At 31.5% G+C, this 72,089-nt stretch overlaps 2 protein-coding genes and 2 long non-coding RNA genes across 5 annotated transcripts; all 4 read left to right on the top strand.

Annotated features, from left to right (window-relative positions):
• Positions 1-1,251: 1,251 nt before the first annotated feature.
• LOC139523594 (uncharacterized) lies at positions 1,252-8,974 on the top strand. Of its 2 annotated transcripts, none has more exons than XM_071317729.1 (3): positions 1,252-1,317; positions 6,557-6,616; positions 7,795-8,974. In XM_071317729.1, exon 3 carries the CDS (start codon positions 7,800-7,802, stop codon positions 8,652-8,654), a length of 855 nt encoding a protein of 284 aa, XP_071173830.1. In that variant the 5' UTR covers positions 1,252-1,317; positions 6,557-6,616; positions 7,795-7,799; the 3' UTR covers positions 8,655-8,974. The 2 variants fall into 2 exon arrangements, with proteins under 2 accessions (XP_071173830.1, XP_071173829.1); XM_071317728.1 differs by lacking the exon at positions 1,252-1,317 and adding an exon at positions 5,774-5,900.
• Positions 2,166-3,056, top strand: LOC139525071 (uncharacterized). The gene has a single exon (XM_071320250.1). The coding sequence runs from the start codon at positions 2,166-2,168 to the stop codon at positions 3,054-3,056; it is 891 nt and encodes a 296-aa protein (XP_071176351.1).
• A 17,270-nt stretch (positions 8,975-26,244) lies between the features above and the next one.
• Positions 26,245-32,836, top strand: LOC139522390 (uncharacterized). Its single transcript, XR_011664414.1, has 3 exons — positions 26,245-26,865; positions 27,155-27,343; positions 32,527-32,836. It is a non-coding gene; the product is annotated as an uncharacterized lncRNA (long non-coding RNA).
• A 33,417-nt stretch (positions 32,837-66,253) lies between these two features.
• Positions 66,254-71,827, top strand: LOC139522389 (uncharacterized). Its single transcript, XR_011664413.1, has 3 exons — positions 66,254-66,952; positions 67,366-67,554; positions 70,184-71,827. It is a non-coding gene; the product is annotated as an uncharacterized lncRNA (long non-coding RNA).
• The last annotated feature ends 262 nt before the right edge of the window (positions 71,828-72,089 follow it).

Raw genomic sequence — 72,089 nt, 5'->3', positions numbered from 1 at the left:
AGGCTGACGTACTGTTCGTAATTGTTTCAGGATTGGTGATTCATTTCTAGTTAAGCTTAGGTTTACATAAAAGTAATATTTTCAGATTATTCAAGATACCTTAAATTACTATTCATCATGCAGGATATGCATATTTTGAGGGGTCTAATTTTATGAATTCTCTCTTTTTCTTGATGCTAAAATTTATCATAAGAAACAAATAGCATTCAACTATATATACCGACTTTGTTAATATAAAATTGAGAATAGAAATATGTAATGTGTCAAAGAGATAACAACTCGACCAAAGATCAGACAACAACAATCGACTTTGTTTATATGTATATATGTGCATAAAAATTCCTTTGAAAAAGCAATTTGATCATGACTTTAGAAAGTAATAACATAATTATAGTAGATATAAATTAAATAACATCATTGAAGGATAAAGATTTATCATGAATGACTGGACATGTACGAAGGAACAGATATAAAGTGTAACATGTGTATTGAGAATAATGATTTGATAGTTATCGAAATGAATGTAAAGATTAGATATTTGGTCCGTCCGATGCGGTTTTCCGATTTCACCTTCATCTGGAAAGCTTTAATATCAAATTTTGAAAGACAGACATGTAAAAATATGCAGACACTATGCCATATGAACAAAAAAGGAGTATTTTTATTGACTATTGTTTATAATTCACTTATGTAGCAAAGTTAAATTAGCAATAAACACACTGTATGAATTTCCTGCTTAAAAAACTTTTTTTTCTTATTTGTCCTCATTCGAAGTTTCTGTTCTAATTCAGGTTTATAACAGTTTTTTTTATTCGTTTTGTTTGCTTACATACTCTCAATTATGATATCTTCAAGTTTTTATGGAAATTCCCCCGTTTTTTAATTAACCTAGGAATTCGGTATTTTTATAAAAACGTTTTTGGATCTTTCAAATCTAACAATTAGTATGGTAAACATGTACACATAAGTTGCATTGATTCGTAAAAGGTGATAAAAAGTCCAATCACATCATCAAAAACCAAAATAGAATTACGTAAGCATTGTACTTTGAGTCATGCTACTACACGTGTTCATGTCGTAATGACAATTTTTATTTGGTCATATCATACCTTCTAAGATCTATTTATATTTATACTGTTATCCAATCATTACACACTTCAATAATAACAAATATCTATATATAATGCAAAAAAAAACACCATTTAGGATATTGATACACTTTCTTCACTTTGTTTTTGCAAGTTAAGTGTATATTTTGAGCAAAGCAAACGGTGATTCAAATTTGAAAATATTGAAAAGGACGAATAGAAGCAAACAGTAAGTAATTTAGTTAGATTTTGTTAATAAAAATTCCATAGTTTCCTAATTAATCTAAGCCTTCTGTTTTAATTCTTCAATGTAAAATTTCTACTATTTGTAAATTGAATTTATGGAAAAATTGTTTATTGTTTTATTTTATACTATTTTCGTTAAATAAAGAATTAAATATAATTTGCCGTTTGCTTCTAGGTGTAAAGTATCATCGGTATCTGATATCACAAACAAAGCGGTACCAACTTCAAGGAATTAAAATCCAATGATATTATTTTCGTGCAAGCAATACGTTTTACTGTTTCTGTTATTAACCAGTAAGGCAAATACTTAAAATGTGGATAATCAAAACATACCAACCAACTTAGGACAGAAAATTGAAAAACAAAGAAGCCAAAAAACTCAATAGTCGACATTGCAAATCCAAATAAAAAAGAAAACTTCAAACTTATTCCCCGTTGAACATGATTTGATTTGCTTCTACATTAGTGGTTTTGTGTGTACAGTTATATTATCATCTTGTGTATAAATATATATAAGCAGTTGGTTGACAATTCAATAAGAACAACCATTAGTCAGCGAAGATGACCATCGTTCTATGCTTTAAAGATAACAGGAAACGATTTATGAATTATATATAAACTTCTTATTTGTTTTATGCGAAAAAATAAGAATTATTGTCAAAATCCGTATATATATCCATAAAACCCCCTCCGAAAGTTCTGTAAGTATCGGTTGTGCTCATGACTGACTTCCCTTGAATTAAATCTTTTGTCTACGTAATACGTCTACCAAATGTTGAAAGAATTGCTTACTAAAATAACGATTGTATTATATACTTACATAAATATAACATGGGAAGAGAAGCCGACAGGTTAAGCATCATTAGCATGAACGCTTCTGGAAGAAAGGGAAGGCAGTTTCAGGATTACCGAATGTCTTATCTAAACGATGTCGTCGGACAAAATCAACCCGATTTATTATTTTTGCCGGGAGACAAGCCTGATATGTCATCACCAGTGTTAACTGATTATCGTCAAGCCGAAGTCGCTCATAATGAAGATACAGTACTTTTATACGATACAAAGAGATTGCAATTGCAAACCCCAAACTCTCACGAGCTTGTATCATCTTTAGTGGTTCCTGGGATCACACAAGGCAAATTGTTGTATCCTTTAGTTAACATCCTGGCTCCGAAACCTACTCAACATATCGTCAAACAGTTTCATTGTATCAGTTGGCATTGGGAGCTGACGCAGACAACATCACAGGAACTGTATAAGTTTGCGTCCCGTTACTTATGGTTGGCACAATATCTAGGATGGATTTCTGGAGTTGAGCTGTTAATTGGAGGGGATTTTAATTTAAAACTTCAACAGGTACAACAACTCGTAGATGAACATAATCAAATAGTTCAAAAGTCTATTGATAATGTTAAACTTTTCTTCAGAGAAATGGGATTTCTGGATGACATGACAGATTATGTACATCGGCCAGGACGTCGGCTCCGACAACTTAAGCTTCACCAGTGTAAGTCTGTTAAAGGTATCAACCAAGAAACGGACTACTTTGTTGCATCAAAAGAAATGCAGCTTTGTAAAACTGAAATGATGACTTCAACCACACTCCCAGGAAGATGTACCACACTAACATTAACTAAGCCATCTACTCAGAGTTACTGCCCTTTGCCAACGAAGACTGAAATGTGCATCCCATCAAGGCCACCACGACACAATGGTGGTTAACTTAGTTTTGCGTAACATGTAAAGACAAGAAAAACACATTTGTTCTAGTATTACTTATAACATTATCATACTTGCAATTATTTGTTTCAATTTTTTTTTATGATTAAGGGTAAACAGTCATATAAAATGGGAAATAAGTTTTCGAAATAATTTAACTATCAAAATTGTAAAACTTCCCGTTGCATTATCGTAATTGTTATTAAAATCATTGTTCAGAAGTCAAATTGTTAAAACTGTTCGGATGGTTAAATTTTCGTTGACATTCTAAGCTTGTCCCCGACTGTAATCTAACTTCAAGAACAAATGTACGCAATTTAATATTGTTAATATGTTTTGAACAGAGAAATATACACCTCATGAAAGCCTTCAACTTTGAAGTTGATAAATGAAGATTTCAATTTTCCTAAATGTAAGGGTTTCTGATTTCATAAGCATAAGCATAGTTATTGATTTGATGAACTATTAAAGACCTTTTAAAATTTAAAAATCATTATTAAATGAACATTCCATATGTATTTCTTTTTATTCAAAGTAAATATGGCTGATACACTGTAAAATGCATCATATTCATATGACATTGTGTAAAATTATACAGAACCTATTTTTATGAATATGCATGTACAATTTAAGGGACTCAGAAATACAAATATTCATCTTTGTCTATAAAATGAAAGTTTTTAGTTACTCTACCGAAATTTGACAAATAGGTTCTTAATGTAGATGTCAATTATGTCGGGGAAAACTGGTCCTAGACACACAGATATTAATATATTGTGTATTTAATTTTGTTAAAAATGTTGTTTGTTTTCGTATGAAATTAAATTAACGGACAATTTCCCAACTTATATGATTAGTTAAGGGGATATTTAAACAAATAGTAAAGTCGCTGTTTTTATTAATCTGTTTCTTCCAAATTTGAAAACTTTCATAACCTTGAAGTTTTATGTAACATGTTTTTTTTAAGTTTTTGCTTGGACAATGTTTTTTGCTATATATTTATAATGAAATCATAATTTAAATCTTATCGAGAAAACGCACTGTCTGATAAAATGTATGTCTGAATGTACTCAAATTTAAGTCGTCAATTCTATTTTCATTTTCGATTTTCAAAAATGTAACAACTAATCCGTATTTAGCCCAATCAGGTCATATACTAAAGGTTTTATATGCATTACACACATCATATATTTATGTAATAGTATTCTTTAAAATATATCAATAGGAATATTTTGTTGACGTATCTTTGACATTATACAAAGATGCAACTAACTCGTGTAATGTACATACATATATTTAATAAACTATAAAAACAAATGATATTGAAGATCTAAAAATGATTGAAATTTTGAAAATATTTAATGAAAAATATTCCACCTGTTTCATTATATTTAAAAAAAAATATTCTATAACCTAAGTTCCACCGAGCATTTTCTTTAAATCTAGCAACTACCATGTGGTATGTGAAACCTTACATGGAAATGTTAGGAAATATCAAAAAAGGAATGTTTCCAACAAAAGCCCGAGTAAATATCCAATATATATATAATGGTAATCCATGGAAAGATGATTAATTGTGTTGGTTTTTAAACTACAAGAAAGGATGCAGTATTTCATGCCTCTACAAAGAGTGAAGAGCTTTTTTGAAGTTGCGAGTTGGTGTATGTCATTTGCTACGAGCTTACACCACGTCGTTGGTTTTCCCATTTGGATTTGTTTTACATCTGTTCACACTGGAGTGGTTTTTTTGTTTATTGTGTGGCATTTGTTCATTGTTGAATTATGTCTGTGGACCAAGTCCTTTTGTCTCTGGTTGATTGTAGTATCAAAACAAGATATAGCTGTTGCACATATATGTTTTGATAAAAAAAAATTATATCATTTTATGTCATCTAAATCTGTTCATTTATCAATAAAATGAACATGTTTTATGAAGGCTTGAATATTTATTTACAATTTAAAGGGTAAACAATGACTCTTATTAAATGATAATACCTCATCTTGTCTGAAATCAAACAAGACATGTGTTGGGTAACTTGTACATGTTCTATAAAACATGCATGGTTTGCACAATATATTGCTCGTTGGTGACGTACACATTTGCATTCGTGACTTATTTTTATATTAGCGAATATGCAAAAATCCACTCACCTCAACATATGTAACAATATGTAATGTCAGGAATGATAATCAAACTATTTTCAATACGTCGTAAATCTATAGATATAGGAAGATGTGGTGTGAGTGCCAATGAGACAACTCTCAATCCAAATAAAAATTTATAAAAGTAAACCATTATAGGTCAATGTACGGCCTGTACACAGCAAACAAGAAGCTATAAAGGGCCCCAAAATTACTAGTGTAAAACCATTCAAACGGAAAAACCAACGGTACAATCTATATAAAGAACGAGAAACGAGAAACACGTATAAATTACATAAACAAACGACAACTTCTGTACATCATATTCCTGAAATCAAAAACGTAAATGAACACACAATGAACGAATAAATTTGATCTGCGATACCTGAATGCAAATACATAGTTAATAAAATATTAGGGACAAACATTCAAGGCCAAAAAAACAAACAAACAAGTCCAAACAAAGCCATGGCAAGACACCACCGCGAAATATTTAACAACTCACTTTTGAAAAAGTTCGTATTTTAAACTTTCTATGTTCTAATCTATTTTAGGGAACCCCAAAAGCCAGTATTTATTTTAAAATTCATGATAAGGCGTTATTTATAGTTGGAAATTTCTAAGCTGTTAGTATTACAACTTTCTGCGTAGAATATTTCGTATAGACATCACTGCATTCGATAAGCTTACATTATATATATACAGGTAAGGGTTTCAATTTCATCTGAACTTATTTTTATATATAAGAAATTTCATTATATTTCAAACATTGTTTTAACAATACACACAATACATGCATAGCGTAACATGTGTAAGTAGTTGTAAAACAAACATGCCACGAGAAAGAAAGCAAGAACACCTTTACTGTAATACTGATTATACTTAAATGTTTATCAGACAACAATGGACAAGGAAATCAATTAAAACTAAAATGTACTGTATTGCATGTCAAAAAGAATATATTTTTTTATCTACTGCATAGATTTTTTTCTTTATTTACTAAATCGTATTATTTCTACGTCCATAAATATATATAATATAATTCAAGAGTTTAAAGTGTGTTGTACTATTTTTTACATTTTATTTGCATAAACAAATGCAACATTATATTTCAAAATAATATTATGCAATTGTTGTTTTTATATTCCATTTGAAACCGATATTAATATAGTCGATATGGCTGCTTGAAACATGCATCACTATACATATCTATACATACTGCTTGACACATGGATCAATATATGTATATACGAGGTACATGTAATGTTACACAATATCGTAATATTTTTCCATCTTAGTTATATACAAAAAAGACATTTTTTATGGAGTCAATTTCAATTTTCTAACATTATTTATTTCAGGACTATTCTTTAGCTGTTTTTCAACAAACCGAATTTAAGGGGAAAAAAGATATATAGAAGGTTAGTAATATATGTCCTTAGATTGTAGTGTCAAAGTGCAAAAATATATTAATGATATATTATTAAAGAACCACAACTAATATCTAAATGATAAACAAAACTTTCTTACCATTATAATAAAACAAACTCATTTATACCATACAAAAGAAATTTTATATTGAGTGAAGTTTGATAAAAAACTTACATATGTATTTTTAGAAATAGATTACATTTTCTAAAAATCAGTTTAATAAACCAATCACGAACGTGTGCATAAACATCACAGTGCTAAACAATACCATTGGCAATGATAGAACGGTAGAATTTCAAGCAGGCTATTGTTTTGTGTTTATTTTATTATGGTATTTTGTGTAAAAAAAAATACGGATCTACTCGTATTTTCCAGCTTTCGCTTGTCTCGTATTTAGGTCCCAAGACAAGAGTTACACTATCTTTACTATAAATGAACTCATTGTAAATACCAAGATTACTTTTGTCTACAAAAAATGTGGGGTTCGAATAAAAAAGTTAGCCTATGTAAAAAGTAAGTACGAAATTGAAGAGCATGGAGGACCCAAAATTCTTGAACATTTATTATCCTATAGATGTACGATAGGTTACGAATATTACTTTTAGAACATTGCACTCGTATAGACCAATTTTATCAAAACATCTCAGCTCTGCTCGAGAAATTTATTGGTTGAGTGCTGGTACGGTGTTTTGTATTACAACAAGCCATAACATACATTCTTTATTTATCTTAAGTAGATTATTTTCACTTGACATAACGTAATATACAGATAAAGTGTGTGTAATAAAGCCTTTGCAGGTTAGACTTGTATCCAAGACGTTATGTCATACATTGTGATAAAACCTTTCAATTCTGACTGATATCGACATAATTACAACTGGCTGATGTGGAACGATTGCCATTAATCGCATTACATAAAATTATACAAAATACCTGTATTTTGTTATGAGAATGTAAAAAGGTTGATTGTAGGCATCTGTTATCCCTCATTATAAGAAGTTGTAAATTGAAAGTACCAAACTTGAATATCGGAAAATGTTCTGTGCTTTTTTTTAAAGAGGTGCATAACTTAACTTAATTTCATCCACCGTTTAATTTCAAGAAATACAAATTTAGGACCAAAATTTATTTACAACTTATTTTATCATTGTACATCCTTTACAAACAGGCACAATGAGGAAAAGTACAGACAGACTTAACATCGTTGGCTTAAATGCATGTGGCAGAAATGGAAAGCAGATTCAATCTGACCACAGATCGTATTTGGATGATATTATCTGGCATAATCAACCAGATATTTTGTTTACCCCTGGAAACAATCTAGATATGACCTCATTAGCTCTTGAAGATTATCGAGCGGCAAGGGTGGCTTTCAACTTGGACACTGTGCTTCTGTATGATACTAAAAGATTGAAGTTACCAACGCCACATTGGTATGGCCAGATACCATACTTTAAGGTTCCTGGTATAGATAAGAACAAATTGATGTACCCATTGGTGGATATCATGTCACCACAACCAACTTCACATGTTGTCAAGCAATTTCATTGCATCAGTTGGCACTGGGAACTAACACACGAAAATAATTCTCCGAAGGATCTCTGTCAGTTTGCACGTCAAATCTTATGGCTTTCGCAATACCTGGCATTTCTGTCAGGGGTAGAAGTGCTAATTGGAGGAAATTTTAACTTATCACTATCAAAAATAAAAGAAGTGGTTGATGAGCATAACAATCAGATCCATGGAGCAATTGAATTTGTCAAGCCAATGTTCAGACAAATGGGATATGATGATGATATGACTGATACCATTCATCGACAGGGACGTAAACTTTGTCAGCTTAGAGTTCACGAGTGCAAATCCACTAATAGCAGCAAGCAAGGAGCTGATTATTTTGTTGCATCAAAACAAATGAACCTTTGTAATATCAAAATGATGGCAGAACCCAAAGGTCCAACAACGACATCTTGCATCAAGACAGCGGAAATCAGTATTCCAGCCACACCCAAAAAACACAGCGGAGGATAAATTGAATATGTTTCTGATAAAAAAAAATATCGCATTAATATCTTAATCAATTTTTTTAGCTGATTCATTTTCATTTTTTCATTTTTTTCTTTTTATGAAAGCAATAGATTATAAAAGAAAGTACAAATGTAGCACAAAAAGAGAAAACAAAATCCCCGGAACAAGTAGTAAGGGAAATTATCGTCCAGATTATTTAAATCTTTTTAAATTATTGAACAGCTATTGGACACTATATCTAGAAAAAGTAATCCATACATTTAAAGCTGTCAATCTTTATCAGTGTGATTTGTTTCTTAAAATAAACATGATAAATTGTTTGATGTTGACTTCTGTTTTTTTTATAATTGAATCAATTTTATATCATCTTTTCCACATCCAAACTTTGTCACAATGTAAGTCTTCGGAATACCTTGACATTAAATATTGTTGCCAATAGTTTATGCTTAATAGCAATTCTACGTTTTTTGGTAATGAGTTTCGCAAATATAATAAGAAATTACATGGCGTTGTATAGGATAATTTAAATAAAATTTATAGTAAACAATGGTATTTCCCACTTTCATTCGATTTGTATGCGAGTAAAATGTTTATACGAAAACAAAACAGCATATTTATAACCACCAGAGGTGTGCTTATTGTCTTTATACTCTGGATGAACATTGCTTATTTAACTTGTTGGAGAGTGTTCATCATAAGAAAATGACAATATATAGAATACGACAGTTGTTATCCATTCGTTTGATGTGTTTGAGCTTTTGATTTTGCCATTTGATTAGGGACTTTCCTTTTTGTATTTTCTTCGGAGCTCAGTATATTTGTGATTTTACTTTTTAGATCGGTATTTTGTGCTATTCGTCTTCATTTAACGTGGATGTGTGCTTAAACTTATCTGATCAAATAAGCTTCTTATTATCAGATTATTAGATTTACACCTTAAATCTTATTATCAGATTATCAGATTATCATATTTAAAGCTTTATTCTTATTTTGTGCTGTTACAACACTGCCAAGGTTTGGGGAGCTGTCACAAACATGTTATACCGAGCTGCATGCTATCTTGGCTCATCAAGTCAGCAATCCAGTAAATGCATTGCGTATTTATTTTTCGCTTGTAGGAGTATTGATCAGTTCTTCAGTTTTCTCTTCGAATTTTTTCATACAAGGGTATTTGCCGCTGTTCACACAATTTTGTACGGTAAAATGTATTTTTTTTTAAATTTTGCTGGTGGTCTTTTAGGATACATGTATCATTTGCTTAAGAATCGTATATCCTTATTTTTCATGAAAGTAAACTAAAAAAAAATTAAATGCATTCCTAATGAAGGATGTAAAGTCTAGCGCTGGAGATGTAAAGTCCAGCGCTGGAGATCTAAAGTATAGCGCTGGAGATGTAAAGTCAAGCGCTGAAGATGTAAAGTCTAGCGCTGGGGATATAAAGTTTAGCACTGGAGATGTAAAGTCAAGCGCTGAAGATGTAAAGTCTAGCGCTGGGGATGTAAAGTCTAGCGCTGGAGATGTGTAAAATCTAGCGCTGGAGATATGTAAAGTTTAGCACTGGAGATGTAAATTCATACGCTGAAGATGTAAAACCAAGCTCTGGAGATGTAAAGTCTAGCGCTGAAGATGTAAAATCAAGCGCTGGAGATGTAAAGTATAGCGCTGAAGATGTAAAGTCGAGCGCTAGAGATGTAAAGTCAAGTGCTGGAGATGTAAGGTCAAGCGCTGGAGATGTAAAGTCTAGCGCTGAAGATGTAAAGTCAAGCGCTGGAGATGTAAAGTCAAGCGCTGGAGATGTAAAATCAAGCGCTGGAGATGTAAAGTCCAGCGCTGGAGATGTAAAGTCCAGCGCTGAAGATGTAATCACAAAAACTTGATTGTGAGGTCAAGGTCAGTTGACATATGTCAGACTGACATGTACACCTAACAATGAATTTTACACTCCAAATATTATTAGCCTACCATGCCTTGTTACTGAGAAACTGACCTTATCATGATAACTTGACCCTGGTCACTGAACCATGACAATGAGGTCAAGGTCAGCCGATATGTGACCGACTGACAAGCTTATGACTCAAGTTACATTGGCACCAAAGTTTAACATCGAACCCTATGGGAAAACATACAAACTGCTCTTTTTCAGATACCTTTTGACATATTGAATCTAATATATGTCAGGACTGATCGAATAATTGTCCTTCATAAATTTTATTATTTTGGTGCCGATCGGAAATCCAAGATTGGCATCACAGTCGAACATAGATTAACATAGAACCCTATGGGAAAAAGCATGCAAACAACATCTACGGAGACATTGTGTGACATTTGATTCAAGTTTATGCATGAATGATCAGATAATGGTTCTTCATAATTTTTTTCATTTTAGTTCCGATCAGAAGTCCAAGATGTCCGCCACTGTCGAATATAGTTAAACCTTGAACCCTATTGGAAAAATGCAAACTATTTCTACTAAGAAACCGTTTTCTTTTAAACCAAGTGAACGATTACATGCTCTCTAGAGCCTCTGGTTTAGAAACCATATTACAAAATGAATCCAATATATGCATGATCAATGATCAAATGAAGGTTCTTGATAAATTTTATGAATTTGGTGTCGACTGTAAATCCAAGAGGGCTTCCATGGTCAAATACAATTTAACATAGAACCATATACGAAAAAAAATGTACAAACAAATTTTTCAAAGAAACTTTGACATATCGATTCCAGTTTATGGATAAATGATCAGATAATAGTCCTTAATAATTTAAATGAATTCGGTGCTGATTGGAGAACCAAGATGGTCGCCACAGGCCGAGACAGTTTAACAAAGAACCTTAAGGGAAAACATGTGAACTGCTCTCTTAGAGCATCCGTATGGTACATAAAGGCAACAGTAGTATACCGCTGTTCAAAACTCATAAATCCATGGACAAAAAACAAAATTGGGGTAACAAACTAAAACCGAGGGAAACGCATTAAATATAAGAGGAGAACAACGACACAACACTAAAATGTAACACACACAGAAACGGACCAACATCAGACAAAATCCCACGAGAATAACATATATAACATCAAAACCAAATACATGAATCTACTTTATGCAGGAATGATCAAATGATGGTCCTGAATTTGACAATTTTATGATTTTTATGGCATCTGCAAATCCAACATGGATTCCATGGTCAAATATAGTTTAACATTCAACCCTATAAGAAAAATGTACTTACTACTTATTTAACCAGGCTCGCTAGAGCCTCTGGTTTAATTGCATACATCTCAAGAAATTTTTGACCTGGGACCACCAAATTTGGTGCCTATGTAACTTGAGGCATAAACTTGTCAGTCGGTCACATATTGGCTGATCTTGACCTCATTGCCATGGTCCAGTGACCAGGGTCAAGTTATCATGATTAGGTCAGTTTCTCAGTTACAAGGTATGGTAGGCCAAAAAACATTTGAAGTGTGAAATTCATTGTAAGGTGTATATGTCAGTCTGACATATGTCAACTGACCTTGACCTCACAATCAAGTTTTTGTGATTACATCTTCAGCGCTAGACTTTACATCTCCGGCGCCAGACATTACATCTCCAGCGCTTGATTTTACATCTTCAGCGCTAAACTTTACATCTCCAGCGCTTGATTTTACATCTCCAGCGCTTGACTTTACATCTCCAGCGCTAGACTTTGCATATCTCAAGTGCTAGATTTTACACATCTCCAGCGCTAGACTTTACATCCCCAGCGCTAGACTTTACATCTTCAGCGCTTGACTTTACATCTCCAACGCTAGACTTTAGATCTCCATCGCTAGACTTTACATATCCAGCGCTAGACTTTACACATCTTCAGCGCAGGACTTTAAAAGACACTTTATAATATGTGTGAGACCAACAGGGCTCCGTACAGATCAAATTTATTAGTTCATAGTGTGTTTATGTACGTTTTTTGATTGAGTTAAGCCTTCCAATTGATATTTTATCGTGTGGTTTTCTATGTTGTGATGTTATGCTATTGTTTCAGAAAAAAGGGAGAAGGTTTGGTACCATTAAAACGTTTAATATCGCTACAAATGTTTGCACCTGTCCTAAGTCAGGAATCTGATGTACAGTAGTTGTCGTTTGTTTATGTAATTTATACGTGTTTCTCGTTTCTCGTTTTTTTATATAGATTAGACCGTTGGTTTTCCCGTTTGAATGGTTTTACACTAGTCATTTTGGGGCCCTTTATAGCTTTTTGTTCGGTGTGAGCCCCGGCTCCGTGTTGAAGGCCGTACATTGACCTATAATGGTTTACTTTTAGAAATTTTTATTTGGATGGAAAGTTGTCTCATTGGCACTCACACCACATCTTCCTATATCTATTAGACTAACACAAGTAATACAAAGCATATTCATATAAGGTCTAAAATTGTGTAATGCTTTCACATGTAACTCTTACAAACTTCAGAGTAATGTTATCTCATATCACATTAAGAGGATGTAATATAACGTTTAAGAAGAAGACGAATAGGCAACGAGAAGGCACAAACTTGACAAAACCTTTCACCCTTTCTTTGAAATGTCGCCACGATTTTTTTCTTGATATGAAATTTCCTTTACTTCGTAGGAATATATATCACCATTACTGGAGGCCCAGTCTTAGGATTTGTTTTAAACTGGGAAGTCTCAATTTGATGAGTTACAAATGTATACTAGATTATCTGCTATTTTAGATTGCGTTAGAAATAGGTTTATGCATCGTATTAAGGTAAAGTAATTATATGAGAATAAATGACAAATAAAGAAGAAAAAGAGAACAATAAACCTTTTTTTTTAATTCTCACAGATTGAAATCCAAAAATGGTTTAAATAACATTTAATTCAATTATTTTAATTGAATACGGTTTCAGCAAAATGGATACAGAGATACAATTCATATCAATATGTCCCCAAAGAACATGTAAATTGTCACATTTAACTATACGGAAAAATGTTGTGGTGATTTTTATTCCCATTATCTGTTATTATACATTTTTTTTGCACATTATTTTACGCAAAAAAATATACTTTTATTAAAGTTCAAAAAAATTATTTAAATACACGGAAAAAAACTTACGTTTCATTATTTAGCACGTTGTATCATTAACCACGGCTGTCGTTGTGAATAAAGGGACAGACATTGATGCTCAGTCTATGTCAATCAAATCGCATTTTGTCTTTACACTTTGCAGCCTACACAATTATGTAGCCTTACATGTGCCTCTATAAAAATAATATGTTTCGATGCCACCTGTATATGGTTGCACTCCTCATGGTTAAGATCATGTCAATGATAAATTAATTACGTATATCAATTGACACTCATCATAAATTGAGAACTATATTTTCATTTGTTGAAACCAGTGACCAAAATTGAATTCACGCTCTTCGGATGTGTTGATAATGAAATACAAAACTATAACTAAATTAAAGTAACACAAAGTTATAAGCTTGATACATTCATTTGGATAGTCATTTTGTTGTTGATTCTCAACAAAGCTTTATTAATTTGGTTTTCGAGCAACCCTTTTCAGAGCATTTTATAATGATCATCGTAAGTTTTATTATGAATATAAGTGGATTCAGTATGATTGAAAAAAGATATGAAACACAACAACAAACGACAACCAATGCGGCGATGTATTCTTAAAACACAAAAAAAATCAGAAACAAACAAGGACGACATTGTCTACTGCATATGACAGCCACTGTACAAGAGGCTTCAGACATATTACATGACCAAAAGATTGAGTAAAATACCTAATTAGAGTAAAAAAAAAATGAATGAAAAAATTATATGTTACACAGCAACAAAACACAACCATTGAATAACATGCACCTATATAGCCGATTTATGCTTAAAACACCAAAATAAAAAAAAAACCAGAAACGAACAAGGCTGACACCGTCTAATGACATCCACTAAACTACAACTTCCATACATATCACATTACGAAAAGGTGGTATAAACAAAGGTTGTGAAATCTTAACCCTTTCATTACCTGAGACAACGATTTGACAGTATAACTTATAACAAAAAGTATACTACTCTGTTGAAACAAATCATCATATTGGATTCAAGCGTGTAAACTTTAATTTGATTACCGTAATAAGTGCTTAATACCTTTGGTTTAACGAAACAATGCAAAGTTTTAGTTGATTTATAAAGGAGGGGAAAAAGATACCAAAGGGACAGTCAAACGCATAGATCGACAATAAACTGACAACGCCATGGTTAAAAAAAAGACAAACAGACACATAGTAGTTAACAAGACACAACATAGAAAAGTAAAGACTAAGCAACACGAACCCCATCAAAAACTGGGGGTGATCAAAGGTGTCCAGGAAGGGTAAGCAGATCCTGCTCCACATGTGGCACCCATCGTGTTGCTTTTGCATTTTTTAATAAACATGCTGTATATTCTTTGTATTTTGATTTGCTATTTGTTATGTTCAAAATTTCAAATGATTCCCAATGTTTGCTGGAAGGAAGAATAGAATCTTTTGATATCGAAAGAGAAACTAGCATATTTTATCTCCACAATATTCCATCGACTTACTCTGCTCGTTAATAATCGCTACATTTCTATTGTTGAGCCGTTTTCTCTCATTGTTAAATTTAGAGCATGTTAAGCAGGTTAATAGGTCAATGACAATGCTGCTTCATATTATGTCTCCGACATCTTTTCGCGGAAACTATAGCTTTTGGTGACAGACAATCAGACACCTTATACTTAAGTTGTAAACTATGATTGATTTACTGTCAGATAGTACATCACATTCAGAACAATGCTGTTTTAGTTTTCTACACTATTCTTCTGTTTGAAAAGATTTACCTTTTTTTTTAGAATTCACCAACAACGGAATATCTTGTAAAACTAAAGTCATCGATAAATGTCAAACTGGATTATGTATTGAACATGATGTAAGTGGTGTAAATCTTTGACATCGTGGACATGGACAAGATATTCTTATTATCGTTATTATATAATCTAGAATTCTTTATAGTTAAATGTATCTTAACAGCAACTGATCAATTTCAAGTGAATTGATGGATGAAAAGTTACTCTAACTAGATTTCTCACAACATGATACTATTCAAAACATAAAAAACATATTTATCGTAATGCAGATGATACATGGACTCCCTATGCCCTCCGTTCAATTAACAAACAATTGTTCCTGATCGGTAATGATTGAGGTTGCAGATCTTAAGATTATGTTTTTAACACAATGAAATTATATAATTTTATATACTTCTCAAGGTAGGTATAGTGTTTGGCTAGAATCGTGGTTTTTCCAATGGTTCGGTCCATTTTTTCGAGTGTAGTTCGAGCTTTTTCGAGTGATAAAACATGCGACAACTGTGAAATCGTCTGGGAATTTAAACAAATGATAATAAAATTGAGAATGGAATGGGGAATGTGCCAAAGAGACAACAACCCGACCATAGCAAAAACAACAGCAGAAGGTCACCAACAGGTCTTCAATGTAGCGAGAAATTCCCGCACCCGGAGGCGTCCCCTAAATAAATATATACCAGTTCAGTGATAATGAACGCCATACTAATTTCCAAATTGTACACAAGAAACTAAAATTAAAATAATACAAGACTAACAAAGGCCAGAGGCTCCTGCCTTGGGACAGGCGCAAAAATGCGGCAGGGTTAAACATGTTTGTGAGATCTCAACCCTCCCCCTATACCTCTAGCCAATGTAGAAAAGTAAACGCATAAAAATACGCACATTGAAATTCAGTCCAAGAGATGTCCGAGTCTGATGTAAATGATAATAATACATAAATAGCAACAGACTACTAGCAGTTAACTGGCATGCCAGCTCCAGACTTCAATTAAACTGACTGAAAGATTATGATTTCATCATATGAACATCAGGCACAATCCTTCCCGCTAGGGGTTTAGTATCATACCATCATAACATATATGAGAAGAACATAACCCGTGTAATGCCAACAGCTGGTTTTGAACAAATGTGTTTAGTTCCGATGCAAAGACCCTGTAAGTGGTCTGGTTTTTTTTTTACCGAAAATTTGAATAAGAAAAAAGGTTTTCTAGACTTTAAAAAATGACTTTTGTAGTTTATAATTGTAATTGAGTGAAGGACATTATTATATATTCCCAATAAATTATCAAAAACATATTACTAAATTGATCAAAGTGAAGCTTTTTTCAATTTAATGTTAATTTTCTTTTTGGACAGCGTTCTTCAAATACTTTCCATTATTTATTTAGAAATTACTTGCTTCTTTAAGGACGGTGTTAAGAAAACATATTTCAGGGAACTCATATTCATTCTAACTTCATTTCATGCTGCTTTTGATTACAGTTAATACTAATTCTTGTAGTGAACCCTGTCGATTAAAAAAAGAGTAAGAAACCTAATAGACTGCAGAGAAGAATCAGAAAACTGCTATGTGATAAAATAAATCCCATTTTTATTGTCATTCAAAATAAAATGTAAATAAAATTTCATATATAATCAACAATGCAATGAATAGTTCATTAGGCTAAATATGATCCTTTAGAAATGATAGATTTTAAACGTAAATAGACCAACACATAATATTTTTATATTATATTTTTATATTTACATATATATTATTAAGAAATGTGTATAATCACTCTATAAAACAAGGACGCACTCGGATATGTCTCAAAATGTCGTTTTCAATGCAATTAAAATATGTTTTGTAAATTTCTGTATATCTTAAGATATATAGATTCTATGTATGCATTTTTGTCGACATTTACATTGGTATGTGTATGATAATGGCTGTATTCTGTATTTTGGAATAACTACATTAGATGTATGTTTCATTATTATACGTTATTCTGATTGGCTACACTGTAATATCGCGTTATTCCTTAAGCGATTGTATTACACAATAAAATTTATCATTCATGATGACACGAGGTCCCACAATAAAGTGCACATGTAAATTAAATAAAAACTTGATAAAAATCGTGTTTTCATGATCCTAGATAAAAATTTAATTATAAGTATTGAATGCTTCTTTTTGTAACTTCATAGGGTTGTAAAAGCGTTGACCGTGTGCACATTTTTAAAATAAAGCACTTCCGCGCTTCATACAAAGTGTTCTTCGGTTAACGCTCTTACACCCAAATGAAGTTACAAAAGAAGCATTCAATTCTTAAATAAAAGCATTGTAAGGCTAAATTAAACTTTAAAAAAAAATAAACAATGTCAGAATGGTAATATCTTTTTATCTCAAATACTAACATTGTATAACCTTGTATATTAAACTCAAGCTTTTATATCACGTTTTGTCAGAAAGGAAGTCTTTTTGTTTACATTTTTGATCATATTCACTCGAAAAAAGTGGTCACACCCGAAAAAGCCCGATCAAATCACTCGAAAAACCACGATCCTAGCCGGACGCTATACCTTCTATGCTTCTGTTAAATCTTTTCTAAATAAAAATAAAAAGTAATTGTCAACTTGGATATCATACAAATTTATGAAAGGAGATAAAAACATAATAACGATTAAACTTGCTTGACAATAAAGTGCCTTAACAATAATTATGTTTATTAAGATTCATATCATATAAGATATGATATAAGTTTAGTTGCTGGCTCTTCCTATTATCGACATTAATTATTTAATATCGGAGAACAAATATGTTTAGACACTTGACGCTAATATCAATCCACAAGTAATGATGTCGACCCAAGCTAGTAAACAAGAACATAACTTCATTACACTACGTGCAGCTGAATGGATTTTACTATGAAATAGTTATTTGTTCATAAAAATTTGATAGAAACATGCTGAGAATGTTAATTGTATGAAAAATTTAGAGAGAATCAGTTCCAGCTAAATTTTCAATGGCTTTATATCTAATAAAAAAAAACAAGCACACAAACCCATTATATTTTCTACATTTTAAGTTCCATTATTTATATACTATCAATTTGCATTTAAGTAATTTACTATCAATTTCCGTTATAAGTACTTTACTCCTTTGATTTTTTGAAACAATGCAAGGTTTAGGTAGAGCGTACACTAATGTATATAAAATTTAAAATATTATATATAAATTTATGCATGGTAGCACAATACAAAGATTTTTCATCCCTAATCAGACATCTTTAAACTGATGTAATTCCACTCATCCTTCTTTAAATTTTATAAATGAGGTACCCAAAGATACAGTTTGACCTCCAAAACCGTGTCTCAGATTTTTTATATTGTATTTCATTCTCTCACTTCAATGAAGTTTGGAACATCAATTCATAAGAGATCAATTGGGTATAAATTGTGTTCGATTGATGTTTTTGGAAATCTGAGACACAGTTTTAGAGGTCATGCTGTGTTGTACAAGAATCTATAAAATATTTAGGAATGCTATGAAGAACAAAGACGATAAATTCATTTAAGTGTGGACATCACAATATAGCAACTAATTACATAACAATTGATTATGTAATAATTACGTCAAAAATGAAATTATCACAATTTGAAAGATTAATCTTTCTTCTTTCTTTTGGTACCTCATTTATAAAATATAAAGAAGGATGAAATGAATTACATCAGTTTGAAGTTGTCTGATTGGGAGTGAAAAAATCTTTTTATTGTGCTACCTTAACCAAAAACATGCTATCTATTCAGCTGTTGCTGCTCACAAGGAAGCTATTTAACCAAGAATCTAAAGGTGAAGTTGAAATCATCCCTTCGTTAATGTTACGGACGCCATCACAAGTTTGTTGACTTTTATGGAATAACCGTTTCACAGATAATATCAGATATGTTCCTTACGTCGTAACTACAATCCCCTTCCCTTTCATGAATGTGACCTACCGCATTAGACTATTTACCGGATAAGTTATAACATGAGCAACACGACTGGTGCCACATGTGGAGCAGGATCTGCTTACCCTTCCGGAGTTTTTGGTGAGGCTCGTGTTGATTATTCTTTATTTAAATATGTTGTGTCGTGAGTACTACTGTTTGTCTGTTTGTCATTTTAATTTTTAGCCATGGCGTTGTCAGTTTATTTTCTATTTATGAGTTTGACTGTCCCTCTGGTATCTTTCGTTCCTCTTCTATGAATTTCGTTTTACTACTTATTCTGTTTATTTTGGTTCCTACTTACTATAGAATTATTTCGAGATGATATCTTTGCTTCAAATGAAAAACGCTTGTAAAATTGAGGAAAAACCCTGAGATGTAACAGTACAATTTTCTTCAATCCGAAGATTTTTTTCTATTGGATAATCCTTAACTTTGAACGCACATAATTAAAAAAAACCATTAAATATGTATAACTAACTCAACACTTGAAGAGCAATTTTTTTTATTTTTTTAAACCTTTTTTTGGGGGGGGGGGGGGATTAGCTTGGCTTGGGGGAATTGGAATATTGTTTATTTTTAATACATCCCTTCAAATTTGATCAACAGTTTAGCTCATTTTTTTAAATCATGTTATTGCGAAATTCGAAAGCACTGACCACATTAGCAGCGGTATCATACCAGTAATACAAGATAAGTATTCAGTTGTTGATTGGATCTGTTACACGCACCGTAACTAAATATATAATCCTCAAATGTTGGTGGAGTTCGTGTTCGTCTACATATAATGATAAATAATGGAATCAAATTATTTGATGTGAATTTTGACATGGACAATTTCCAAAAAATCTTAGACGTCCATGTTTTATTTCTTAATATATAAATGTCATAATAATATATGTTTTCTATAGTGCATTTACTGTAATAATAATTTTAATATAATTAAACTGTCACTAAGAAATAGAAAATTTCAAAGTAGCTCCGACTCCCAATCTCTAGAAACATTTACACAGATAACACAATATTCATGTCAGAAAGTACATACCATTGAAAACAATGTACTGAAAGTTTTTTTTAGTTTTCTACAGTGTTCATTTGTTTGAAAGACTGTTTTAGATTTTGTTTTTGTTTAGAATTATCAAACAACGGAATAGCTTGTGAAGTGGACATTGTCATCTATAAATGTCAAACCGGATTATGTATTGAACAAAACAATTGCATGATGTAAGCGTTGTAAATCTTTGACATCTATAGGACATGGACAAGATATTCTTATAATCGTTGTTATATAATCGAGACTTCTTTATAGTTAAATGTATCTCAATAGAAACTGATTAATTTCCAGTGAATTGACTGATGACAAATTAATCTAACTAGTTTTCTCTAAACATGATTCTACTCAAAACATGAAAACAGGTACAGATGATACACAGTCTCCGTATGAACTCCGTTTAGCTGTTCTTGATCGGTAAAGATTGAGTTCGAAGACCTAAAGGTTATTGTTTTAAACATAGTAAGATCATATAATCTTATAAATTTCTGCAAAATCTTTTCAAATTAAAAATAGAAATAAATAGTAAACTTAGATGTCATATGAATTGATGAATACAATGAATATAAATAACAACATATTTAAGATTAAAGTATCATTACCTAAACAATAAGTTTATTAGTATTCATTTCATGTAAGACATTTTATGAATCTTTATAGCTGCCTCTTCCTTTTATATTGACTTACTTTATTAAATTTTTGAGAGCAAATTTAGTTTGGACACTTATCGCTTTTTAAGATCCATAAGTAATGGTATCGACCCAGTGTAATTAATTAAAGAAAAGTCATTAATTTCGTGCGTCTGAATCGATTTCACAATGATAAAGTTATGTTGATTCCCCGTATTTTAAAATATCAACATAATACTTCATACATATCGTGAGTCTGTGTCGCCTTTCTGTTGTAACCTTCATCCAGAACGCTCAAAGTCGAATATTTGGAAGCCAAGGATGTATTAAAACATTAACTGTTGAAAAGCTTTATGCTATATAAAAAAGACCTTAAATGATAGTCAAATCATGACAATTGCCAGATAGAGGGAAAACTTTACATTTTTCGTGACTTATGAGTCTATAAACAGACGATTAAAGAACAAAAAAAACCATAATTCATATCGGTGCCAGTACTACTGACTACTTAAATAATGATACCGTCAGGATCTGATAGTCAACCAACAGCAAGATCGAACCATTGCTTTAAAAGGTAAAAACAATAGAGCGCTTTTAGCATTTTTATGTTCCTTTATCAGGAGCGCTGGAAACCTAATACTTAAAAGCTAAAATATAACCATGATAGAATAACGGAAACAGTTAAAACATATGCACCTGTATGATAAAAACCTAATAATGATACAAACAATATTAATCTTTGGCTAAGCGAATTTGTGAATGATAAATACGTTTAATTTACACTTGATTCAAATCACATATATAGACCCACTTGCTTTAAGTAAGCTCAAACAAAAATCACGATAGGTAGATGCATATTTACCGAGTCACACCAAGAGACATATTAAAAGAAACAAATTAACTCACGGACAATAAAGGTTAATTTGTGAAGAAAATACAAAGATATACAACTTCAAAACATATAGTCTTTAACTCTAGATTATCTTTTAATAACCGTATCGTAGACATTAATATTCATATATGAGGGAATGATACTTTCGATGAACATTTTTGAGAAAAGGTCAAAACGCTATTTGGGAAAACCCTGGTTCGTTAATCTTTTAATATGAGAACAATTAATTTATTCAAAGTCTCAGTAGCGGATGCAATCTATTGAATATTGTATGTAATGAGAAATTCCGATCCATACACAAGTATTGCTGCTAAGATGAGGATTTGTTTTAAAATATTAAAATTGGAAATGTCTCGTTTGTCATAGAGTCTTGTACTTGTATGACGACTGTTGTCAGGTATGAGACAAATTTCTCTATAAATGAGGCGGAGAGAGACGGATGATACAGCATGAATATCTAGAGTCATAATACAATTGAAAACTGACAACGACATCATATTTTACGAAACACAGTAAAAAAAACAAACCCAAATCTACAAAACACAGTATTGAAAACTTAAAACTGAGGGAAAATAACGATACTGTAATACAATGGATGATATCAGTTGATATGGAAGGCACAATGAAAACACTGCTATCACAAACAAAAATCAATATGCCTCCTTATATGCAAATGAACAATTATAATCATATTTTTAAAGAAATAACAATCGTTACATGGTATAGAACTTGAATTACAATTTATTAAATAGTTGGTAAAGATTAAAAAATTAAGGACCATTTAAAGGGTAGGAGTCCATGTATTATCCGCCAAAGTCTTGTTGAAATTCACCGTTGAATTTTATGTTTATAATATATTTAATAGGAAACATTGTGTAGCACCCTTAACAGAGGTCATATTTAATAGAAGGTGTGTGTTATTGTGTGTTTTTGCAGGTGTTCTCATTTGTAAAAACACATGGCTGTTAGAATATGAAGAAAAGACACATATCTTGAATAATTTTTCAAATGTAGCGTTAATATTTGTTAATATGTTAATAAATTGTCAAAACTATTAAAATTCTTTTGTCTGGACAGTTCAGGTAAAATAATTGTTTTTTTAAATTTGCCACAAAAAATATATCCGAAACAAATAACTGTTTATGAGGCTAGGATACATTTAAATTTACAAAGATATGAATCTATCAATTTGCCTTACAGAACAAAAAGAAGATTATTTAGACTAAATTCGTTTCTACAATATATTCTGAAAAAAAAGTCTCTTTTTGCAGTGTTTCCTTGTGTTTAAGTGAAAGTTATATGGTCCCAAATGAAACTGTAGTCAAGTTTATAAGGACAGTCAGTAATGTTTAGAATGGAACGATGACCCTTGGAATTGATTGGCGTGTCTACATCTAAATATTCAACGTTGATTGAACTTCCCAAGACTATAAAACATCTCTTTCATTGGACGAGCTGACGCTAAGTTGAATGTTTTGACAGTCTGTCACTATCTATGTACTATGTTTGTACTAATATATTTGATAATAGCATTATATTGTACTCGGATTGATGAACAAATAAATCTTCTCAAATAAAGGCAACAGTAGTATACCGCTGTTCGAAATTCATAAATCGATTGAGAAAAAACAAATCTTAGTAACAATCTAAAACTGAGGGAAACGCATTAAATATAAGAGGAGAACTACGACATAACAGAAGCACAACATAAAACGGTAACACACACAGAAACGAACTATAATATAACAACGGCCATTTCCTGACTTGTCACAGGAAATTTTAAGAAAATTGGTTGGTTGATCCTGGTTTGTGGCATGCCAAATCTCCCGCTTTTATGGCAATGTTAAATATAACATTAAAATGACAACATTACATGATAGGACAACAATACATATAAATGGGAGAACATATAGGACCGAGAAACACACGAAAAATGGCTAACAAAAGGTACCAGTTTTAAAATTAATATGCCAGACACACGTTTCGTCCACACAAGACTACCCAGTGACGCTAAGATGAAAACAGTTCAAAAGCCAAAACAAGTATAAAGTTGAAGAGCACTGAGGACCAAAAGTTCCAAAATGTTGTCCCCAATACGGCAAGAGTTTCCTGTCTGGGATAAGAACATCCTTATTATTTAGAATAATTTATAGTTTTGCAAAGAGTAAAATTTTATAAAATGCCTATATAATAGATATACATGATAAAACCGAGGTGGTGACTAACTACAGAAAATAAAAACTGATACATTACAAAAAACAACCTAAACCAGCACATAAAAATTCACAGCCAAAGCCATCAACGCACAACGTGACGTCACAATTAAATTTATAAAAAAAAAATCCAAAAGTAAGATAGAATTAGGATAAAATTCAAGATTAGATTTGTAATACTGATATAACTTTTATTAATAACAATGAAAATTACAATACTAATTAATATCAAATTGTGGTATTTTGTTATGACTTGAATAATGAGAAAGTCAATAAATATATCTCCTTAGTACTTCTATAACCCAGTTCTAACCCTTAAATTATTTATATTTACATGACTTTTGAATGAATAAACTCATCATAGATACAAGATTGAATTTTTATATTTACGCCAGATGCGCGTTTTGTCTACAAAAGACTCATCAGTGACGCTCGAATCAAATCTTTTTTTAAAGGCCAAATAAAGAACAAATTTGAAGAGCATTGAGGACCAAAATTCCTAAAGGTTTTGCCAAATACAGCTACGGTATTCTATTCATGAGGTAGAAATTGCTGTATTTTTCTGCTGACCGCAAAATGATCTTCTAAAATAATACATTCTTTATATTGGACTCAGTTTGGATAATCAATGTAAGATGAACTATTCAATTTGTCAGTCTATTATTAATAACGATATTTTGAGTATTTCATATATTTTAAATTGCACAAGATAAATCTGCATACATGTTCTTGCTCAAGGCGTTTTGATAAAAACACTTTTACATGCACATGATTCGTCCAACTTTGCCTTTATAGGCGATTGTTAACGAAAACAAATAAATGAAGATACGACAGATAATGCATTTCTTGAATATAAATATACTGTTGGCTTTGTTTTATATTGTGCATGCATCTAATATCTAGAATCATATTTCCAGAATGTTGTTAGGTACAGTGTGTTTCACCTTAAAAAGTATAAATTCATTTACAAAGGTCACTTCATCTGAGACAATATTCGATTGTTCTTACTTGGACTAAACTCTTTTGTAGTGGTCAATAGATGTTAATTTTTTTTAATATAAAACAGAAATTGAAATTACTGCATTAGATTTGGTCTTATATCTGTTCAATATAAATTGTTATTATTCATATATATAGTATCTGAATTTATAATACATTGATTAAACATCATCGATGTTTTGATTAATGGTGAATAAAGATTTATTAGTTAATTTTTTAAAACACTTTCTGAGCAGATCTCATGTTATTTCAATGTTTAAGTAAAGATTAAACAGGAATTTCGGGCTTAAATATATATGATTTTGTATCCAACGCGGAAGACTTGAAACCAATCTTCTTATGGATAACATCAGGTTTTGATCTCCTGACCAATGTTCAGCGATTGTGTATGGTCTTGATTGTTCGGCTTAACATAGATGACAATTTATCAAGTGACACCATATGGATTGAGGACGGTGTTATCGTACTTAATATAACTTACTGTTTTCCGACTGGGTTATCTCTTTTAACATGTTCGTTGACAAATACGATCCTGTTCTACAAGTTGCATCCATTGTGTTCCTGTAAATTCTAATTCGTGATTAGTTTTTTTCAAAAATGTAGTCATATAAGAGGACTGGACTATATAGACGACGATTGTAACACATTCGTTGTCATCTGTATTTATTACATAACGATCACAACAAATGTCAGTATTGTCTGTAAGTAGTAGGCAAATAATACCAGAGGGACATTTTAACTCTTAAGAAAATAGTACACAAAACACTATGACTGTTGCATAAGTATAAATGTTTATGCACATAAATAACTCAGCCAGGATCAAAAGTCTGTATAAATATTGAAAAAATAAGCATTCGTCAAGGATTAATTAAACAGGGATCTCACTTCTGTATATTTTCTTAGGTACATGGGCAGGCAAATGTGATTCCAATATTGATTGAAAAGATATTGGTTAATTGCATTATAGAAGTGATTTGAAATCGGAAACATTGATTTATGAAATAGTATGATTGAACAGCCATGATTTAATTCTTTGTTTTGTTCATTGATACAAGAAGCTTGATCTTAATATTTTTAACTATACATTATGTTAGGGAACGGATATCGCAAACTTAGTTCAATCTTCACCTAGATGAACATACTTATACATATCAATAAATTGTTACCATGCGAATTTGAAGATTAGCTTTTTTGGATTACTATACAACTAATAAATCAAGTAACAAATAAATTTATATTACGTGTATAGTTTTCACAAATATTATTGCATTATGATTTATACGAATGTATGCGGTTTTATCTTATTACTGACAACTATTGTTTATTGTGAGAAATTTTTATTCAAAGCTTTGAAGGTACTAAACCACGAAGGAAAAATTCAGTATTCAGGTGCAGTAGGAATTTCTATAGAAAAAAGTCGTTTGTTCTGTTACATTGGATGCATAAGAAATTTGAAATGCTTAACTTTTTTCTATAACGATATATCTCAAAAGTGTGTTTTACATTCAAAAGCATTCCATTTTGAAGGACCAGACCAAACTGAACAAGGATGGATTGTATACGTACTTGAAAACAGTAAGATTACAAATATCTAAAAAAAAAACACCATATGATCTCTTACACTTTCAATTCTTTTCTTTCGGAGTCTCGCCACTTTTATTGCATAAACTTACAGTGAGTCTATACAGACTATTAAATAATCTACAACAATAAAATGTAAGTCCCGATTCTTTTTAGAAAGACAAGAAACTGTACCAAACTTTATAAATATGAATCGTAGAGAAAAACACTTAATTAATGTCAAAGTTATCTGTGAAAAGATTATATATTTTTTCGTACAAAGTTCCCCTTTTCCACTTAACAGCAAGAAGTCGATGCCACTTTAACAACAATGGATTCTTGTTATACAGGGAACTAAATGTATGTCATAACTTCAATATAGCATTGCAAATAAACTACACTGGTTTTATGGAGCCAACATGTTTGTCTTACGGTGGTGCATTGGTTAAGATAGACACTCAAGAGAAACAAACATATATTTCTCATGTACTTGGTGAGTATGAAATAAGAAAAAAAAACAGTTTATCAATTTTATCATTGAAACCAAGAGAAAGCTTGAGAGATTTTCATGAACTCAAAACGGGTCGGGGGTAAGATTTTGTCGATATATAGTACACCCTTCTATAAATACAACAACTGTCATGCTAATACCAATTCAGAATCAAGAAAAGATATAGGACATACTGTATTTCATATAACAATACTACTTGTGAAATAAAATTATCCGACTTTGACTTAACCATTTGTTATTATCAAATTGTCGTTTACTCTATTGTTTGATTATGCTATTCAAATTACCTTTGATAACTATTTACATTACTGGGTCGATTCCTCTACTGGTGCACGTTTCGTCTCCGATGGTATCACCAGCCCAGTAGTCAGCACTTCGGTGGTGACTTGAATATCAATTATATGGTCATTTTTATAAATTTCCTGTTTACAAAACTTTGCATTTTTTGAAAAACTAAGGATTTTCTTATCCTAGGCATAGATTACCTTAGCCGTATTTGGCCCAACTTTTTGGAATTTGGGATCCTCAATGCTCTTCAAACTTTGTATTTGTTTGGCTAAGCCGCTTTATAACTATTTTGATATGAGCATCACTGATGAGTCTTATGTAGACGAAACGCGAGTCTGGCTTACTAAATTATAATCCTGGTGCCTTTGATTTCTTTTACAGATTGTGCATTAAATGATCATCAAGTAATATGCCCGACATTGGACTGAACGTAAAAAAAAAAAAAAAAAAGGAAGCGTGAACCCTCAGATTGTTTTTTATTTGGTTACCATTGCTTAGTTTTTTTCGTGAATTGTTTTATAGTCTTGCCAATTCATTGTCAGTGTGTTTCGATGTATGAATTTAAATAATATCCTTTTGTTATTTTTCTCCTCTCCATTCCATTCTGTCCAAATTGTTAAAGCTGTTAGGTCGTTGATACAAAAATAAATAAAAAACAGATCCGCAAGTGTATAATATCATGCAACATATATCCAACCATCTATTAACTACATTTCCTTCCATCTATTGATTCACAGTTCACATGCTTGTCCTTATCAATAATGTCATATTTCTGAGTCTGCTGAATGAGTAAGCTTCCAACTACATTGACTCACCTACACTAGTAAACGTTTAAATGAAACGGTCATTTTGATAACCACAAGTCATGAATATCAATTATATGTAGTGTTGTCAACGGTTAACCAGTTAACTGGTTAACCGTTTGAACGACCGAATACCGAATTCCAAAAACGTAACCGGTTACTTTATTTTCAATTTCGATAGATTTGATATAAATTTGTAGTGAAATCTTTAAATAGTTATGTTTTTCTTTAAAAATTGTCGTCTTGTTAATTAATTTGACTGATCAATTGTCCAGTATATTGATTGCTATTGTTAATCCAAAAATATAAAATTGTTTAGAACTTGTATCTCCGCTCGGGGCAAGATCATATGGAAACATAACAAGTATACATGTTTTTTTTAACAGTAACTTTAAATCAGTAATACGATTAAATTTTACTTTAAATCAGTAATACGATTAAATTTTACTATTTACTTCCTTATTTCATTTTTGTTCTTATATTGTGTAGACCTACATCTGAATGTGCAAACTCCGTCGTGCAAGGTTTGTCATACTTTTAACAAAATTCTAACTAAAAAATTGTGCAATGAAACCAATGTGAATATAATCACTGTATACTTGATAGTACGGGCAACAGGCTTAATCATTTCAAATTGAAACACTCCACATTGTTTTCGACAACAAGAGAAAATGAAAGAATCGTCGGTTTCAGACATATTAAATTCTTCGAGATCAAGAAAGTTCTTTTTTTATTTCTCAATCGGAAGTTAGTACAAACGCTATAGTTGATATGGTGTATTTGACTATTAAAAGTCAAACTTCGCCAGGAATTTTCCAAGACAAAATTTTAATACCAAAAGGACAATCTTCAATTCATCGTATTATAAAAGCTTAAATTTATGACTTTGTTGAAGGTTTTCACATTGACACTCATACCACATCTTCTTATATCTATGTGTAGTGTACCATAGATAAAGCATTCAAACATCAACACAAAATACCGGTTAACCGGTTAATCGGTCGAACGATTATTCGATTAACCGGTTAGGCAAAAGTGAACGATTTGACAACACTAATTATATGGTAATTTTATTATTTTTTGTTTACAAAACTTTGAATTTCTCGAAAAACTAAGGAGTTTCTTATCAAGGCAAAAATTACCTTAGCCGTATTTAGCACATGTTTGTGGAATTTTGAGTCTTCATTGCTCTTCAATTTTGAACGTTTTTGGCTTTATAACTATTTTGATCTAAGCGTCACTGACGAGTCTTATGTAGACGAAACGTGCGTCTTGCATAATGAATTATAATCCTGGTACCTTTGATAACTCATTAAAAGACTGTGCAAACGGTCATTCAATTTCTTTTCAGTGCCTTGTTTTATTTTCTATAGAACTATACTGCGGTAAATTTTGTACTGTTTAGAGAATCGCATGCAGTTAAACAGATGCCATCCTGTACAATAACATGAAACAGTAGTGTAAAGTAAAGACATAAAAACAATACACTATTAATATATCAATTGACACCATTATAAAGACATTTGCGCCTGTCCAAAGTCAGGAGCCTCTGGCCTTTGTTAGTCTTGTATTATTTTTAATTTTAGTTTCTTGTGTATAATTTGGAGTTTAGTATGTCGTTCATTATCACTGAACTAGTATATATATTTGTTTAGGGGCCAGCTGAAGGATGCCTCCGGGTGTGGGAATTTCTCGATGCATTGAAAACCTATTGGTGACCTTCTGCGGTTGTATATTCTATGGTCGAGTTGTTGTCTCTTTGACATATTCCCCATTTTCATTCTCAATTTTATTTAGACAAAAACAAGTAAACATACACTGAACGATTACGTTTGCTCAATGACACAATATGAATAGAATACTAAAACGCATCCTTTGGATTTGTTTTTTTCGTGTGTATCATATTCGTGGATTGAGGAAAACTTGCATATTCGTGGACATTAAAGTTAGCAGTTTTTTAAAAGTCTGTATACATTTCTTTAAAACAAATTGCAATTTGTTGAACATTTTAGTTTGTGGTTCCCCTTTTCCAACGAATTCCATGAAAATAAGTATCCAACGAATATTAAAAATCCACAGTATTGTCAAATTGACTCCAATTCCGAAAAAAAAAACTGCTGTAAAAAACATAAATGTTAAGCTACCTCTTTAGACGTAGGTGCACAATATACCTCACAAATATAGAATTATTTCGTTTTTAAATCGATGTTCAACTACTTGATTGTCTAATATATACCTAATTATAGTAAACTACTTTCATAAATTGTAAAAAATAAAGCCTTGAAAAATTACAAATGTATGTTATTATAACGCAATTGATAAATTTCGTGGTAATATTGGTGATTTCGTACCTGTTCTAAGTTTTTGATTTTTCTACGTCTTTGCCGTATTGTCCCATTAATAAAAAGAGGAAAACACATACCAAATTAAATGGGCATTTAAAAAGTCAGAATGCAAATGAATATATTCAAATTCTTCAAGGTCGTTTTTAATAAAAAAAAAATTTAAAAAAAATATTTATATATATTAACTGCGTCAAATTAATCTGCTTTGCTACGAAAACTGTACTTAAATGTTTACTAAAAAGTAAAAGAACAAAATACGTATCTCCGAGGAAAATTCAAAACAGAAAGTCTGTATTCATATGGGTAAATCAAAAGCGCAAACACACCAAACTAACGGATAACAACTGTCATACTCCTGACTTTTGACACAGGCATTTTCTTATGTAGCAAATGGTAGATTAAACCTGTTTTACAGTAAGCTTTACCACTCACATGTATGACAGTTGTACAAAACTCAATTTTTTTAACAATAGCGTGTGAACAATACAAACAGACTAAATAACATATTATTCTCTACAGAGATTTTGTATATCTCAAATGGGACTAACTGTGTACCACTTTTTGCGGACCTGTCTTTGTGATAGAAACTATATACATACATCACTTATTACTATAGAATAAAACAAAATATCAGCGAATGATATGAAAATTTGACAGAATTCGACTAGTTTTAGAATATGAATTTATGATCGTCAGATGAAGAAACCGAATATTTTTTTAAAAAGATGAATACTTAGATTCGTAATCAATTCACAAAGCAACAATATCCACACTTGCCATCTCATCTGAATAATCAAAGAAGGACAGGTTGTGTAAAAGGTTAAACGATCTGAGATAAAACAATTAAATATTTTTTACAGATAATATTTCAACCAATATAAACAATATCATACAAAAAAAAGTAGAAAAATCGAAGCAATTGGAACAGCAACAACAACTTAATAGGATGTAGTGTGTTGAATCAATATTAATTGTATTTTATTTATTCAGTATTTTTTTTCTTTCTTATATGCAGAATAACAATAAGAAAATAGTAAGACTTGTTTCTTTCCTTATTCCATCATAATTAGAATTTTATTACTTTATAGGCATGTATAATTGCCTCTGAAAAACTTGAGTTACAATGGAATATGCACTAGTGAGTTATCTTTTTATAATCGGATGATGTGTGGTATATATATAACTACGTTTGGTCAATCAATCCAAATAAACTTCAATGCTTACCACCTAAATATTTAGTTCTTATTTGACTTTTAATTTTGTGTGTTCGTTTATAGTTGGCACAGAGTTATTTCCACACACCCAACACCACAGACAGAATCGATTACAAATTCATTGGAAAACCGTGTTTTTTAAACAAATAAAAGTGTGCTTTATCATAATATATAAATTTCAAAAGAAGACAGGAATACAATAGAACTTGGCTTTGATTTATGACGCTATATAAGTGGTAATACAATTTCAACAGAGAAACTATGTTTCATTTATTTTGATGATAGCCAGCTCCGTGTCGATGCGTAAAAGTGTATTATTCAAAGAATTAAATTTCGCTTTTTGTTTGAATTCTTGTAGCATAATATCATCCTATACTTTTTCCAATATAATGTTTGGACTAGTTTCATTTATATATCATATGTAACGGTTAGTCTTAAGTGCTTATAAAAAGCACTGTTTATTAGTACTTGTCATATTTTCAAATTTTAAGATTTGATATATTTCAATATTTCAGAGGGTCGAACAATAGAAAGGGTTGCTATCCAGGGCCGCACAAATGATGATGGTGTTTGGACATATGACGATGGTACACCCTTGGTATACACAAACTGGATGCCACCTTTTCCTCGACCAGGAACGTCGTGGCATTTACAAATCTATACTAATGATGAATGGACTGATCAGAGCAACATTCGGTCCGACGTTCCATGTATTTTTATATGTGAAATTGTATGATTATTATGTTTGCTCATGTTTGCTGTCATTCGATGTATACAACTATAAGAAGAGTCTTTGTCGTACAATAATTACTGCTTCGTAAACTACATATATTTTGAAATATTTCTACATATATATATTTTTCAATCTAATGAATTAAGCACGGAAACTTCAGACAATATTTATCTTAGTTTCGTGTAATGTCTTGATGCATTTTCAGGACTGTATTTTTGATACATATGCAAAATGCAGCGACGAAATTTTATTTTTATGAGTATCCAGTGTCATTATATGTTTGTTATAATTTCTTTTGTAAAATGCGACACTGTTCAATACCAGAATCATATAATAAGTTAATATGGAAAGAACGTAATTTGGGGTATATGGTAACGTGTAGATAGTCAGGTACGCAAAAGGCAAGACTACATTTAGACGTCAACAATATGAATTCCTCTTTGATCGATTTATGCAATATATCAAGCCTAAATCTCCTTAATTCAAAAGAAGTTTACTTTTATAAATTTGACAGAGATAATCAGGTTTTTGTCAACTACACTTAATCCTTATCATCAACACACAACCCTGGGACAAAAATAGTTTGTTAAGACTGAAGACAATCTCTGACAAAAATTCGTAACTTTGAATAAGTATATAAACATGAGACTGGATTTAAGTTCACAAATGTTATAAATGTGGAGTCAGAATTCAAAGATTTATCTTTAATCTAGAAAAATGGCATAACAAAAAGGTAAACATCATTTCAAAAAAATGAAAGATAAGAAATTAAAAGAATACATTTCAACAGCGGTAAACTAATGGTGCCTTGATATATTCTAATGCTATAATCTTATTAATTTAAACTCACAGTTATTGAAAGCAAGCTCATGGATTTTGTAAAATAGACACATTTGCCGGATTAATTATTGTGAATTACGATAGATACAGGAATATGTATCAGATATCATCGTATTGCTACACTCACCGACCGCTTTTTTAGTAATAAAAACCATGAAGCGTTTTAGAGTCTATAGTATTTAAATATATTTCACCAGAAATAATCGTAAATGATTCAAAAATTTGCTTGATATTACGTAATTATATGATTAGTCTTGTTACTAAGTAACTCCAAGTAAAAAGGTTGCATATCAAAGCGATCAAGTCAACATAAATCTTAACATTTTTTTATTTATTTTTTTATTTTTAGCACTTTTTGAATTTGTTGTTTCGACTGGATATTTATAAAAGTATTATGAATGATGTTTTTCTTTTCATCAATCATATATCTTTATTTGCAATGAACACTATCAGGATATTGTTATTCATAGGTTGACGTTTGTTTGAGTGTTACATATTTGTTTTTCGTTGAGATAATAAGATGAATAGGGCGTTTGTTTTCTCGTTTGAATTGTTTTACGGGGCATTTTATAGCTGACTATGCGGTAATGGCTATGCTCATTGTTGAAGGCCGTACGGTGAACTATAGTTGATAATTTCTGTGTCATTTTGGTCTCTTGTGGAGAGTTGTCTTATCTGCAATCATACCACGTCTTCTTTTTTTTTTATAACTACCATGGTAAAACTAAATTCACGAATAACACCAAACACTATAGACAATCTCATCAGATACATAAATGACAATTATACAAGCTAATGGGTGTATAGTGTACATGGCTGAAAAATCATCCAAATCTAATAAATTGAAGAAAAATACATTTGCAAAAAAATCATATTTAAATTTAACCCCGTTTTAGAAGTGGTATCGATTATCGTAGATTTAAAAAAAAAACTTGTTAAAAACGAAACTAAATTCAATTCTGTTCATTGTCTTAGAGTCGAAGCAGTGATGTTGTGGTATTTAGAATATCACTTAATTTTTAAATTTAGTTTTACATTAAGATATTCAAAAAGCATATATAAAAAGAAAAGTATTTTTTTTATTTCGCCCGTCCACTTGCAAAGCATTGTTTTAAAAAAAAATTGTTTTACCAATGAGATCATGTTAAAACGTGCTGTTTGCAACTTTATCCTGTATTATGACATTGAAATATTGGCAGACAATAATAATTTTTTTATCAATTCTTATTGTAATTGAAAAATCGTTGTGCATTCATTCACAGTGGTATAACGTTTTATTTGTGTCATGAAATGATCATTCCATTCATGACATAATCCTTGTAGCGCAGTCGTAAACACTCAATCTAGTTTGAATGTAATGTTTTTTCAATATCAAATAGATGAAAGTCAATTATGTCTTACTGAGGCCCTTCGTTTGAAGTCTGAAGTACAAAAAAACCAATACAAGTGATTCAATGTTTTAAAATTTTGATTACTTCAAACTAACATAAACGTAGAAAAAGGAATAAAAAAAAACGTTTTTACAATTTCCTGTTTTTATGCATAATTCCAGGCTTGCAATAGAACATGTAAAACTTGTGTCGTATTTTGGAAACATTCCGAAGCGTGAATACAAATCTATTGAAAACCGCTCCTGATATTGTTTATGACGACACGCCAACACAAGACAAACCAGAGCAATTATATACATGTATGTATTCCATCGATTTATAAACTAAAATATAGACTTGACAAGCTAGTCAGATAAAGTATAATGTAATTAGATATTCCATGCAGAGAAAAACAGGATAACGACAACCATTACCATTTTTTATCAATTCTTATCAATTCGGTTGCATGTGCTCATAGAAAGGCATATCATAAAACATATCTGTATCTTTGTGGTTTCACACAAAACATATATGAATTCGAAACTAGATTTTGAAATAGCAACAAGGTACACCATAATCGAAAAATATGTAACCCAATAAGTGTTACTGACTTGATTTCCATACAGATGAAAACGCAATATAAGGTTTTGATTACTATATCGACACACTTGTCCAAAGATCTTACTGAAAATAGAATCAATTAGCAAAATACTGCATATATGCTGAAGGACACCTCCAGGTGCGGGAATTTCTCGTTACATTGAAGACCTGTTGGTGACCTTCCGCTGTTGTTTTTTCTATGGTCGGGTTTTTGTCTCTTTGATACATTCCCCATTACCATTCTCAATTTTATTTTTATTACTTATTTAACATTAAGAGTTCGTAGTAAATATATACATGTGGCTGATATTTCTGTTGAATTCGGAGTCTTGTGGATCATTGTAATATTGGTAATCAAACCACAGCTCCGTAAACTTAAAATGACAATGTTTCAGTTGCATATGTTGAACATTTTATTGGGGATAACAGAATTTGATGCCGATAAATTTCGTCGTTTACTTTATGTCGTATGTTGCTCAACTCGTTTTTCCATTTTTATTGTAATGGTGACAGACCCGCCTATTTCATGGTGATATTTACTAATTTATGACTACCTCAATGACAAATATGTTGTTGTTCCCGCAGATAAAGCCCCAAACAACATCTAACAACATTACATGTAACTGCTTGATAAACGAATTAGGTATTGACAATTCACTTGGAAACTCAACATATACCCTTCCGACACTTACCAAAGAGGAAATACTGGATAATCATAGGTCTGTTCTGTGTTCCTTTGGAATTTCAACCAAAGATGAAGAACTGGATCTGCCATCACTGTATTGGATACCTAAACTACATAAGTGTCCTTACAAGCAACGGTATATTGCTGGGTCTTCCAAGTGCTCCACGAAACCTCTTTCTAAATTATTAACATCTATTTTATCAGCAATCAAAGACGGGCTTCAAAGTTATTGTGAAACTGCCTATTCTAGAGGGGGCGTGAATCAGAGGTGGATACTTAAAAATTCCAAAGATCTTTTAGAGTACATACAATCTAACTCTCTTTCATCTTGTAACAGTATAAAAACATTTGACTTTTCTACTCTGTACACTTGTATTCCACATTCCAAACTAAAAGACAAATTGTAAGAGTTGGTATTGCTTTGCTTTGTAAAAAAAATGGCCAACGTAGATACAAGTATCTTGTCTTAGGGAGGGATAAATCCTACTTTGTAAAGGATCACTCTGATTCGAACAAAAAATTCTCTGAAACTTATACTATCAAGATGCTTGATTTCTTGATTGACAACATATTTGTTACGTTCGGAGGACATGTTTTTCAACAGACTGTCGGCATTCCAATGGGAACAAACTGTGCCCATCTACTTGCCGACTTGTTTCTTCGTTATTATGAGGCTGACTTCATGCAGGAACTTCTTAGGAAGAAAGATAAGAAGTTACAAATATCCTTTAACTCTACTTTTCGCTATATAGATGATGTTTTTTCACTAAATAATTCAAAATTTGGTGACTATGTGGAACGCATCTATCCAATCGAGCTAGAGATAAAGGATACTACAGATACAGTTGGCCAAATGATAACAAAAAAAACTAAAAGTGGAACAACAGTCAACAGTCAACAAAAAAAATATACAGGTATACAGTAGGGTTAAAAGTAAGTCAGGTATTAGGTAGCATTTGAACGATACATGTTATCCGGTAATTTTATCGAATTTTTATTTTAACCTTCGTATACTGAATGAAATGGAACATCAAAATTGAGAAAATAAACACAAAGATAATATAAATAAATTCAATTAATAATTGTCAATGTATACAGATAAACGATATGAGCGGGAATACTTGAATCTAACACTAGGAGTAGTACAAACAATAAAAAAGTTAACTGTTGGTGTCACATAGTACATTACTCTTACTCTTAAAACAATGTACTTTATAAAGTTGTTTAGACTTTATGTTCTTTTGCATCAAAGATATACATTTTCAAGATTTAAACAAAAAACGGAATATCAAGCAGACAAGAGATTAAAATATTCTATTGTACAAATTGGTTATTGTTTTTAAAGAAAACAATAACGTTATTTTAATTGTAAAACTATTGTACTTTACAATGTATTGTCGTTATTACATAATCTTTACTTCTTTGATTGAAATTAAGTTTCAAAAATGATCAATTTCCAGGAAATTGACGGATGAAATACAACTACATTTTCACCAGATGATGCTGTTCAACGCTGCATAAAGCTTTTTCTTTCCATACAAATTATCCACATACACCTTATGACTTCCATTCAATTGGATTAACAACTGTCTTAGAATGGAAATGGTTGAATATCTAGATCAGGAAGAGGTTTGTAAAAGTACAATTATATTGTGTGAAACAGTACACAATAGGACACAGGCTGATAAACGATTAACATCTAATTGTTCTGACTTCTGAAGTCAGACAGTTGTCGGGGTAATAAACATGGTTGTTTTTGGTAGTTAAATATTGGTATATGTTGGGGGTATTGACAAATATTCATCTAGGTATGCAATTTACTGCCATAGATTGAAAATTTTAATTGATATTTTTCGTACATGTTCCTGCTTTGAAGTATTTACTTTTGTTTTACTGATAAACTTTGGATAGGTAAAATTAACAAAACTTGATATGACAAAATGAAGTAAACCAATACATTTGTCTTATTATCAAAATTATCAATAAAATTATCAGTACAATTTTATTCATTTTATGATATATTTTAAATCCCTTAAAGTTCAGTAAAATAAATATGATAAACAAATCTTTTGTATAGTAAATAAACTCATCATAGGTGATATTTGTCTATTATTCTAATGCAATTATGTTGTATCAATGGTTCTGATTGGATGACAGACAGTTAGCGTAAAATTCTTTATCTCCTTGTTTGTAACTAAGGAAGCCGACATTTTGAATTGCTGAATGTATTGACATTTAATTTTTACAATAATAAGCAAAAAAACTCACATGTTGCATCTAAAAGTCTTCTTTTTATCAAATTATATTACATTCTGAAGCGGCACAGAAGCCAGAAAACGGCCGGTTTGACAGCGGAAGCATACCGATGACGTCACCTAGTGTAGGGACCAAAGAAGATAACATCTTTTCGCGGAAGTTTTCTTAAATGAAGATTTTACACTGAACTAATGATTGAAATTTAATTATGAACTGGTTTTGCATTAGAATAGAGATAACTGTATTGTATTTGAAGCTTTGCGGACGTCCATCGATAGTTTTACTGTCGCAAATTTCAAATACAATACAGTTATCTCTTAATTTATCTAAGCAAACAAAAAACAGTAGATCAAAAATGCGGAGATTATAATTGTTAACATGATATTTTTTTTTAATTTGAATGCTGAAATTAGCTATTGAATTTAATGTAAATGACATTGAAAATATTCGTAATGTTTCCATTGCTTCAGGGTCAATCTTTTACAGCAGTGTAATGTTAAATAAAACACATAAGGAATAGACTCGTCTCTTCGATTTATTGTGAAACAAAGGCGAAAGACACAAGAGGGAAATCCAACACACAACACAACAAATCAAAGATAAGATAAGACTGAGCAACATGAACCCCACCGGGGGTAATCTTAAAAGAGGGACGAAAGATACCAGAGTGACATTCAAACTCTAAGGTTCTAAGGAAGAGTTAGCAGAACCTGCTCTACATATGACACCCATCGTGTTGCACGTGTTACTGCAAGCCCGGTTATAAGTCTGTAGGTAAGATTTGTGAATAGGAAATGGGATTGTCATTTCCTTTATACCTTTACATAGATATAAACAGTCGAATATTTCCTATAGACATCGAGGCAGACATCGCTGCATTCGATAATCTTACATTCTATTTATACAGGTAAGTGTTTCTATTTCATCTGACAAATTAATCTCCGAACTAAATGATTTTTATTTTATTTTAAACATTGTTTTAACAAGTTTCAAATGTGCACAATGTAACATGTATAAGTAGGGTATTACAAATTATGCCATCAGAAAGGAAGCACGAACACCTCTTTCTGTAAATACTGGTTTTATTAAAATGTTCAACAGACAATCAAAAAAATTAATTTCAAAATGTATTCTTATTGCATGTCAAAAGTAATATTTTTTACGTACAGCATAATTTTTTTTTTCTGTATTTACCAAATCGTATTGTTTAGACGTTACAAACATAGGCACTTGTCTCAGAAAAAAACTCATATACCTTGTTATTAATACATATAGGAAAACAAAATTCCGAGACAAGTGTGGTTACAAAATAATACCATGGAAATAATAAATACATACAATGTTATTCCAAAGTTTAAATTGTGTTGTGTTTTTATTAGCATAATTACACATTGTAGCATTATTTCCTCGAAAAAAATCATTCGAAATGTACATTTTTTAGTTGTTTTAATATTTTTGTAATTTATATTCGATTCGGACCCGATACTTACATAGTTGATATGACTTCTTGCCACATGCATCAATAATTATATATATACATGATAGCTCAACTGTGTACAAAGAAGGGTAAATTTCTATCAAATTTTTTTATGGGACAAAAATGACACAATTTATTTAAGAGATTCTTATTTCATAATACAATACGTGTTAGTATTAGATCATAACGTAATACTTTTTCCTTTTAATTATATTGACTAAAATTGAAGGGACATTATTATTAACGAGTCAATTTCAATTTTCAAACATAATTATTATTATTTCAGGACTATTCTATATAAATATTTCAATGAACCGAACCTAAGGAGATATAAAAGATATATAGAAAGTAAGTAATAGATATGTTCTTAGATTGTAGTGTTAAAGTGCAAAAATATAAAAATGAAATATTATCAAAGAAGCAAACTAATTAATATATAACACAAAGCTTCCCTACTATTATGATTAAACAAACTCCTTGATACCATACAAAAGAAATTTTCTATTGAGTCAAGTTTGATAAATGACCTACATATGTAACATGTTTATTTTTGTTTATTTTCTTTGGTTAAATCTTCTGACATCAGACTCGGACTTCTCTTGAACTGAATTTTAATGTGCGTATTGTTATGCTTTTACTTTTCTACACTGGTTACAGGTATAGGGGGAGGGTTGAGATCTCACAAACATGTTTAACCCCGCCGCATTTTTTGCGCCTGTCCCAAGTCAGGTGCCTCTGGCCTTTGTTAGTCTTGTATTATTTAAATTTTAGTTTCTTGTGTACAATTTGGAAATTAGTATGGCGTTCATTATCACTGAACTAGTATATATTTGTTTTAGGGGCCAGCTGAAGGACGCCTCCGGGTGCGGGAATTTCTCGCTACATTAAAGACCTGTTGGTGACCTTCTGCTGTTGTGTTTTTTTATTTTGGTCGGGTTGTTGTCTCTTTGACACATTCCCCATTTCCATTCTCAATTTTATATATATCTTAAGAAATAAATTACATTTTTTGAAAATGAGTTAAATAAACCATTCACGAACGTGTGCATAGAGATCACAGTGCTAAACAATCCCATTGGCAATGATAGAACGGTAGCATTTTCAAGCAGGCTATTGTTCTGTGTTTATTTTATTATGGTTTTTGGAAGACTAGATATGTTTGTAAAAACATACGGATCTACTCGTTTTCCAGCGTAAAGATGTCTCTTTCGCTTGTCTTGTATTTAGGTCCCAAGACAAGAGTTACACTATCTTTAGTATAAATGAACTCATCATAATTACCAGGATTATTTTTGTCTACAAAAAATGTGGGGTTCGAATACAAAAAGTTCGCTTAAGTGAAATTAAGTACGAAGTTGAAGAGCATGGAGGAACCAACATTCTTGAACATGTATTATGCTATAGAAGCACGATAGGTTACGAATATGACTTTTTGAACATTGCACTCGTATAGATTTGAGACAAACACCAATTTTATCAAAACAGATCAGCTCTGCTAGAGAAATTTATTTGTTGAGTGTTGGTACGGTGTTTTGTATTGCAACAAGCCATAACATACATTCTTTATATATCTTAAGTAGATTGTTTTCACTTGACATAACGTAATATACAGAGAAAGTGTGTGTAATAAAGCCTTTGCAGGTTAGACTTGTATTCAAGACGTTATGTCATACATTGTGATAAAACCTTTCAGTTCTGACTGATATCAACATCATTACAACTGGCTGATGCAGGACGATTGCCATTAATCGTCTTACATAAAACTATACAAAACATCTATATTGTCGTATAGGAATATAATAAGGTTGATTATAGACATCTGTAAGCCCTCACTATAAGTAGTTGTAAATTGAAGGTACCAAATTTGAATATCGGAAAATGTTCTGTGCTTTTGTTTTACAGAGGTGCAAAGCTTAACTTAATTTGATTTATCGTTTAATTTCAAGAAATACAAATTAAGAACCAAAATGTATTTACAACTATTTCATAATTGAATTTAAACTCCTTTACAAGCAGGCACAATGAGAAAAAGTACAGACAGACTTAACATCGTTGACTTGAATGTATTAGGCAGTAATGGAAAGCAGATTCAAACTGACCACAGATTGTATTTGGATGATGTCATCCGGCATAATGAACCAGATATTTTATTAATCCCAGGAAACAATCTAGATATGACCTCATTAGCTCTTGAAGATTATCGCCCGGCAAAGGTGGCTTTCAACTTGGACACTGTGCTTCTGTATGACACTAAAAGATTGAGTTACCAACGCCAGATTGGTATGGCCAGATACCATACTTTAAGGTTCCTGGTATAGATAAGGATAAATTGATGTATCCATTGGTGGGTATCTTGTCACCACAACCAACTTTACATGTTGTCAAGAAATTTCATTGCATCAGTTGGCACTGGGAACTAACACACCAAACAAATTCTCAGAAGGATCTTTTGCAGTTTGCTCGTCAAATCTTATGGCTCTCGCAATACCTGGCATTTCTTTCAGGGGTAGAAGTGCTGATTGGAGGATATTTTAATGTATCACTATCCCAAATAAAATCATTGGTGGATCATAACGATCAGATCTATGGAGCAATTGAATTTATCAAGCCAATGTTCAGACAAATGGGATATGATGATGATATGACTGATAACATTCATCGACCGGGACGTAAACTTTGTCAGCTTAGAGTTCACGAGTGTAAATCCACTAATAGCAGCAAACAAGGAGCTGATTATTTTGTTGCATCAAAACAAATGAACCTTTGTAATATCAAAATGATGGCAGAACCCAAAGGTCCAACAACGACTTCATGCATCAAGACAGCGGAAATCAGTATTCCAGCTACACCCAAAAAACACAGCGGAGGATAAAAAAATATCGTATTAATATTTTAATCAATTATTTTAGCTGATTCATTTTCATTTTTTCATCAGTTTGGTTTTTTTAAAGCAATTGATTAAAAAAAAATTATCACAAATAGAGAAAACAAAATCCTCTATACAAATAGTAATAAAAACTATCGTCCAGATTATTTAAATCTTATCATATTGGTGAACAGCTATTGGAAAATATATAGAAAAAGTAATCCTTACATTTAAAGCTGTAAATCGTTATCAGTATGATACGTTTCCTAAAATAAACATGAAAATTGTTTGATGCTGACTTATATTTTTTTTTATAATTGAATCAATCCGATGTCATTTTTCCTCATCCACACTTAGTCACAATGTAAGTCTTCGGAATACCTTGTCATTAACAAATATTGTTGTCAAACAGTTTATGTTGAAGAGCAATTCTATGTTGTTGTTAATGCGCTTAGTCAAAAATATTGTAAAGATAGTACATGGAGTGGTATAAGAATATTGGGGATTACATGTCTAGTAAACGATGGTATTTCTCATTTTCATTCGATCTTGATGCGAGTATATTATATAAAAAAAGAAGATGTGGTATGATTGCCAATGACACAACTCTCCACAAGAGACCAAATGACACAACTATAGGTTATCGTACGGCCATCAACAATGAGCAAAGCTCATACTTCATAGCAAGCTATAAAAGGCCCCGAAATGACGATGTAAAACAATTTAAATGAGAAAACTAAACATGCTAAACATAAATTGTTTTTTTTAACTTGTTGGAGAGTGTTCAGGTTTAATCCACCATTTTTACATAAGAAACTGCAAATACCAAGTCAGGAATATGACACTTATAATCAATTCGTTTGATGTGTTTGAGCTTATGATTTTGCAATGTGATGAGGGACTTTCCTATTTGTATTTTCCTCGGGTTCAGTATTTTTGTTATTTTACTTTTTAGATCGGTATTTAGTGCTATTCGTCTTTGTTAAACTTGGATTTGTGCTTTAAACTTATCTGATTAAATAAGATTCTCATTATCAGATTACAGCTGTATTCTTATTTTGTGCTGTTACAACACTGACCTAGGTTTGGGGAGTGGTCACATACATGTGATATCGAGCTGCAATCTTTCTTGGCTCATCAAGTCAGGAATCTGCAATCCAGAAAATGCATGTTGTATTTATTTTTCGTAGAAGTATTGATCTGTTCTTTAGTTTTCTCTTTCTTTTCGAATTTTTCATTCATGGGTATTTGCCGCTCTTCATACAGTTTTGTACGATTCTATGGTTTTTTTAAATTCTGCTCGTTGGTCTTTGAGGTTATATCTATCATTAACTATCAAATCGTTTTTTCTTAATTTTCATGAAAATAAATTAATAAAATGCATTCCTAATTTAGGAGTATTCGGAAAAAACGCAGTAAAAGCGATTTTCATTTGTATGCTGTTGAAAGTCCAATGACGTTTTTTGACTGAAACAAGTATTTGAGTAGGCATATTGACACCAGTAAATGATTATCATGAAGAGGTCTAAAATTGTGTTATGCTTTCACATGTAACTCTAAAACTCAGAATAATATTAACTGATATGAAATTTAAGGGATGTCATATAACGTCTAAGGAGAAAACGTATAGTCAGCGACCAAGGCACAAACTTGACAAAACCTTTCCCCGTTTCATTGAAATGTATCCACGATTTGGTTTTTGATATGCAATTTCCTTAATTTGAATATATATCATCATTACTAGAGGAGCAGTCTTAGGAAATTTTTTAAAACTATATCAAACTTTTAGGACTAGTTAACCCTAACATGGGAAGTCTCAATTTGTTAAGTAACAAATGTATATATATATGCTGTTTTAGAATGCGTTAGAATGTGATTTTTGCACCGTATTCAAAGAAAAGAGAATAAATAAAGGCAACAGTAGTATACCGCTGTTCAAACTCATAAATCCATGGACAATAAACGAAATCGGGGTAACAAACTAAAACTGAGGTAAACGCATTAAATATAAGAGGAGAACAACGACACAAAACTACAATGTAACACATACAGAAACGGACCAAGCATCAGACAAAATCCCACGAGAATAACAAATATAACATCAAAACCAAATACACGAATTTGGGATAGACAAGTACCGTGACACATCTTATCGCAATGTGAATTCTCACTCAAAAATAACAGAAAACAAACGACGCAACGTTAAAATATAACACACACAGAAACGAACTATAATATAACAATGGCTATATTCCTGACTTGGTACAGGACATTCTTAAAGGAAAAAATGGTGGATTGAACCTAATTTTGTGGCATGCCAAACCTCTCTCTTTTATAGCCATGTGAAATATAACATTAAGGTAGTTCGGTGTTTAAATTTTCGCGCCATCTGCGCATAAAGTTGCGCATTGATATCGTAAGTGATGTACATTGTCGTAATTTTCCATAACAGTAAAATATGATCATTTAAATAATCTTTTTTATTCAAATACAGTGAGAAAGAGTTGAATAACTTTTAAATGCCATTTTAAAACTTTATAAAGTTTATTGTTACTATTGTCATTGTCGAAATTTTACTTCCGTTCTAAAAATAAATATGGAGCATGTTTTGACGTAGGAGAAGAATGAAGAGAGAATAGCTCATATTAATCGAACACGTGAACTGCTTTTCATGAATACTGTCATGCAGATCGAAATTATAGATAACGATCTTCATTTTGGTAGCTTATGAAGCAGCTTCACCCTTGTCTCACACTAGAAAAGGTCCGACAAACATGCGAAAGATGGATGTAAACAAATCATAAAAGGGGGAAATTTAAACTGAAAAGTAAGAACTAATGAATTGAATATACATGATCAAAGAGCGATTCACGACCACTGAAAAATAATATGTAGCGTAAAAATAGCGGAAATAATTTCAAAAAAATATCCGTGTCGAACAACAAAACAATGACCCCCCCCCCCCTTTTCAGGCTGAAAATAAAATTATACATGTAAGTTAACCATAGGCATAGCTCATGGTACTTCTATCATGTAATATATTTGAAAATTTGTGGACCTGAGAAATGTCATCTGCATAGGGTTCAGGACATTTGCGTTTCTGGGAGAAAAGGTCATGATTCGTGAAAGTAGGCGGTTTATATAATTACATTTATATGCAAACAGAATTTTCTTGTTGTAAACTTGGATTATTCGAATACGAATGAAGTTGATTTAGCCCAGATTCAAGTTGTTACATTTTTGGTTTAAATAAGCATGCACACTTAAAATTTAGAACATATCCCATCTATGTAAAAAAGATGTGGCATGATTGCCAATAAAACAACTTCAATGTATCCACAAGAGACCAAAATGACACAGACATTTACAGCTATAGGTCACCGTATGGCCTTCAACATTGAGCAAAGCCCAAACCGCATAGACAGAGAAAATAAACGGTCTTATTTAAATAAGAAAATGAACGAAAAACAAATATGTAGCACATAAACAAATGACAACCACTGAATTACAGGCTTCTGACTTGGGACAGGCACATAGTACATAAATAATGTGGCGGGGTTAAACATGTTTGCGGGATCTAGACTGTAAAAGTCTGTATAAATTATTTTTTAAAATGAATCATTTCACATACCTATCTTTCTTACCGATGTTCTGGATGGAGGGTCCTTCATTTCATTCTTATCTAATTCTTTATACCATTTATCTCTATTTATGTTTTTGTTTTTTCCATTTTTTTGTAATTCTTATAATTTAACACCCGGTTTTTCTTCATTGTTACATGTATGTCTATTTTCTTTATTTACAAATGTATTGTGAACATTACATGCATTATTCTCTATTCTTTAAACTTTTCCTGACCCTCCTATAATATATTTGATCCTACAGAACCTCATGAGAGAAAAACAAAACTTTTTCTACCTACACAGGAAAAGGGGTCTTGTCATTAAATGATTTTTTTCTAGATTTAAAAGCTTGTTAGGTCTCTATAGAGTAATTTGAAGTGCATTTCTTTAACATGTTAAAGACATTAAATGCAAACTTTTAAAAATTACACCTGCACTAAGTGGGTGTTATATTCTCTTGATGGCTTCAGACATTTTTTAACCTTTTTCAGCTGGTCCATTCATGAACAAAAGTTACGGTATAATTTCAACTCTTAAAATACTTCCCCTTTAAGCATGTTAAGGCATATTTTAAAAGGTGTATGAAAAAAATTGTAAGATGTGTAATGTTCACACAAGAGTCTATATTTTGTAAATAAAGATAAAATCAAAGGATAATAAATTAACTATGTTTCTATATACATTTGTGATAGGATAGTAGGAATTAACCGATCTTAACCAATTTTGTGTGACCAGAGCTTACTAAATTAAAAGCCTGTAGACCAAGTTTCATGGCAATTATAAGAGATATATTATAGACAAAATGTTTTTAAAGACTAATTTGATGTACATGTATCAGACATGTCGAATGTATAGAAATTATTCAAAAGTCAAAATTATAAAAATGTATGAGTATGTGCCTTTTAGCATGTTTAGGAGGTTTTTTGATGAAAAGGGGGGGGGGGGGGCTTGTATGAACATGTGATATTTTCCAGTAATTTAAAGCTCGTGAATGTTTTTGTTGAATAAATAATCCCAGTGGTGGATCCAGAATTTTTCATAAGTGGGGGCTCACTGACTGCCTAAGAGGGGACCCGCTCAGGTCATGCTCCAGTGATTCCCTATATTATTAACCAAATTTTTCCCAGGGCCGCCTCTGAATCCTCCCATTTGTACTTTAAATAGAAAGGAAATTACAAATGGCATAGTATATTACATGTAATAATTTAATAGTACGTTATGTATTAAAAAGTCTTACATGTGGGTCAAAAACACTTGAAGTATTTCAGGGTCAATTTAGGCCCTAGCACATCCATTGTATTTACATTTAAAAATGCATACTTCAGCTGTAGTTATTAACATTGGCTTTTTGGGGCTGATTTCTGTTGCATGTAATTTTAGTCTCAAGAGGCATACATGTATATTTGAACCACTTACTATCCTACAGTAGAAAAGAAAAATAACATGTGAAATCATCAGTTACAAAACATGCAAAAGATATTGTAAAATGGGAATATACTGAAATCTTTAATTTTATGACAGACTTTTATGTACATACAAACATCGTCACATTTTTCTTGCTTCATAAAGGTTGTAAGACAAGAATCCTGACTATCATGACTATTCATACAACTCATTCTGCAAATTTATCTGTGATAATCTACGTTTTGCTAGATTCAGAGTTCACAAATGAATAATACAAATTGATAAAACCCATATGTTGTACCAATTTACACCACTGTCCCAGGTTAAGGGGAAGGGTTGTCACCTTCAAACATTAACCCCATCACATTATGTATGTGCCTACCCCAATTACATGAACCTTTTAATTCAGACAGTGGTTGTCTTTTGTTGTTGTGTCACATTGTTTTGGGGGGCATCATTTTGTACATTAAAATGCCTTCAGTTTTCTCATTTGAATTGTTTTTCATTAGTCACTGAAGGGCCTTTTACAGCTAACTATGCGATAACGGCTTTTGACCTGTAGCTGTTAACTTCTGTGTCATTTGGTCTATTACAGAGAGTCGCCTCATTAACAATCAATTATCATACCACATCTTCCTTTTATATTGAAACACAAATATTGACACTTAAAAACCTGTCAGATAGAAAGTCAGAATGAGAATTATGGATAAAAACTTAGCAGACTGTCAGCTCACACTTTTCATATGTTGTCACAATCATGGTTTAAGCACAATATTAACCAGATGCTCCGCAGGGCGCAGTTTTATACAACCGCAGAGTTCAAACCCTGAACGGTTTGGGCTAGTATGGACACATCATTCAAGCTGGATACAGCTCTGAATTTGGACTGTGATTAAATAGTTGACACAGCATAGGTTTCTGACACAGAATGAATGTGGTCTAATGAACTTAAAATATTTTTTTGGCTTAAAATTGAGCAATTCACTTTGGCTGTTGAATATTAATCCTCTCAAAAAAAAAATATTTGAAAAAATTTAGATTTAATTTCTGAAAAATGAAATAAGAAAAATTGACCCCCCCAAAAAAAATTTTTTTTTTACCTCCCCCTTTCCCCTATTCCATCAATGATCTCAATTCAAATTTCTAATGCAACAATTACTACTCATTTAAATCCATCATAAAATATTAAAATATAAAATGTCATACAGTCATGGTTAAAATTAATATTAATTAATAGTAACTTCTAAAAAAATAAATGGGGAATGTGTCCAAAGGGACACAGATGATGCCCCCGCAATCATTTATTTTGCTCTGAAAATTCAATCAAAGAGATTTTATGTCTGTTTTCCCTATATTTAGCCTATTTGCACTAATTTTCAGAGGTTAAAAAATCTCTTGGATGGCCGGTGACCCCCAAATTTTATTTCAATTTTATAAAATAGAGACATTAAGCTTTACAGTATGAAATAATGAGCAACTTCTGTCATTTATTTTGCTCTGAAAATTCAATCAAAGAGATTTTATGTCTGTTTTTTCCTATATTTAGCCTATTTGCACTCATTTTCAGAGGTCAAAAAATCTCTTGGATGGCCGGTGACCCCCAAATTTTATTTCAATTTTATAAAATAGAGACATTAAGCTTTACAGTATGAAATAATGAGCAACTTCTGTCATTTATTTTGCTCTGAAAATTCAATCAAAGAGATTCTATGTCTGTTTTCCCTATATTTAGCCTATTTGCACTCATTTTCAGAGGTCAAAAAATCGCTTGGATAGCCGGTGACCCCAAAATTTTATTTCAATTTTATAAAATAGAGACATCAAACTTTACAGTATGAAAGAATGAGCAACTTCTGTCATTTGTTTGGCTTTGAAAATTCAATCAAAGAATTATTTGTCCATTTGCCCTAAATTTCTATATAACCTATTTGCACTCATTTTCAGAGGTCAAAATATCTCTTAGATGGCCGGTGACCCCCAATTTTTTTTGCATTTTTTCATTTACAATACTTCAAAGTTAAATTTCACAAAGTATAAGAAAATTCTGTCATTTTTTTTCTATACCCCTGAACTACCTTAAAATAAAAATAATCAGTTGTTTGAATACTCACAGATTGAAATCCAAAATATTGTTTAAATAGTATTTGATTCTATGCTTTAACATCGTGCTACATAAATTAAAAACTGTCTCAACAAACAGAATACAGTAATACAATTCATTTCAATCAGTCTCCAAAGATTATGAAAATTGTCTCATTTAACTTTACAGAAAAAAAGTTGTGGTTATTTTGATTTCTTTTATCTGTTATTCACACACTTTTTTGCAAATTGTTTAACTAAGATAAATAAAGTTCATAAAAAAAATTTGAAAGACAGGAAAAGAATTTCTGTTACATTAATTAACACTGTAGATCATTTACTTAGGCTGTCGGTGTAAATAATGGGACAGATAAATAAAATTGGTGCTCGTTATTTGAAGCTTTTATCCACTTTGCAGCCTAAAACATTCTGACACCTAACCTTAATAAAAATCATTGCCACCTGTATATGTTTGCACTCCCCATGGTTTATTTCATGCTAATGATAAAAAAAATTACGTATTTTAAATGACAATCTTCACCAAGTGAGAACTGTCTTCTCATTTGTGAAAACCAGTGACCACAATTGAGTTAACCCTCTTTGGATGTGTTGATAATAAAATACAAAACTATAACTGAATTAAAGTAACTTAAAAATGTAAGCTTGATACACTTATTTGGACAGCCATTTTGTCTCAAGCAACAATTTTTCAGAGCATTTAAATTTATAATGATTATCGTATGTTTCATTATTTAAAAAAGTATGATGGAAAAACAATTATGTAACATAGCAACGAAAGAAAACCAATGAATTACAGGCTCCTTTATAGCCGAGGTACGATTAAAACACAAAAAACTGAAGCACACAAGGACAACATCGGCTACTGACAGGCACTGAACTACAACTGTACAGGCTCCAGACATATATTGCGAAAGGTGGAGTAAAATATGATGACGAAATTTCAACCCTTCACTTTACCCGAGACACATTGATTAACGTAATAACTTCAGAAAACAAATTCTCCAAATGGGACAAAATGATGAAGATGTAAACACCTATATGAACTGTACGGCTTTCAAAAAAGTTGCAAAACACATACTGTTATGTTAACATTAAAGTATTACAAATTGATGAAAAACTATATAAAATAGAAGGTGTGATACGATTGCCAATGAGAAAACTCTATTCAAGGGACCATTAACACAGAAATGTGTTGCTATGTGTCACCGTGCAACATTCAACAATGAGCAAACCCCATGCAGCATAGTCAGCTATGAAAAGGCCCTGGAATCGAAAATGTAAAACAATTCAATAGTTATCAAAGGTACCAGGATTAATATTCAATACACCAGACGCGCGTTTCCTCTACATAAGACTCAACCGTGACGATCAGATCAAAATAGTTTAAAAACCAAACTAGTACAAAGATCAAGTGCATTGAGGACCCAAAATTCCAAAAAGAATTGTGACAAATACGGCTAAGGTAATCTAAAATTGATAGTTTTTTAAACAGAAAATGTATGAAAATTACCATATAATGGTATTTTCCCGAGTTTCGTTTAAGTATAGAGGGAAAATATTGTATTGACGGGTTCGGGTCATATGAATTTATAATACGGTCACGCATAGTGACCAATAGGTGTATTTTATGGTTATAAAGGATAGGGTCACTTTCTAGCTCTCGTGCAACTAGTGAACGCACTTAAGATGGACGCCGAAATACGATCTGAAATTCAAAATGAAGTTCAATCTGCATTTCAGAACTCCCAGACAACAATATTGAATAGAATGTATTGTATACTACATTTTGTTGCTCTTGTTGCACACAATGTGCCTGAGTGTATTAATAAACTTGTCTTGTCTTGTCTTGTCTTATGACCACCCTTCTAGATAACCGCTTTGGATGTTTCAATAAGAACTTCCAGTCTACTCAAAAGGCTTCAGCGGAATCCCAAATGGCAAAGTTAGACGAGACGTTGTCCGATAATTATAAGTTCAAGAAAAGGTGGAACGAGGAACAACACAAACATAATAGTAAAGTTTTGGTGAAGTTCACGAAGCTAACAGTGAACTGAATCAGGAACATCTCACAAAGGATAATATCGACTCGGCCCAGAAGGTATGAGTTTTATTAGAGACAGACAGAAATTGATAAAACTAGCTGACGCATCAGAAGCAGGTTGGAGAGTTATAGCAAAATATACCGCTAATCCGCTAGCTGAAAACTCAGAGGACGAGAAGATAATGTAAAGGCCCGAATTAGATTGGAGCCAAAAATAAAGAAAGAACATTTAAAAAGGAAACCAGCTTCTTGTTCACCGGCTGCGTACACTATTCCCACAAGAGCAACCCATATCGACTGACCAGGAAAATGTTTTAACTGCAACAAGACGGGTCACTGGAGAATGGCCATAGGACAGAGGGAGTCCACAAAGTGATAAGATAAGTACTGTTTTTCTGTTTGATATTTATGAAATTTATAGTAGATATACAAACAACAAAAATGTCTTGAGACAACCCCTTTGTTATGAAATGAACAACCGAAACAATGAAATTGACATCTCAAATGTCAACATTACATCGCCGGCAGGTAGATTGAGAACTCAAATTACAAAATGGGTATCATTACATAAATAAGGCCGTTAGTTTTCTCGTTTGAACTGTTCTAAATTGTCATTTTAGGGCCTTCTATAGCTGACGATGCGGTATGGGCTTTGCTCATTGTTGAAGGCCATGTGGTGACCTAAAGTTGTTAATATCTGTGTAATTTTTGTCTCTTGTGGACAGTTGTCTCATTGGCAATCATACCACATCTTCTTTTTTATATCAATAGGCGCAAATGAATATATTTTAGATGTAATAATACCAGATAAACAAGCTATTACAGAAAAAAAATGATTAAGCGAGGTTTATTATATTCCACATTTTGTTAAACAGTGGCAGGAAACCAAAAAAAAAAAAAAAAAAAAAAATTCGATTAGTTCTTGGTGCAAGACACATTAATCCGCATTTTTGAAAATTTCGTTATGAATATGAAGATGCTAGCACAGCTCGAAAAATCTTTAACAAGGGTGTTTTCTGTTTTTCTTATGATTTGAAGGGTGCCTATCATCATATGAAAATTTATTTTTCAGATAGAACATATTTAGGTTTTTTAAAAGTGGGAAAATAAGTACTACCTTTTTAATGAATTACCTTTTGTTTTGTTAACAAGTGGATACATTTTTCCAAAGTCATGAGAGAACTTGTAAAGTATTGGATAACGACGGTTTTAAAATAGTAATGTATCTAGAAAATGATCTAGGTAGGGGTAAAACCTATTTTGAGTGTTGGAAAGCAAGTAAAAAGTTCTAGTCGAATCTTAAAAGTTTTGGTTTTGTTACTGCACACGACAAATGTATTTTGGAACCGGCACAAAAATTTACATGGCTTGGTTTTGATTTGAATTTGAATTTGAATTTGAATTTGATTGGTCTAATGAAATTAAGTGAAAAAAGAGTTGTAAAATTGAAGGCCTGCTTAAGCAGGTTGTTTTTGCAGATAGGATGTAATATGAATGTTTTGGTGAATGTTCGTTTTTCAGCTTTTATAGTAGGTCAAGTTATTTCTGCACAAGCAGGAATTGGAGATGAAGTTCGTTTGAGAACTCGATTTTCTTACGATTGTGTTTTAGCAAAAGCCAGTTGGAATTCTTTGGTGGTATTGAATATTGCCGAGTTTGAAATTTGGTTAAAAATATAGACAAGCTCAATGATAAAGGTTCTGAACTGAGTCAGTTGACAGACGTTACATTTGAAATGTTGAAATGTTTTGTGATGCCTCGGATGTAGACTATGGTGGTCATTTGACTTTTGATTCGACAGATGAATCAAATGATCCAAATATGTTTGGTAGTTGGTCAGTTACTGAAACGAAACAGAGTTCAACTTGGAGAGAGTTAGAAGCGGAAGACTTGGGTTTTAAAGAACTCTGTCAGTAGGATACAGGGGGGGACTAGTTAAAATACACACAGATAATAAAAATATATCAATTATCCTTTAAGTAGGAAAACTATTTACAGGAAAAGCTATGTCTGAACACGATACATGTAATAAATATTCAATTTCAATTGACATTGCATGTGGCATGATTCCCAGAGAATTGAATACTAAAGCTAATACTGATAAGTTAAGTAGACAGTCAGATTGTGATGACTGGGGTATTCAATCATTGGTTTTTGAATATTTAAATGATTTATGGGGTATTTTCACATCTGGCCGTTTTGTATGCGATAACAACACAAAAAGCAAAATGTTTAATTCTAAGTTTTACTGCAAAGGTTAATCAGTCATAGATGCCTTAAACAGAACTTGACAAGTTGTGCCGGAGTGGAGATCATCACCGTACTGGTGTATGTTAACACACGAAGCAAAATTAAAAATTTTGTAGTCGATTACAAATATTTACCTAGATATAACTTCATCAAGAAAGGAAGAGGTCAAAATGGTTTATTCGTTTAACCATTAAATGAAAATTAAACTTGTTCCTTTGAAAACAAATTTTTGATTTTGTTATTTTATATTTACAATAGTCTAATTTTAAAGATTAATGAGTATGTAGAGGCAGCTGTTTTTGAGAGTGGAGTTACAACAGACAGTCCTATCAGCTTTATCCTAAGATGTGCAGGTTATTGCTAGTGCTAGGAAGCAGCAGTGACAATACTACAAAATCTTATTTTTACGCATTCAGGCGTTGAGAACAGTATATAACTGAGCTAGGTTTTGCTGCTTTGCCAGCTCAACCTAATCATATTGCACTTTATTTTAATCATTTGCTTGATCAAGGTTCGACTCTTCACCCAATTGATAATGCTTAGTACGGGACTAAATGGGCACACGATATCAATGGTTTGACTGATCCTACAGAAAACTAATTTGTTTATCCAAACAGGAAACTGCAAAACGTACTTCTTTCAAAACTATTACTAAAAAGGAACCGGGTTACTACTGATATGTTGATACAACTTTGTGAAAAATATTCAGATTCAGAATACTTGTTGATTGTAAGGGATTGGACTATGACTTTATAAGGGTTCGCAGGGTTTCTAAGATATGACGAATTGATCTCTTTACTTTAAAGGATGTTAAAGTTAAAGATGATTTTCTATTTTCATATCAAAACAAAGCAAGACTGACCAGTGTAGGCAAGGAAATAAAATGTTGACAGGCTGTTGGCAAACTAAGATTATGTTTGCGTTGTTTTATATTTGGCGTGAGTATATAGTTAATACTTGTATTTTCCCGCGTTTCGTGTATAGAGGGATTATATTGTATTGACGGGTACGGGTCGTATGAATATATAATACGGTCATGCATAGTGACAAAAATGTGAATATTCTGGTAATAAAGCCTAGAGTTACTTTCTAGCTGTCGTGCAATGTGTGAACACTCAACTTACATTTCTGATGTATATACGTTGATATTTTTATTGCATTTTGATTTTCAATACACACATGTTAAGGTGTAGGTCAGAGCACCTAACCCTAGAGAAGGGATTGCGCACTTGGCATCACTGACACAGGTTTCTTAAGCTTTTTGATCGATTACATCGGGTTTCTTTTTATCTGTAGTTGTTCCTGGCCGGCCTTGACCGTCTATGAAAGTGGAATTTATTTGAAGTTGGTTTTGGTGTATTTAAAATAATGTATACATAGGAATTGAAAGATGTTGAATTTTATATGCATTGTAATATGATGTTAATTATATTTGTGAATATTTTTAATACAATCTGGCGTACATCGAGCATGACGGGCTGTCGGCAAACTAAGATTATGTTTGCTTTATTTTATATTTGGCACGAGTATGTAGTTAATACTTAATATTCATGTCAACACCGAAGTGCAGACTACTGGGCTGGTGATACTCTCGGGGACGACACGTCCACCAGCAGTGGGATCGACTCAGTGGTGATAAAAATGAAAAAAAGAATGTTTAACAGCAACAAACAACAACTACTGAATAACATGCGCCTATGTGGCCGATGTATGCTTAAACACCATAAAATACACAGAAACGAACAAGGACCACATCGTCTAATGAACTACAGGCTCCATACATATCACATAACGAAAAGGTGGAGTAAAACATGTTGGTGAAATCTCAACCCTTCATTATTTGAGACAATGATTTAACAGTATAACTTTAGAAAAAAACCGTATATAAGTTTAAATTTGATTGCCGTAATACGTTCTTAAGTCCTTTGGTTTTTTAGAAACAATGCAAGGTTCAAGTGAATTCATACATTAATGTAAAACATAAAACATTTATATAGATGAATTTTTAATTTAGAAAACACATGCTGTATATTCTAAAAAGTTTGTTTTGCTACTTGCTATGTTCAAAATTCAAAGTCACTCCGAGTCCCAATGTTTGCTTGAAGGAAAAATAGAACTTTTGATATCGAAAGAGAAACTAGTATATTTAAGGTTAATTGGTCAATTACAATGATGCTACATATTATGTCTTTGACATGTATCTGCGGAAACTCTAGCTGTTGTTGACAGACAAATAGGCACCTTACACTTAAGTTGTACACTGTGATTTATACAATCAAGTACATAGATAATACAATATTCATGTTTGATAGTACATACCATTCAAAACATTGTACTGAAAGTTGTTTGTCTTTTCTACACTGTTCATTTGTTTGAAAAGATTTACAGTTTTTATATTTCAACAACAACGGAATATCTTGTGAACTGACATTGTTATTTATAAATGTCAAACTGGATTATGTATTGAACATCATGTTAGTGGTGTAAATCTTTGGCATCATACATCGACATGGACAAGATATTCTTATTACCGTTGTTATATAATTCGGACTTATTTATAGTTAAATGTATTTCAACAGAAACTAATCAATTTCCAGTGAATTGATGGATGAAAAGTTACTCTAACTAGATTTCTCATAGCATGATTCTATTCATAAAATGAAAAACATGTTTCTCTTCATACAGATAATACACGGACTCCGTCCAATTAACAAACAACTGTCCCTGATCGGTAATGATTGAGTTCGCAGATTTTAAGGTTATATTTTTAACACAGTAAAATCATTTGATCTTATTTACTTCTGCTATATCTTTTCGGATTAAAAATGATAATTAATTGTAAATTTGGATATCATTCAAATTGATGAAAACAGATAACAACATAATTTAGATTAAACTTGCTTAGCAGTAAATTGTCACTGATGAGTTTTATGTAGACGAAACGCGCGTCTGGCGTACTAAATTATAATTCTGGTACCTTTGATAACTATTAACAATAACTATGTTTATATATATTCATATCATATAGGATATAAGATATGATATAAATTTATTTACTAGCTCTTCCTTTCATTGACATTAATTATTAAAATGCTGAAGAACAATCTTTTTGGACACTTGATGCAAATTACGATTCACAAGTAATGGTATCAACCCAAACTAGTAAATAAGAAAATAACTTCATAAGATTACGTGCGGCTGAATGAATTTTACTATGAAATAGTATTTTTTTCATAAAAATGTGAATGAAACATGCTGGCAATGTAAATTGTATGAAAAAATTAGAGAGAATCAGTTCCTGCAAAATATTCAATGGCTTTATATCTAAAAAAAAAAAACCAAGCACACAAACCCATTATATTTTTCTACTTTTTTAGTTCCATTATTTATATACTTCCAATTTATAACAGTATTTTAAAAAGCTTGTTTCTCTGAAACAGAGTAGCGAATAGAGAACTATCCGATAACAGAAATGAACAAGGACAGCCACTGAACTACAGGCTCAATACATATTACATTACGAACAGATCGAGTAGAAAGTGGTAGTGAAATGTCAATCATTCACCTAAATAACCCGGGACAATGGTTTAACAGTACAACTTCAGAATTGGATTTCCGTAATAAGTATTTTACTCCTTTGTTTTTTCGAAAACAATGCAAGGTTTAAAAGAAGGCGTGCAATAATGTATATAACATTTATATTATATATAGATTTATGCATTTAACAAAAAACATGCTATCTATTCTATGATAAGCCGTTGCTGCTAACAAGGAAGCTATTAAACCAAGAATTCCAAATGGCGAAGTTGAAATCATCCCTTCGTCAATTTTATGGACGCCATCACGAGTTGGTTGACCGTTTTGGAATAACCGTTTCACAGATGATATAGGATACGTTCCTTACGTCGTAACTACAATCTCCTTCCCTTTCATGAATATGACCTACCAAATAAGACCATTTACCGGATTTGTTTTAACATGAGCAACACGACAGGTTCCACATGAGGTAAAGGATCTGCTTACCCTTCTGTGGCACCTGAGATCACCCCCAGTTTTTCGGTGGGGTTCGTGTTGATCATTCTTTAGTTTTATATGTTGTGTCGTGTGTACTATTGTGTGTCTGTTTGTCTTTTTTATGTTTAGCCATGGCGTTGTCAGTTTATTTTCGATTTATGAGTTTGACCGTCCCTCTGGTATCCTTCTATGAATTTCGTTTAACTACTTCTTCTGTTTATTTTGGTTTCTAGTTAATATAGAATTATTTCGAGATGATATATTTGCTTCAAATGAAAAACGCTTGTAAAATTGAGGGGAAAAAGCTAAGATAAAACAGTACAATTTTGTTCAATCCGATGATTTTTGATTATTGGATATTCCTTTACTAGGAACGCACATAAGTAAAAACATTAAATATGTATAACTACTTAAACATTTGAAGAGCAAAATTTCTTTTTGTTTTTAACTTTATTTGGGGTCAGCTTGGCCTGGGGGGAATTGGAACATTGTTTTTTAAATACATCCCTTCAAATTTAATCAACAGTTTATCTTATTTTTAAAAAAATCATGTTATTGCAAAAATCGAAATAAAATTGAGAATGGAAATGGGAAATGTGTCAAAGAGACAACCACCCGACCATAGAAAAAACAACAGCAGAAGGTCACCAACAGGTCTGCAATGTAGCGAGAAATTCCCGTACCCGGAGCCGTCCTTCAGCTGCCCCCTAAACAAATATATACTAGTTCAGTGATAAGGAACGCCATATTGAATTCCAAATTGTACACAAGAAACTAAAATTAAAATAATACAAAGCACTGACCATATTAGCAGCTGTATCATACCACTAGTGCCACAAAATATGTAGCTATTATATGTTTATGTCAACTTTTGACATATTGATTTAATGAAGTTTACAAAGACTACCATATCAGATCATATCAAGTGGAAGTTGAGGTGGAATTATATAAAAAAAAAAAATCAAAGGTCACATTTGGTAAAAATTAAAAGTTGTTCAGTTGCTGATTGGATCTGTTATTCATATCTGTTATCGGATCTGTTATCTGTTAAAAAAAAAATCAAAGGTCACATTTGGTAAACATTAAAAGTTATTCAGTTGCTGATTGGATCTGTTGCACGCACCGTAATTAATATACTCATCGAATGCTGGTGGGGTTCGTGTTCGTATACATATACATATAATGATAAATAATGGAAGCAAATGATCTGATGTAAATTTTGACATGGACAATTTCCAAAAATCTTAGACGTCCATGTTTTATTTCTTTATATATAAATTTCATATATGTTTTCTATAGTGCATTTACTGTATTGCACTTTTAATATATTGATATCCACAAAAACTGTCACTAAGAAATAGAAAATTTCAAAGTAGCTCCGAGTCCCAATCTCTGTGATGAACAGAAACATTTACACAGATTACACAACATTCGTCTCACAAAGTACATACCATTGAAAAAAATGTACTGAAATCTTTTTTTAGTTTTCTACAGTGTTCCTTTGTTTGAAATGACTAACATTGTTTAGATTTAACCAACAACGGAATAGCTTGTGAACTGAACATTGTCATCTATAAATGTCAAACCAGATTATGTATTGAACAAAACAATTGCATGATGTAAGCGTTGTAAATCTTTGACATCTATGGGACATGGACAAGATATTCTTATAATCGTTGTTATATAATCGAGACTTCTTTATAGTTAAATGTATCTCAATAGAAACTGATTGATTTCCAGTGAATTGACTGATGACAAATTACTCTAACTAGTTTTCTCTCAACATGATTCTACTCAAAACATGAAAACAGGTACAGATGATACACAGTCTCCGTATGAACTCCGTTCAACTGTCCTTGGTCGGTAAAGGTTGAGTTCAAAGACCTAAAGGTTATTTTTTTAAACATAGTAAGATCATATAATGTTATAAATTTCTGCAAAAATCTTTTCAAGTTAAAAATAAAAATTAATTGTAAACTTGGATATCATATGAATTGATGAATAAAATGAATATAAATAACAACATATTTAAGATTAAAGTATCATCCTAAACAATAAGTTAATTAGTATTCATTTTATGTAAGATATTTTATGAATTATTTTAGCTGCCTCTTCCTATTATTGACTTAATTAATTAAATTTTAGATAGCAAATTTAGTTTGGACACTTGTCGCTTCTTAAGATCCACAAGTAATGGTATCGACCCAGTGTAATTAATTAAAAAAAAAGATTAATTTCGTGCGTCTGAATCGATTTCACAATGATAAAGTTATGTTGATTACCCGTATTGTAAAATATCAACATAATTCTTCATACATATCGTGTGTCTGAGTCGCCTTTCTTTTGTTACCTACATTTAGAACGCTCAAAGTCGAATATTTGGAAGCCAAGGATGTATTCGAACATTAACTGTTGAAAAGCTATATGATGTATAAAAAAGACCTTAAATGATAGTCAAATCATGACAATTGCCAGATGGAGGGAAAACTTTACATTTTTCGTGACTTATGAGTCTATAAACAGACGATTAAAGAACAAAAACAATCATTATTCACATCGGTGCCAGTACTGCAAGATCGAATCATTGCTTTAAAAGGTGAAAACAATAGAGCGCTTTTAGCATTTTTATGTTCCTTTATTAGGAGCGCTGGAAACCTAATACTTAAAAGCTAAAATATAACCATGATAGAATAACCGAAACAGGTAAAACATGTACACCTGTATGATAACAAACCTCATAATGATACAAAAAATATTAATCTTTGACTGAGCGAATTTGTGAATGATAAATCCGTTTAATTTACACTTGATTTAAATCACATATATAGACCCACTTGCTTTAAGTAAGGTCAAACAAAAATCACGATAGGTAGATGCATATTTACCGAGTCACACTAAGAGACATATTAAAAGAAACATATTAACTCACGGACAATAAAGGTTAAACTGTGAAGAATGTACAAAGATTTACAACTTTAAAACATATAGTCTTTAACTCTAGATTATCTTTTAATAACCGTGTCGTAGACACTGAATGTTCATATGTAATACTTTCGATGAACATTTTAGAGAAAAAGGTCAAAACGCTATTTGTTAAAACCCTGCAGGTTCGTTAATCTTTTAATAGGACAACAATTAATTTATTCAAAGTCTCAGTAGCAGATGCAAGCTATTGAATATCGTATGTAATGAGAAATTCCGATCCATACACAGGTAAAGTATTGCTGCTAAGGTGAGGATTTGTTTTATAATTTTAAATTGGAAATGTCTCGTTTGACATAGAGTATTGTACTGGTATGACCACTGTTGACAGGTATGAGACACATTTCTCTATAACTGAGGAGAAGAGAGACGGATGATACAGCAGGGATAGCTTAAGTCATAATACAATTGAAAACTGACAACGACATGATAACGAAACAGAGTAAAAAAAACCAAACCCAAATCTACAAAACACAGCATTGAAAACTTAAAACTGAGGGAAAATAACGCTACTGTAATACAATGGATGATCTCAGTCTACTCAAACTTGATTTGGAAGGCACAATGAAAACATTGCTATCACAAAATCAAAAAATCAATAGGCCTCCTTATATGCAAATCAACAATTATAATAATATTTTTAAGAAAAGACAATCGTTATATGGTATAGAACTTGAAATATAATGTATTAAATAGTTGGTGAAGATTAAAAAATTATGGACCATGTAAAGGGTAGGAGTCCATGTATTATCCGCCAAAGTCTTGTTGAAATTCACCGTTGAATTCTATGTTTATAGTATATTTAATAGGAAACATTGTGTAGCACCCTTAACAGAGGTCATATTTAATAGAAGGGGTGTGTTATTGTGTGTTTTTGAAGGTGTTCTCATTTGTAAAACACATGGATGTTAGAATATGGAGAAAAGACACATATCTTGAATAATTTTTAAATGTAGCGTTAATATTTGTTAATATGTTAATAAATTGTTAAAAACTATTAAAAAATTTGTCTGGACAGTTCAGGTAAAATAATTGTTTTTTAATATTTGCCACATAGAATATATCCGAAACAAATAACTGTTTACGAGGCTAGGATATAGTTAAGTTTACAAAGATATGAATCAATCAATTTGCCTTACAGAATAAAAAGAAGATGTTTTAGACTAAATTCGTTTCTACAATATATTCTGAAGTCTCTTTTTGAAGTGTTTCCCTGTGTTTAAGTGAAAGTTTTATGGTCCCAAATGAAACTGTAGTCAAGTTTACAAGGACAGTCAGTGTGTTTAGAATGGAACGATGACCCTTGGAATTGATTGGCGTGTCTACATCTAAATATTCAACGTTGATTGAACTTTCCAAGACTATAAAACATCCCTGTCATTTGACGAGCTGACGCTAAGTTGAATGTTTTGACAGTCTGTCACTATCTATGTACTATGTTTGTACTAATATATTTGATCTGATAGCAAACATTAGATTGTACTCGGATTGATGAACAAGTAAATCTTCTAAAATAAACGCAACAGTAGTATACCGCTGTTCGAAATGCATAAATCGATTGAGAAAAAAAAAAAAATCTTAGTAACAATCTAAAACTGAGGGAAACGCATTAAATATAAGAGGAGAACTACGACACAACAGAAACACAACATTAAAACGTAACACACACAGAAAAGAACTATAATATAACAACGGCCATTTCCTGACTTTTCACCGGACATTTTAAGAAAAATGGTTGGTTGATCCTGGTTTGTGGCATGCCAAATCTCCCGCTTTTATGGCGATGTTAAATATAACATTAAAATGACTACATTACATGATAGGACAACAAAACATATAAATGGGAGAACATATAGGACCGAGAAACACACGAAAAATGGCTAACAAAAGGTATCAGGTTTAAAATTAATATGCCAGAGACGCGTTTCGTCCACACAAGACTATCCAGTGACGCTCAGATGAAAACAGTTCAAAAGCCAAAACAAGTACAAAGTTGAAGAGCACTGAGGACAAAAAGTTGTCCCTAATACGGCTAGAGTTTCCTGCTTGGGATAAGAACATCCTTATTATTTAGAATAATTCATAGTTTTGTAAAGAGTACAATTTTATAAAATGACTACATAATAGATATATATGATAAAACCGAGGTGGTGACTAACTACAGAAAATAAAAACTGATATATTACAAAAAACAACCCAAACCAGCACATAAAAATTCACAGCCGAGTTAGCCAAAGCCATCAACGCACAAAGTGACGTCACATTTAAATGTCTAAAAAAAAATATCAAAAAATAAGATAGAATTAGGAAAAAATTCAAGATTAGATTTGTAATACTGATATAACTTTTATTAATAACAATGAAAATTACAATACTAATTAATATCAAATTGTGGTATTATATTATGACTTCAATAATGAGATCTACAGTGAATCAGTATATCTCCTTAGTACTTTTTGTAAACGCATTTCATATATGAATGTTTATTTTCTTATCTATCAGCTTAATGTTTTTGAAATCCGTCAAACATTTGAATTCCTTGCTTTGTTGATTCAAACTTGTTCTATTGAAGTAGATGCTGCCGCATCATCTCATCACCAAATGTAAACAACATAAATGCTTGATCACTGTTTGAATTATAGTAAGGTTAAACACAAATATGACTCCCTAAACCTTTGTCAGAGATGTCTTCTATAACCTAGTTCTAACCCTTAAATTATTTATAATTACATGACTTTTGAATGAATAAACTCATCATAGATACTAGAGTTGAATTTTTATATTTACGCCGGACGCACGTTTTGTCTACAAAAGACTCATCAGTGATGCTCGAATCAAAATTTTAAAGGCCAAATAAAGTAGGAAGTTGAAGAGCATTGAGGACCAAAATTCCTAAAGGTTTTGCCAAATACAGGTACGGTATTCTATTCATGAGGTAAAAATTGCTGTATTTTTCTGCTGACCCCAAAATGATCTTCTATAATAATACATTGTATATGTTCCGGACCATATGAGTATTTGGACCATACGCGTATGGTCATGACCATATGCGTATACTCATATAGTCCGACCGTACGCGTATGGTCCGACCGTACGCGTATGGTCGGACCATATGAGTATAATACTCGTTTGGTTTATTAACGGGCCGGACCATACGCGTATTTGGACCATATAGGTATTTTTTTTAATTACATTATATAAGTTTCATTAAAAAAAACTTTATATAAAAAACAATGATGGTTACATGACTATGCATTATTTTTACTTTCCAGTGACTTGTTGTGTAACAGTTCATTACGAAATTTTTGGAATTTATTTTTTTAAGTCGACATATTGCCATTCACTCGTAATAACAAATCGGTAATGACCATCGGTATAAACTGTGTTTATTATAGTTTTGACAAGTAAGTAAAATTAAATATGTGAAACTAATTTTTATTCAGCTAATCTTTTCATTATAATATAATAATAAAATTACCTATATGATAGTGTCTTTTTAATGAACGGTCATACCATATGGAGAGTTTAGAAGTATTAAAGGTAAACTGTTACAGAGTGACAATAACTCCGACCATACGCGTACGGTCGGACCATACGAGTATATACCCATATGATCATGACCATACGCGTATGGTCCACATACTCATATGGCCTGGAACATATATATTGGACTCAGTTTGGATAATCAATGTAAGATGAACTATTCCATTTGTCAGTCTATTATCAATAACGATATTTTGAGTATTTTATATATTTTAAATTGCATAAAATGGTTTCCTAATACCGTCCACAATTCTGCATAGATGTTCTTGCTCAAGTCGTTTTGATAAAAACACTTTTACATGCGTATGATTCATTAAACTTTGCCTTTAAAGGTGATTGTTAACGAAAACAAACAAATGAAGATACGACAGATGATGTATTACTTGAATATAAATATACTGTTGGCTTTGTTTTATATTGTGCATGCATCAAATATCTAGAATCATATATCCAGAACGTAATTAGGTACAGTGTGTTCCACCTTAAAAAGTATAAATTCATTTACAAAGGTCACTTCATCTGAGACAATATTCGTTGTTCTTGCTTGGACTAAACTATTTTGTAGTGGTCAATAGATGTTTATTTTTTTTATATAAAACAAGAAATTCCAAATTGTCGATGTCCCTTATTGTTAAAATTGAAATTACTGCATTAGGTTTGGTTTTACATCTGTACAATGTAAATTGTTATTATTCATATATATATATATAGTATCTGAATTTATAATACATTGATTAAACATCATCGATGTTTTGATTAATGGTGAATAAAGATTTATTAGTTCATTGTTAAAATACTTTCTGAGCAGATCTCATATGTTATTTCAATGTTTAAGTAAAGATTAAACAGGAATTTGGGGCTTAAATGTATATGATTTTGTTTCCAAAGCGGAAAACTTGAAACCAATCTTCTTATGGATAACATCAGGTTTTGATTTCCCGACCAAAGTTCAGCGATTATGTATGGTCTTGAGTGTTCGACCTAACGTAGATGGCAATTTATCAAGTGACACCATGTGGATTGAGGACGGTGTTATCGTACTTAATATAACTTACTGTTTTCCGACTGGGTTATCTCTTTTAACATGTTCGTTGACAAATAAGATCCTGTTCTACAAGTTGCATACGTTGTGTTCCTGTAAATTCTAATTCGTGATTAGTGTTTTTCAAAAATGTAATCATATACCTTTAATAGAGGACTGGACTATATAGACGACAATTGTAACACATTCGTTGTCATCTGTATTTATTACATAACGATCACAACAAATGTCAGTGTCGTCTGTAACTAGTAGGTAAATAATACCAGAGGGACATTCTAACTCTGAAGAAAATTGTACACAAAACACTATGGCTGTTGCATAAGTATAAATGTTTATGCATATAAATAACTTAGCCAGAATAACAAATCTGTATAAATATTGAAAAAAAAAGCATTTGTCAAGGATTAATTAAACAGGGATCTCACTTCTGTATATTTTCCTAGGTAAATGGGCAGGCAAATGTGATTCCAATATTGATTGAAAAGATATTGGTTAATTGCATTATAGAAGTGATTTGAAATCGGAAACATTAATTTGTGAAATAGTATGATTGAACTGTCATGTTTTAACTCTTCGTTTTGTTCATTGATACAAGAAGCTTGATCTTAATATTTTTAACTATACGTTATATTAGGGAACGGATATCACAAACTTAGTTCAATCTTCACCTGGATAAACATACTTATACATATCAATAAATTGTTACCATGCGAATTTGAAGATTAGCTTTTTTGGATAACTATACAATTAATAAATCAAGTAACAAATAAATTGATATTACGTGTATAGTTTTCACAAATATTATTGAATTATGATTTATACGAATGTATGCGGTTTTATCTTATTACTGACAACTATTGTTTATTGTGAGAAATTCTTATTCAAAGCTTTGAAGGTACTAAACCACGAAGGAAAAATTCAGTATTCAGGAGCAGTAGGAATTACTATAGAAAAAAGTCGTTTGTTCTGTTACATTGGATGCATAAGAAATTTGAAATGCTTAACTTTTTTCTATAACGATATATCTCAAAAGTGTGTTTTACATTCAAAAACATTCCATTTTGAAGGACCAGACCAAACTGAACAAGGATGGATTGTATACGTACTTGAAAACAGTAAGATTACAAATATCTAAAAAAAAAAAAAAAAAAAAAAAAAAAAGAATTCATTGTTGATGTCATATTTTATAATAATATTAAACTTAAAAATTAAAATAATATAAAGCACATCTTTTAATTTAATATAAATCTAAGCCATATGATCTCTTACATGCACTTTCAATTCTTTTTTTTTCGGAGTCTCGCCACTTTTATTGCATAAACTTACAGTGAGTCTATACAGACTATTAAATAATCTACAACAATAAAATGTAAGTTCCGATTCTTTTTAGAAAGACAAGAAACTGTACAAAACTGTATAAATATGAATCGTAGAGGAAAACACTTTGCATTTCTGTAATTAATGTCAAAGTTATCTGTGAAAAGATTATATATTTTTTCGTACAAAGTTCCCTTTTTCCACTTAACAGCAAGAAGTCGATGCCACTTTAACAACAATGGATTCTTGTTATACAGGGAACTAAATGTATGTCATAACTTCAATATAGCATTGAAAATAAACTACACTGGTTTTATGGAGCCAACATGTTTGTCTTACGGTGGTGCATTGGTTAAGATAGACACTCAAGAGAAACAAACATATATTTCTCATGCACTTGGTGAGTATGAAATAAGAAAAAAAACAGTTTATCAATTTTATTATTAAAACCAAGAGAAAGCTTGAGAGATTTTCCTGAACTCAAAACGGATCGGGGCCACATTTTAAGATATATAGCACATTCTGCTAAAAATACAACAATCGTCATGCAAATGCCGATTCATAATCACGAAAGGAAATAGGACATACTGTATTTCATAAAACAATACTACTTGTTGACTTAATAATTTTTTATTATCAAATTGTCGTTTACTCTATTGTTCGATTATGCTATTTAAATATACAGATCATGCATTAAATGATCATCTAGTAATATGCCTGACAATTGACTGAACTTCAATTGTGTTTACATTTTATTGGGTTTACATTGTTTAGGTTTTTTATATAGTCTTGACAATGCATTGTTAGTTTGTCTCGATGTATGAATTTGGATATCCTTTTAGTATATTTCTCCTCTTCATTCTATCCTCTCGAAATTGCTAAAGCTGTTAGGTCGTTGATACAAAAATAAATAAAAACAAATCCTCAAGTGTATAATATCATGCAACATATATTCAACCAACTATGAACTACATTTCCTTCCATCTATTGATTCATAGATCACATGCTTGTCCGTGAGCTTTCCAACTTCTTTGACTCGTCTACACTAGTAAATGTTTAACTGAAACGGTTATTTTGATAAGCACAAATCATGAATATCAATTATATGGTCATTTTTATTAATTTCCTGTTTACAAAACTTTGAATTTCGGCAAAGATGACCCTAGCCGCATATGGCACATGGTTTTTGGAATTTTGAGTTTTTAATGCTCTTTAACTTTGTACGTTTTTTGGCTTGATAACTATTTATAACTATTTTGATCAGAGCGTCACTGGTGGGTCTTAATGTAGACGAAACGTGCGTCTTGCGTAAAAAGTAATAATCCTGGTACCTTTGATAACTAATTAAAAGACTGTGCAAACGGTCATTCAATTTCTTTTCAGTCCCTTTTCTTATTTTCTATAGTACTTTACTGCGGTAAATTGTGTACTGTTTAAACAGAAACAGTCGACAGTAGTGTAAAGAAAAAAAACATAAAAAAACACACTATTGATATACCAATTGACTCCATCAAAAATACATTTAAACAGAAAAAAGTAAACATACACTGAACGATTACGTTTTCTTAATAAATACAATATTAAAACATATACTGTGGATTTGTTTATTTTCGTGTATATCAATATTCGTGGATTGCGGAAACCTTGCATATTCGTGGATATTTAGGTTCGTGGTTTTGTAAAAGTCTGCATACATTCCTTTACATCAAATTGCAATTCGTTGAACATTTTAGTGCGTGTTTCCCCTGTTCCTACGAATTCAAAGAAAATAAGTATCAAAAGAAGTAGGTGCACAATATACCTCACAAATATAGAATTATTTCGTTTTTCAACTACTTAACTGTCTATTATACATAATAGTACACTATTTTCATCAATTGTAAAAATAAAGCCATGAAAAAATATGTTATTATAACGCAATAAATTTCGTGCTACTTATTGTGATTTCGTACCTAATAAGATTTGATTTTTTACGTCTTTTCTTCATTTAAACATAAACATTTAAACAATTTAATGGGCATTTAAAAAGTCATTATGCGAATGAATATGTTCAAATTCTTAAGGATCGTTTTTGATAAACATCAACCCAACAATGTTAGATCTGTTAGATCCTCGCCGGGATTATAACCCATGCTACTGAGATATCGTGACACCGAATCGCCTGCACTGTAGCCGTCCCGCTAGACCACACGACCACCTGAGCTTCATAAAATGAAGCTTTCGGTAGCCGGTTGTTACCTTTCCACGTCAGTTTTAATCTAGAGTCGTACTACAGTACATGATATATTAGGCATGCAGATGTTATTTTTACAGATCAGCTAAATTATCTATAGTAAAGGATCCTACAAATTAATGTAAGATACAGTCACAGAAAATAATTATATTTATAAGTACGTCTGAGCCAGTGACAACTCTACAACGGATATATATATATATTAACTGCGTCAATTTAATCTCCTTTGATACGACAATTGCACTTAAATTTTTACTAAAACGTAAAATAACAAAATCTTTTTGTCCAAGAAAAATTCAAAACAGAAAATCTGTTTTTATAATCAGATGATGTGTGGTATATTGATAACTGCGTTTGGTCCATCATTCCAAATAAACTTCAATGCTTACCACCTAAACATTTAGTTCTTATCTAACTTTTAATTATGTGCAACCGTTTTTAGTTGGTTTTCCCACACCCCAAACACCCAAGACAGAATCGATTACAAATTGTAAGCTTTAAAAAAAGTGTGCTCTATCATCACTTTATAAATTTAAAAAGATGACAGGAATACAATAGAACTTGGCTTGATTTATGACGTTTCGATCCTTAAAAATATATTATTCAAAGAATAAAATTTCGCTTTTTGTTTGAATTCTTGTAGCACAATATTATCCTATACTTTTCGAATTTAATGTTTGGACTAGTTTAATTTATGTATCAAATTTAATGGTTAGTCTTATGTGCGTACAAACAGCACTGTTTCGTGCTTGTCATACTTTCAAATTTCATGATTTGATAAATTTCAATATTTCAGAGGGTCGAACAATAGAAAGGGTTGCTATCCAGGGCCGCACAAATGTTAATGGTGTTTGGACATATGACGATGGTACACCCTTGGTATACACAAACTGGATGCCACTTTTTCCTCGATCAGGAACGTCGTGGTATTTACAAATCTTTACTAATGATAAATGGACTGATCAGAACAACATTCGGTCCGACGTTCCATGTATTTTTATATGTGAAATTGTATGATTATAATGTTTGGTCATGTCATTCGATGGATACAACTGTTAAAAGAGTCTTTGTCGTACGATAATTACTGATTCGTAAACTACATGTTTTTGAAACGTTTCTAAATTAACTTAATAAAAAATTAATTTCGGAAACTTTAGACAATATTTATCTTAGTTTCGTGTAATATCTTAATGCATTTTCAGAACTGTATTTTTAATACATATACAAAATGCAGCGACGAAATTTAATTTTTATGAGTGTCCGGTGTCATTATATATTTGTTATATGCTCTTTTGTAACATGCGACACAGTTCAATACCAGAATCATATCATTATGAATATGGAAAGAACGTAATTTGGGGTTTATGTTAACGTGCAGATATAGTCAGGTACGGTAAAGGCAAGACTACATTTAGACGTCAACAATATGATTTCCTTTTTGATCGATTTATGCAATATATCAAGCCTAAATCTCCTTAATTCCAAAGAAGTTTTTTGTTGTTATAAATTTGGCAGATATGATCAGTTTTTTTTTCAACTACACATAATCCTAATTACCAACACACAACCCTTGGACAAAAATAGTTTGTTAAGACTGAAGACAATCTCTGACAAAAATTCGTAACTTTGGTTAGGTATATAAACACGAGGCGTGATTTCAGTCCACAATTGTTATAATTTTAAAGTAAGAGTTCAACGATATGTCTTTAATAGCGATACTCGGAATAAAAAAAGATTAAAAACACATTGATATTTCATATATATCATTTCCGAAAATGAAAGATAAAAAATTAAAAGAATACATTTAAACAGCGGTAAGCTGATGGTGCCTTGATATATTCTAATACTATAATTTTATTGATTTAAGCTCACATTTATTGTGCGAGCTCATAGATCTTTATCTTTTACTACGAAATTATACTGTAATGTTGTTGTTTATTTGTTCATTCTACTATTCTGGCTATATCCAAGTGTATATTTTTACAGCAACATCCACATCATCAATGGAACAGGAATTCGCAGATCTTATGCATCATCACTAATGCATTATAACAGAACTTTCATGAATAACGTAAAAAAAATCATTTTTTTTTTAATTGAAATTAGAATTGAATTGATGTTTACACCATCCAACATTTAAGACTCAATCAACAGTATTAGTGTTACATTTATTGATAAGTCTTATACACCGATTTTAGGCAACAGTATTATACAGCTATTCAAAAGACATAAATCGGTAAAGAGAAAATAAATCCGGGTTACAAACTGAATCCAAGTGAAACATCTAAGAGAAAAAAACATCATCTGAACATCAGAAGCACTGAAGTGCTAAAAAACCGCCTACATGGTTAAAAAAGCACTACGTGATATCCAAACAAAGATAAAGATTTAAAGACTACATTGTCAGTTTTTTAAATATTCTCATCGGAAAATGGATGTATTACCTCTTTTATAATTTAATTCCGATTGATTACATTATACTCAAATATTAACCTCTTTTGAAATGATAGAATTTATACTGATCATTATATGATATCTGTATTTCGTTTGTTAATGTCTTTCAAATGAAAAATTGAGTTTATTAGTAGGCCCCCAAAAACACATATTTGAACAACTAATAAAGGCAATAGTACAGTAGTATACATCTGTTCAATAGTCATAAATCGATGAAACTGAACCAAATCCGGATCAAATACCAGGAC

Source organism: Mytilus edulis, chromosome 5, assembly GCF_963676685.1.
Source record: "Mytilus edulis chromosome 5, xbMytEdul2.2, whole genome shotgun sequence".
Taxonomy (NCBI): Eukaryota; Metazoa; Mollusca; class Bivalvia; order Mytilida; family Mytilidae; genus Mytilus; species Mytilus edulis.
This window is presented reverse-complemented; position numbering and strand designations above follow the sequence as displayed.

Excerpts from the sequence above, each read along its gene's own strand:
- LOC139525071 (XM_071320250.1), top strand. The coding sequence starts at position 2,166 with ATGGGAAGAGAAGCCGACAGGTTAAGCATCATTAGCATGAACGCTTCT.
- LOC139523594 (XM_071317729.1), top strand. The coding sequence starts at position 7,800 with ATGAGGAAAAGTACAGACAGACTTAACATCGTTGGCTTAAATGCATGT.